The sequence below is a fragment of the Cetorhinus maximus genome, chromosome 31, assembly GCF_964194155.1.
Source record: "Cetorhinus maximus chromosome 31, sCetMax3.hap1.1, whole genome shotgun sequence".
In the NCBI taxonomy this organism is placed as follows: domain Eukaryota; kingdom Metazoa; phylum Chordata; class Chondrichthyes; order Lamniformes; family Cetorhinidae; genus Cetorhinus; species Cetorhinus maximus.
In genome coordinates, this window is record NC_135909.1 from 21,362,437 (window position 1) to 21,434,525 (window position 72,089).

The window sequence follows — 72,089 nt, forward strand, 5'->3', positions numbered from 1 at the left end:
GGTGGGGGAGGAAAGAAGATAATTGTTTCCTTCTTCTATCCTTCTCACAGCATAGGAATTGGTTCTCGCTCCACTGCAGGGAAAGGAGCGAGCTGTTTGTTGAATATCTGGCACGTGGGTAAGGTCTATTCTATCCCTAATGTTTACAATAGTACAGAAATTTGTGGTGAAGTTAATAAAATATATAAGAAAGTAACATAAATAACGGAATAATATAATTAAGTAATTATTTAAAATACATTACGGATCGCATGATGGGTGATGTGTCAAGACTGCAGCATATGGGAGCTGCTGGATAACATTGTGATCCAGAGCAAACGTCTACAGTAAGTGTACATGGCTTGAGGAAATTCGACTCAGATTCATTGAGTGTGTGTGGGGCGGGGGGGGGGGGGGGAGGGGCGGGGGGGGGGTGGGGGGGTGGGGCGGTCAGTTGCAGACACTGACACATCAGGGAGAGAGGAAGTTACCTTGATGTTTTATACCAGGGGGCAGTAACACATCTCAGAGTAAGGTCTTCTGATTTGGTCAGGGACAGGAGGGTGTGACTGCGAATGAGGCAGGTAATGGGACCCAGAGGGCAGGAGTGTGAGCCTCTGCAATGGTCCAATAGGTTTTATGTCCTACCAGTTTGTTTGGATGAGGGCAGTGGCTGCAGGTTAGATGAGCAAACTGACCATGGCACCGTGGTACAGGAAGCCATTCAAGTTGGGGGAACAAAAAGGAATGTAGTGGTAGTATGGGGCAGTATATTGAGTGGGATTGGCACTGTTCTCTGTAGCAAAGAGCAAGAGTCCATACGGCTCTATTGCCCACTTGGTGCCAGGGTTTGGGACATCTGTTCAGGGCTGGAAAGCAACTTGCAGTGGGAGGCGGAGGATCCAGTGATCATGGTCCATGTAGGGATCAACAACATGGGCAGGATGAGGAGGGAGGCTCTGCATAGTCAGTATGAGGAGCTAGGCACGAAATTAAGCAGCAGAACCTCAAAGGATTATTACCTGAGCCATGTTCAAATTGGCAGAGGACAAATAAGATTAAAGAAATGAATGCACGGTGGCTCAAACACTTGTACGGGGAAAGTGGGTTGCAGCTTCATGTGCCACGGGCACCAGTGTTATGGAAAGTGGGATCGAGACCATTGGGACGGTCTCCACCTGAACTGTGCTGGGGCTGGTGTCCTCGCAAGCTGCATAACTAGGGAAGTAGAGAGGGTTTTAAACTGAATAGTGGAAGTGATCACATTTTCAAAGAGTAGAGACATGGCAAGAAAGGCAGGTATTAATATGGGAAATGATAAACAGACCATGACAGGAAGGGACAAATAGCATAAATCTAAGAGTAAATCAGCAGATAAGGCTAGATGCTGCAAAAACAATGGTAGGGCAAAACTAAAGTCTCTGTATCTAACCGCATGTGTCATTCAAAACATAACAGGTAAACTGTTAGCGCAAATATAAATAAATAAGTACGATCTCATTGCAGTTACAGGGGCCTGGCTACAGGATGACATAGATTGGGGCCTGAGCAATGAAGGTTTGGTGACATTTAGGAATGACACAAAGTCAGGAAAAGGAATAGAGGTGGCTATGCTAATTAATGATGGTACTGGCACATTAGAGAGGGATGACTTAAGTTTAAGAAGCCATGGATATAGACGTGGTTTGGGTTGAGATGAGAAATGATAAAGGCAAGAAGTCACTTGTGCGAGTGATGAACAGGCTCCGATATAACTACACAGTAGGTCAAAGTATAACAAAATGGATCTTCGAAGCTTGTCAGGCAGGTACAGCTATAATCATGGAGGATTTTAATCTACATGTAGACTGGGGAAATCAGATGGGCAAAGGTTGCATAGGTGAGGAGTTCATAGAATGTTTTCGGGATAGTTTCTTAGGACAGCACATTCTGGAGCCAACCAGGGAGCAAACTATACTAGACCTGGTATTGAGCAACGCGATAGGATTAATTGATGCCCTCATAGTTTTGGCACCCCTAGGTAGCAGTGTTCATAATGTGATTGAATTTTACATTCATTTTGAGGCAGAAACGAGTGCAATGACGAGTATTTTAAACTTAAGTGAGGGCATGAAAGCAGATTTCGCAAAAGTAAACCTCAACCCTAAATTCCTGTCTGCCCCCGATAGCCTTTCACCCCCTCACTAATCAAGAATACATCTAGTTCTACCTTCAAAATATCCAAAGACTCTGCTTCCCCCGCCTTTTGAGGAAGATAGTTCCAACATTCACTGCACCCAGAGAGAAAACAAAATCTCCTCATCCCTGTCATAAATGAGCGGCCCCTTATTTATAAACAGTGAGCCTCGAGTTTTAGATTTTCCCACAAGAGGAAACATCCTCTCCACCCCCACCCTGTTAAGACCCCTCAGGATCTTTAAGGTTTGAATCTAGTCGCCCCTTACTCTTATAAATTCCAGTCACAAAGATAGGATAACCCGTCCAATCTTTCTTCATAAGACAACCCGCCCATTGCTGGTATTAGCCTAGTAAATCTTCTCTGAACTGCTTCTAGCACATTTAAATTTCCTTAAATAAGGAGACCAGTCCTGTACACAGGACTCCAGATGTGGTCTCACCAGTGCCCTGTACAACTGATGCAGAACCTCCCTATTTTTGTAAACAATCCCCCGCACAATAAATGATAACATTCTATTAGCTCTCCGAATTACCCGCTGTACCTGCATACTAACATTTTCTGGTTCATACACCAGGGCACCCAAATCCCTCTGAACCTCAGAGCTCTACAATACCCCACCATTTAGATAATAAGCTTCTTTTTTTTTATCTTCCTGCCAAAATGAACAATTTCGGGATATCCCACATTATACTCCGTTTGCCAGAGCTTTGCCCACTCACTTAATCCATCTATGTCCCTTTGTAGCCTCCTTATGTCCTCTTCATAATTTACTTTCCTACCTATCTTTGTGTCATCAGCAAATTTAGCCATTGCTTGAGTCCTTTCATCGAAGTAATTTACATAAATTATAAAAGGTTGAGGGGCCAGCACTGATCCCTCTGGCACGCCTCTCGTCAAATCCTGCAAACCAAATAAGGACCAATTTATGCCAACTCTCTGCTTCTTGTTAGCTCACCAATCTTCTATCCATGCCAATCTGTTAGCCCCTTCACCTTGAGGTTTTATTTTCCGCAGTAACCTTTGATGTGGCGTTTTATCAAATGCCTTCTGGAAATCTAAGTACAGTATATCCATCTGTTACCCTTTATCCATAGAATATGTGACTCCTTCAAAGAATTCCAATTAGTTAAACATGATTTTCCTTTCAAAATATCAAGCTTGCTCTGCCAGATTGCCTTGATTTTTTTGTAAGTGCCCTGCTATAACATATTTAATAATAGCTTCTAATATTTTCCCTATGAATGATGTTCGGCTAACTGGCCTCTAGTTTACTGCTTTCTATCTCCCTCCCTTTTTGAATAAAGGAGTTACATTCGCTATTTTTCAATCTAATTGAAGCTTCCCCAAATCTGGGAAATTGTGGAAAATTAAAGCAGTTGCATCAACTATCTCATTAGACACTTCTTTCAATTTCCTCAACACCACTTACCAGGTAATTTTCCCCGAGTTCCTCCTTTTCCTGATTTACAGGGATTTCCTCCATTTCCTGATTTACAGCTCTTTCCAGGAGATTACTTGTGTCGTCTATCGTGAAGACCGAAGCAAAATAACTGTTCCATTCATCCGCCATCTCCCTACTTTCTATTTTCAATTCTGCAGACACACTTTCTATCGGACCAATGCTCACTTTGTTACCTCTTTTCTTATTTAAATCTCTGTAGAAATTCTTCCTATCCGTCTTTATATTACTAGCTAGCTTTTTCTCATACTCTAATTTTCCCTCCTCATTAATATGTTTGTCATTCCTTGCTGTTCTTTATATTATTTCCAATCTTCCGACCTGCCAACCATCTTTGCAAATTATACGATTTTCCTTTAACTTTGATTCTGTCTCTAATTTTCTCAGTAAATCATGGATGGTGGGCCCTCCCCTTAGAACATATACATTCCAATCAGAGCGAAAAATTCCATGAATTCTGAGATAACCTTTTAAATATCTGCCACTGCCTATCCCTTCGCCATGATCTCATTGAGTGACGGAGCAGGCTCGAGTGACTGAGGGGCCGAATCCTGCTCCTGGTTCGTATGTTCCGAACTATGTTAGTACCAGAATTAACCAAATTAATCCCACTCTCACATACAGCAGTGAAGATAAACAGATGCAGAATATGTTTCAAAGATTCCCAGATGTTGACAATGACTCTTACATTCCTATTCAATACCAGAAACTGACCGATACAGGCTGAATTCTACACTCTGATTGCGGATCAGATGTTGGCATGTCCACCATTAATCTCAAACATATTACCGGGCTCTGGGAGTGAATGCGAAATGCACACTCGGATAGTAGCACAGACTGAAAGATACACTATCAATGCCACACTGATTTACAGTGCCCGAAACTGAGAAACACATGGTGATTCTAATTTCTAGTTCCATAAACTGACAGGTACAGAATAAACCCAAAACACACACTGTACCACAGCTTAATGAACAGAATGCACCCAGTAGATTCGATGCCCCGACCTGTCCTCACACGGCATCCGAATGAGTAAGTCGCTCACGTTCGCAGAGCGTCAGAGTACCAGAAGGATTCCTGCGTCAGAGTACCAGAAGGAATCTTTGTGTAGAAGGGTCCCTCACATCGACGGCCAGGCAACATTTCCTGGTATATCTTTACACACTGAGAAACTGGCTGGCGAGAAGCCTTGTAAAATGTGTTGCCTGGCTGTAGTAAAATGACTAATGACTGGTGGAGAAATCGAAATCTGACTCCATATTGCTGTCCATAGACACCAATCAGGAAAACATCAAAGAAGAGGCTGTTTTAGGTTTTAAAAATGTACATTCACAATCACTGTTTTCTAATCCTTCATCAGCATAGATCTGGGAGACTGTCTATTTATTCGGCGCTCGGAAGAGGTTTGGTTTATTTCTGTGTCTGAAACTGAAGATGGCTGATGAGAAGAAACCAGCTCTCAAGAATGGAGCCAAGAAAGCCTTAAAGAAACCGATAGCAAAGGGCGGCAAGAAGCGGCGAAAGTCGAGGAAGGAGAGTTACGCCATCTACACCTACAAAGTGATGAAGCAGGTTCACCCCGACACCGGCATCTCCTCCAAGGTCATGAGCATCATGAACTCTTTCGTGAACGATATTTTCGAGCGCGTCGCGGGTGAGGCTTCCCGCCTGGCCCATTACAACAAGCGCAGCACCATCAGCTCCCGGGAGATCCAGACCGCCGTGCGCCTGCTGCTGCCCGGGGAACTGGCCAAGCACGCCGTGTCGGAAGGGACAAAGGCGGTGACCAAATACACCAGCTCCAAGTAAAACCCCAGAACTGACTGAAAAACACATTCACAACACAACGGCTCTTTTAAGAGCCACCCACAGTCTCTCTGAAAAAGCTATATCAGCTCAATGTTTAATTTGTCATGTTTCAAATTCGAAAAATTTTGAGCTATGTTCTTTTCATCTTATTTCACTCATATATGTTCGGGCTAATGTAGCTTTATCAGTCGCTTAATTCTTGGACCCATATCATAACGCCCCATAAATGAATGTCCGTCCGCTCGCCCTCTGCATTTTGTTCTCAGACGCATTCATTCGGCCTCTTTCCCTGGCTTTTAAAAGAGAGAGAGAGAGAGAATTGAACGCAAATGCGTCAGTTTCCAGTTCTGGTCAAGTTTGGTCTCAATAATCGATCAGTTCATTTCCTATCAGCCCCGGTTGTGTCGGAACCTTCAGTCTCAACGCTGGCAAATTTACACCAGAAATGTTCGCTTTTGACTCTCACGAATATCTACAATATACCGTCCGTTTGTAGAAAGATGCAAATGAGTCTGCCGGCTGGTTAAAGGGTTTCATAAAAGATCGAGATTAACCCAGAATAGATTCCATATGATAAAAGCGAATCTGGAAATCTGGAATTTGGGATGTAAAGTGAAATAATCCCATCAGAGACGGATAATTTTAAAACTTTGCCGTCAGACCATGTTAACTGCTAATGGGATTTCCTAAATGAAATGTATTTCCTATTTTATAAATCTATCGGCCGCCTTTTCGACGTCTAAAAGCGTAAATTTCGAGCTGTTATTTTCGGCTGGTTTTCAGGTTCAGATAAACCCAGACTGAAAATCAGAAACAGACAAATACAGATCAACCGTAGAATAGAGAAAGGGAGAGCGAGATTAAGTAAATCTAACATTCGTACACAAAATACTGAATTACCTATTTCCAATTAACACGATGTTCCGTCCGTTTTTTTTTACAAATTTGGCGGGCTTTTAAAATTTGAACAAAAATCGGTTGGAATTTGGCACCGTTATTTTCCGCCCTCACTCCGTGGAGTCTCCGGATTGGTGAGTTCAGTAGATATCTGATTGGTAATTTGAACAACATTATGACACACCACACAAATTAACCAATCAGCAATGCTCGCAGCACCATTCCTCACGAAGCTATAAGAGAAGCGAATGTGAGAGGATTTCCTCATTCTCTGTGAAAGTGTTTGTGAGATTGTGAAATGTCTGGAAGAGGAAAGACCGGCGGTAAAGCTCGGTCCAAGGCCAAGTCTCGCTCCTCCCGGGCTGGACTGCAGTTCCCGGTGGGCCGTGTTCACAGGCTCCTGAGAAAGGGCAACTAATTATTGTAACAGTGGAGTGATCTGTTCCTGAATTTTTGAAGTGTATTTTCAGTTCCCTCTTTGCATTGCGCTGTTTCTTTGCTCACACATCTCCCGCTTTGGTTAAGTGAAGAATTGAAGGCCAGGGTGTCTGAGTGGCTCTGTTATAAAGGGTCATTTCAGAGCCATCCACTTTATCTGTAAAAGTGTGACCTATTGCCTGTCCGCTGCGTGCTCAATTTGAAAGTGATTGTGCACCACTATTTAATAGGGAAGTGATTCTAATCAGCCATCAATTCTATCTGCACGACAGGGTTACTTAAAGGACAGCTGCTTGCTCATAGCGCTGCGTTAATATTGACTTGCAAAGAGTAGCTCACTCTGGGAACGGAATTTATCTGCACGCATTGTAAATACCGCAATTCATTGTAAAAAGAAAACATTTAGCATCAAGATGTTCGCAGTTCCAGTAAATTTGCGTTGAAAATGTATAATCTGCGCTGCAATTGACAACGGCATCATCTGTAATCTCGCAATTCTACAAGTATGTCGACAAAAATACCACATTCAAGGGAGGGTAAATCGTATTTTCGCGATGTGTAAGTGCTGGAATGGTTAACAGGCGATCGCAGCTCTTTCACTTGTCGATTTCGTGGCTCTGAAAAGAGCCGTTGTTGTACTTGGTGCTGAAGCCGGGTTTTAGGCGCGTTCCCCGCGGATGCGGCGGGCCAGCTGGATGTCTTTGGGCATGATGGTAACTCGCTTGGCGTGGATGGCGCACAGGTTGGTGTCCTCAAATAGCCCCACCAGGTAAGCCTCGCTGGCCTCCTGCAGAGCCATGACAGCCGAGCTCTGGAAGCGCAGGTCTGTCTTGAAGTCCTGAGCGATCTCTCGCACCAGGCGCTGGAAGGGCAGTTTGCGGATGAGCAGCTCGGTGGATTTCTTGCAGCGGCGGATCTCCCTCAGAGCCACAGTGCCGGGTCTGTAGCGATGAGGCTTCTTCACTCCGCCCTTAGCTGGAGCGCTCTTCCGGGCCGCTTTGGTAGTCAGCTGTTTGCGGGGAGCTTTCCCTCCGGTGGATTTGCGCGCTGTCTGCTTGGTCCTGGCCATCTTCTGAACAGATTCACCACAATCTGAGATGTAAGAACTATTAAGACAGTCTGCTCTGCAACCCGCCTTTTTAAACTCTGTGAGGAACCGCCCCGAACAGTAATTGGCTGGAGCCTTACGCCCAGGCAGTTTTATCCAGAATCTAACCAATGAATTAATCCCTGGCAACTCAGGTCCCCATTGTTCCAGTTGTTTTTAATTGGTCATTTCAAATGCCCGCCAATTTTTGGTAGCCGTTTCCTGTCTCGACAAAAGAAGACTTTGTTGCTCCCTTTTTTAAAATTAAAAATATAATTTTCACTCTTATTCACGATTTCCTAACCCCAATGAAATTCCAGTGCATATAACCTGTCCCGGCAATTTTTAAACCGGCATCATCCTGGTGAACCTGCTCATTTTGGGACAGAAACTGTTGTTGAACTGTGTAAAGTCAGTGCTGAATTTCCCAGGCAACAATGGAAGGACTGTCCATTGCTCCCTACAGCACAACCAACCCTAAAAATCGCCGCTCGCCTATAGGGCTGGAATGGGTAATAAAATGGAACCGATGCTGGGGGCTTCAGACCCCTTCCCATTGCCCTCATTCTGGGCTGTTCGTGTCGATAAAAAGCGGGGAAAGGGACCGGCTCGAATTCCCCGCTGTTCCCGGTCTGACAGATCTCTGTTCCTGAAAGGAGGTTGACAAATTCCGACAGTTCCTACAATAGCGCCAGGAGTTTGTGACAATATAACAGATCATAAAGTGAGAGAATAACAATTGGTGCCTGAAAATTAAGTTTTTCGGTTGTCTGGCATTTTCCAAAACTGTAATTGGCGGGCTTTTCGCATTCGAAGAAAGTAAACCAATCATAACTTTCAGTTTATTGTTACTGACTCTGCGATTGGTTAAGAATTAGACGAAGAAGAGGGTGACCAATGAGAGCTAGAGTCTGGCTGCAGCCGCTCAGACTGCGGGAATTCCAGGTCGCCGAGTGACTGAGCTGAAACTGTTCAGTTTCCCAAAATCTGTCAGTAACTTCACGAACATACGTGCGAATATTGGGATTAGGAGCAGGAGGAGGCCACTCAGCCCTTCGAGCCGGCTCCGCCATTCAGTGAGATCATGGCTGATCTGATTGTAACCTCAACTCCACTGACGGATTGAACGGCTGATAACAGAGGAACCGCCGGATCCTGTCATTACTATCCGACCCATTATTCATCTAGAACAAAACCTTTCAACAATATGAAGCAGTGGAGAGACAGTGTCAGTGCAGAATGTGCCATCCGGGTAAATAAACAACGAGCAAACTGAGATTCTCAGTACATTCCCCGTCAGAACAAACCAGGCACTAATATACCCGATCACAGCCCATCCCAGCTCCCGTTCCCAGGTCTCTGCTCTCTCTGTGAGGTGGTGGGTGGCTCTTTAAAGAGCCTTTGTTGTCTTTTCGGTAGAAAGGGTCGAGTGGTTTAGCCGCTGAATCCATAGAGAGTGCGGCCCTGGCGTTTCAGAGCGTACACCACATCCATGGCAGTGACCGCCTTGCGCTTGGCGTGTTCAGTGTAGGTGACCGCATCCCTGATCACATTCTCCAGGAAAACCTTCAGCACCCCGCGAGTCTCCTCATTGATCAAACCCGAGATCCGCTTGACACCGCCACGGCGAGCCAGGCGGCGGATTGCAGGTTTGGTGATGCCCTGGATATTATCACGAAGCACTTTGCGGTGCCGCTTTGCTCCGCCTTTACCCAGTCCATTGCCTCCTTTCCCTCTGCCAGACATGATGACTCTTCACTCAGATCACTGCAGAATATGAGAGACGAGCTGCTTCACGTTCCTCTTTTAAATAGCCCGCCCGGACCTGACTGAGAACGGGACAGAGATTGAGAGGCGGGGCGGGGAGGAGACAATGACAGACAGAACACGGAGAATGTCTTTGATAATCCAGCTCCGCCTCCTGCCTGTTAGAATTGATTTGTTTTCGAATTCTAGACAGCCCACCCTGACCTGACTGCGAAAGGCGGAGTGAGAGCAGGGAGGGGAGGAGACAGACTGAAGATTAAACAGAGAGCGGGAGGGAGGAGAGAGCCGGAGTGACAGACAGAGAGAGAACAGCCCCTGATCTTTCAGCTCCTCCTCCAGTTTCTGCAACCGCCAATTTCAACCCGTTTATTACCAATGGAACAGAGACACAGATCTCCACACAAACTCTTACAGACCCGGGCTTCACAGTCAGGATTTCCGCAAACCCGCAGCTTTGAAATATGCTCTCGTTATAATTAACACTCACTAATATTCCAACCTAAACACAGTCTGTTCTATAACAAGAATCCCCCCGAGCAACATCATTATCCTCATACACACACGGATCCAGCAGTTTGCAAACACATTATTGTAGCTGTTTGGGGGAATATCCTGTGTTCAAATTGATGTTATAAAGCGGTCTTTACCCACCAGAGTTAACGTCTCACACTGAATCTACCAAACATCTGCATTGGGAGAGAAAGTGGGTATTTAACAAATCTAATATTCAGCTGGAATTCAGCATCTGCGGTATTTTGCTTTTGTATGAATTTGAAATTATCTCTATTGAGAATGAGCGCGGCCGCGGGACAGGAATCATTTATTGCGGGATCAGCTCTGTTCAGAGAGACATGGTGGCTCTGAGAAGAGCCTGTTGGTTCCGAGGTTTACAATTAAACTTTATTTCTGTTTGGCCGCTGCTTTCTTTGCTGGTTTAGACTTGGCCTTGGCCCGAGGTTTTTCCACCTTCTTGTGGCTCTTGGGTTTCTTCAACGCCGCTGCTTTCGCCGCCTTTTTTGGTGTTGCTGCTTTCTTAACTGTTGATTTCTTCACTGTTGGTTTCTTCACTGTTGGTTTCTTAACTGTTGCTTTCTTCGCTGGGGATTTCTTGGCTGCTGCTTTCCCGGCTGGAGATTTCTTAGCTGCTGGTTTCTTTGTTTTCACCTTCTTGGCCGCTGGTTTCTTCATTAAAGATTTCATGGCTGTTGGTTTCTTCTCCTTCTTTCCCACTTTCCCCTGGGATTCCTTCTTAGGGATTTTGAAGGAGCCGGAGGCGCCCTGTCCCTTTACCTGCACCAGGGAGCCGCTCTCCACCTTCCTCCTGATACTTAACCTGATTTGGGAGCCGAGCTTCCCCACATCGACACCGCTGCCAGACAAAGCTTTCTTTATCGCGGCCAGGGACATCCCCTTGCGATCGCTGCAACCCGCCACAATCTTGAGGATCTGTTCGCCTAACTTGGGACCGGCTGCCTTCGATCGGGAAGCCGCCTTCTTCTTCTTGGGAGATTTGACTTGAGTGGCAGCGGCTGGAGGAGCCGTTTCGGCGGCTGCAGTATCAGTCATATCCGAGACTGTGTGGAAAATCTCTCTGACAGTCAGAACTGGATCAGAAATGAAACCAGTGGTGGCGGCTCAGAGCAACTTAAACACAGAGAGCGGACGGGGCAGAGACAGCCTGCTGTCAGCTCCCGGCTCCTCCAGCCTCTCTGTGTTTCTCTCTCCTCATAAACTCCCCAATTCCAATGAAATTCGGGCTCTCCGGAGACCCAGGCTACATCCTTCCTGTCTCTGACACACATGTTTGCTGTTGAAAAGATTTCACTCGAACTGAGGACTCCATTTTCGACGTAAACCCGTTTTCCTGCTGCTCTGATCGCGCCCCCTCACCCGATCGCTGACGTGTTCTCTACATTTCGATTGATATGTTCAATTGAACAACATAAATGGCCTTGGAATCTAACCATGGGGCTCAGCAGGGGAACAGGGGGACTCTTTTTTTTTGGAAAAACTCTTTATTTTACATAAAAGAGACTCGGAGATCACATGATCAGAACCGACACACATTGGATCAACCCGCCAATCCGTTTCATACACAATATTCACATCTGCACATTCACAGGCCAAAACGTTTACGAAATATAAATGTCCCAAAACAAAATTTTTCCTCGTTTCGGCATTTGCTCCAGATTCCAGGGGGTTAGTTGTCGTTTTCCTCCTCAGTAACTGTTAAACGCTCCGAGCGCTCGTCCGCACAGATCGTCTGTTAACTAGATTCCGCGTCCAGAGCCAATCAGATCAGTTTTTCGGTAATTATTGTGATTACACACATCAATTTGTTTCTTTACGGTGAAAATGATGTCCTCTCGGAACCTCCGCACTTTGCTGTTTTATTTTCTCCTCTTGCACTGACATGTAACTGTAAATCACAACATCAATAACCAGAGACAGCCAGTTCAATAATCGTTGCGTACTCGCTGATAGTGTAGTTTCTGACAGTGACAGACTGTTCCTGACCACCCTTTGATTCACATTGGAGAGAACCAGGTGCACTGTCAGAGCTGAACTTTCTGAGAGGAGAGGGAACAATGACTGTCTCAACTGCAACACGGCAGCAGTGTTCACAGAGCCAGTGTTACAGCTCCTAACAGTTTGTCCATATCACCCACAATAACACAACCAGAGAGAGCCCGCGGGGAGTGGTGGTGGGCTGCGGGTGAGGGGCGCGGTTGGGGGGAGAGGGAGGGAAGGTGAATGTGTATGTGTGTGAGAGAGATTTATTCTTTCAATAATAAACCATGTATCAATAGCACACTAAGCTGTAGTATTACACTTCCCCATGTATAAGCCAAGAGATTCAGATATGGCAAGTGTATGACAATAGAATACACAGATATTGCAATCAATAGTTGTGCCCATGGATATTTACAGTATCAGAGAGGGATATATTTGCATTGGAAACAGATCCGTGAAGGGTCACTGTTATGATTCCTGAGACGAAAAGGTTGCCTTAAGATGATGGTTTGAGCAGGCTGGGCCTATACTCATTGGAGTTTGGAAGAATGAGAGGTGACCTCATTGAAACATATAAGATTCTGAGGGGGGTTCGCAGAGTAGATGTGAAGCCAATGTATCTAGAACAGGTTAAAACATGGAGTCTGTCAACTGAGGTGAGGATGAGGAGGAAGTTCTTCCCCCAGAAGGTTGTTAGATGTTGGAACTATCTTGCTCAGAGAGCACTGGGTGTTGGTAATCTTCTAGGTTGAGTTAGAGAGATTTGTAATCTGCAAGGCAGTCAGGAGGGATGAGGAGCAGGCAGAAAAGGGGAATCATGATCACAAACAGATCAGCCTCTAAACCAGTTATCATGCAGGTAAAGCAAATGGATGGGAATAAGAACGGGAGAAAATCGGATCATGGGCCTGTAATTTAGTTTATTCAGTGAGAATTCGAAATGTTTTGCAAAGGTGGAAGCGGTCTGTGGTGAGTCTGAGAACTAAAAATGATCTAAGGGTGAAATTTAAACGTTTGTTATTGAATTAGTTGTAGCAAATCGATTATTTTAATGGAATTGTTGGTGCAGTTATTTCAGAGCGAGAACGTTATCATCGCTTCCAGGATATTAACATTTTTTATTGTACGGTACTTTGTGGATATCTACATGGAGCCGTTGTAGTTGGTCACTATCTTTGCCTATTTCACAACGACTTGCTTGGCCCGCTCCCCGGGCAGCAACAGACCCTTTCTTGTCTCATGTGTCCAGAGAAACAGCATGAGCCAATTTATTGCAGACTGGTGTGATCTGCTGGCTGCACGTGGGACGTGCGACGTGGCAACTTAATTCGGGAACATTTTGTATTGGATTGAAATAACATAAACATGGTGAGAAATATTGCAAAACAGTTTCTCAATCAAATATAAAATACCAAAGATATGTTGTGCGTCGTGCTTCAATAAATGCTGAGCGTTGGATTAACAAGGGAGCGATGGTGGTATATTGATGATTATAGCCGCCGTCTAAGCACTTAAAGCACCACTATCGCAGTGGTGACCTATTTGATCCTTGTCGCGGTTAGACCACAATTCCGGGGGTTAGGAAATCATCACCATGGGTATCAAAACGAGTAATGAAAGCAATACAAAGCGTGGAATTATTTCCATCATGCAAAGAAAAGTGGCTGCTAAATATACCAGGTTATGACGATTTTGCAAAGAATGGGGCAATTGGAAAATGAAGATGGCTAGCCTTCTTGCATCATTTGAAAGGGAGGATTAGAGATAGTCGGAATCAATCAGCAGGGATCCCAAGGCTAGAAATTTATCACAACAGAATGATTCGAGAAATTAAATGATCGCTTTGTACATGCCTCCTGGCACAAGCAATATGCTAATTTAGTGATTTTAGAAGATTGCAAATAAAGTTGTTTTAACGAGACTCTTATTCTGATAGATTGCATTGCTCCAGAAAGCAGTGAATGTTTTGGTTACACAAAAGATATATTCTTGGGACCATATGTTCCAGACTAGCAAAATAGTCGGCCATAATAAAGTTAGTATTGAGTAATTGGGTCGGACTTGGTTCATAATCCAACAAAAAGGGAATATTTAATTACGAGTGAGCATGATGGAATCAAATTCAATTACAACGTTGAAAACAAAGGTGAAATCTAAACAAACGCTAATATCCTAGATTGCAGGAAGTCAAATTTTTACGGGATGAGTGACAGTGTAATAACAAACAATCTGCAGGGGATAAACGCAACTTGAATATCGAAATGGGACAAACATAGAGCTTCAAACGCGAATGTCACCTTGGCCACAAATTAAATACTAAATATTAACTACATCAGAGAACGTTTTCCTGACAGTGCGATGCAGAATGAACAATAAGCAAACCAGAATGTAGATTGAGCTACACGTTAAATACCAGCTCCAAAATCTCACTAAGTATTGGACTAGAACATACAATTAAACTATGAATTCACTTTTTTCAAACTGCAGGAATTACATACCAGTCCATGTATCAGATTGACGCATATATTGTCACTTCAGCTTGTTTTCACAGTGATACAAATTTATACATTACTGGTCACGTACAAGAACATTGTTCGTATTTCAATCTCGTCAACATATAGGTTTACATTAAACAGATATCTCTGGTATCAGGAACATGCATTGTACATCTCTGTTTTCACCCAGATAGAGACCTTTCCTCCTATCTAAGCCAGGACCATCTGTTCTTCCCTTATCTGTTGAAAACAGGCTCAATCTTAATTATTTTTTAACCTGTGTCTCCAGTCTGACTCCTAGGACACCTAATCTACCTTATTTTCATTCCTCTATGCCCAGCCTGGCTCCCAGGATCTTACTGATGATCACAGGCCTCGAGGGTGTACAAGGTTCAGATTGTGGTTTTTAACTGTTTGTGTACTGGCTGGCACTCGCTGCTTGGAGATTCAAGCACTTTCATTCCCTTACAATAGATTCTTACTGTATTCCTATATTCCATCTAACAGTCTCCCCTTTTGGCGCTTGGCCTAGCCCAACTTAGTCAACTACAGTGGTACTGTCATCCCCCCTTTACATACCGAAACCCATTGATACTGGCCAGGTATCCAGTTTTGGCACGTAAAGAAATTCTGGTCAGATCATCTGGCTCTTTAATTCAGACCTCTGACTTGCTAAATTCCTTTTCCACCTGTTAAAGCTCCCTCCAGCGCCACCGTTTTTGTGACCTTCGGGTGCGGTGAATCAAGTACGTTAGGTATATAATTAATATCAGTTGAAGCAGAACTAGGGCATGAGAGATATTCCTAATCCAGGGGTGTATTCGTACGTTTGAGCCCCAATTCCACAGATCCTCCCACCACGTGGAGGAATCTATTTGCTCGATATCCTCTTTTAAAGCTCCAACCTGTTGCTGCAGTGTATAGTAAGTTCTATATATCTGCTGAGCCTGTGCCCGAATTGCGGTTAGGTGCTCTGGTAATAATGGAATTTCATAGGAGAACTGGTTCAAATACTGTGTCAAGTTATCCTTAAGGCTCTCCCTGACCTGAATAGTAGCCGTTCCTCTCTTGTATATTTCGACCAGTTCCACCTTCCCCACCCTTGCTGGCACCTGCGGGTGTAGGCACACTGAATGATTGTGGATGGGGCAGATCCGGTTGCTTCCGTATTGGATCTTTTGCTGCCACGTGGTAATACAATATCTCCCATTCCCCATATATGCAACATGGGTTGGTTCTTTTGCAGCCAATATTGTTTCCATTGTACAATTTGCTTCTGCTTTAAATCCGCACTTAGCTTCTTGTGTCTCATATATTGGATGTGCGCATACTACTGCAGTTGTCTCTATACTACACCCTTCCAATGTGGTGCTAACTATATTCCCTTCTATGTCTACTGCATATGGCGGAATGTCATGGTACCGAATATAATAATCCCCCCGTATCACCCCAATGTTTTCTACTCTATATAATGTCCTGCCGGGTGCTGACGTAGGTATAACAGGTATCACTAAGACAATGCCTATGTACATATTGTTATTCATTATACATTCGACATTCATTCTATATACATGTGTTAAACCTCTGAGCTGGCAACCAGTCAAGTCATGATCCTTATGTCGTGAAAGATTAAATAAATGTTCGTTAGTTACCCATAAAGGAACTACCCCTTCATTAATTTGTCTTAAATTCTCTCGGGCTTGTTCCAGTGCCCAGGATCCATAGGTGCTGCAAACATCATTTCTGCTCGCTTCGTCTGAAATATTTTTCCCTATCCCAATCAGTTTATTGATAGTCCCTGCATGACCTTCGAGCACGGTTGCCAGGTTTTGGATTAACCGTGTCATGTCCTGGTCTGTATTTAATTGGGTGTCATGAATTCCCTGTCCCCGCCCTAAAATTTCCTTGAGCTTAGAGCTCAAGGTACGGACCTTCTGGTCAACAGTCGCTAGGTCAATAGAATTAACTATTGATGTCCCTGTGTTGAATATCGTGGCAGCATCATTCATCAGGCTGCGCTTCTCCCGGTTTCCTTCTGGACCTGATCGCATCCCACCGTTGAACTGAACTGCTTCAGTCATCAACTGGCCCATCAGAGACGTATAAAGTGCTCGAGTATGGGTTGAGCACCACTGGGGCAGGGCAATACCGGATATGTTCAAGACTACAGGTACCAGCTCATGGTGTACATTATCATACAAAACTTTATTCTGGTTAACCAAGACGAGGCCATTCGTCGGACCTGGATTCATAGCTGGACAAGGTGGGTCGGTTGGTGTGGGTTGAGGGGCTTCCATTGCCTCTGCTTGCACTGTGGAGGTGGTTGTTGGAGGTGGCTGGATTGTGGTACTAATCTTTTCTTTTGGGCGGACCTCCCACGTCCACCTCCTGTCACTGTTTCCCCAAGTCAGTATATCGTTATTGTTTGGGTTACAAATTTTCCATTTAGAATCCCCAGCATGAGAATGAGTAACCATTGTCTCGTACATTGTCAAACACGCTACGTAAACATGACTCTCTAGTTCACAGACAAAATCGAACTGCCCTGCCCACTCCTTATGCTTAAAACACACAGTAGTTAGATTTGGGAATTTAACATAAGAGCCAACACTCGCAAACAGCCCCCACCAACCGCTCGCACGTGTCATGTCCCCGACACTTCCACGCCCGATCTGAAGCAAACCCTTGCTACAATTCAAAATCACTTGTTCCCCTACTGTTACATTTATCATTCCCCGCTGTGTGTCGCATTTGGCACTGTCCGTGCTGTACCAAAGTCCCTCCGGCGGTGCGGGACGAGTAGTGATCACTCCCGACCTTGTTGCCAGTATCGCCATGCCCACGAGCGTTGACATTATAATTAACATTCTGTGAACTTAAGCAGATAACCGTCCCAGTCGTCACCGGTCGGTTGTTGAGGTTAGTTCTGTGGATAAAAATCAGTTTAAAAAAACGCTTCAATTGTGACCAGTGCCTCCAGCGCCCCTTTCCCGTAAAGTCCACGCATGCGCATGTATCGCTGGTCATGATTACCTCATACGGTCCCACCCACTCGGGTGCAAACCCAGGTTACTCGGGGGCAACTTTAACTTTGGCTTCCTCTGCTATGCCAGGCACTTCAGCTTGATCTGATCTGACTTCCCCTTCCAAGTCCCTTATAATCTGCTGACCCCTGGTCTCTTCCCTTAGCCCTTGAAGCTGTCTACACAGCACCTGGACAAATTGCTTCACTTTCTCCCCCATCGGCCCCACTTCCTTACTGACGTCTCCTGGCAATTTCATCGTTCTTCCCGTCATCAACTCATTTGGAGTTAACTCCCTTATTCTGTTAGGCGTCGCCCGAAGTCCCATCAGAAAACTGGGCAACAAGTCTGCTCACCCTTGCCCTGTATCCTCGATGGACTTCGTCAATGCTCGCTTTAAGGTCCTATTCATTTGTCCAACCATGCCTGAGCTCTGTGGATGATAGGGAACATGGAACTTCTGTTTAATTCCTAGCCACCTACATATTTATTTGAGTGCGCACCCCATAAAATGCGCACCTTGGTCTGAATCCATCCGCAAGCGTATTATCCAGCATGGAATTACTTCCTCTAACATTACCCGGGCCACAGTTGTGGCAGAGCAATCCCGCGTGGGAAACACCTCTACCCATCTCGAGATACGATCGATAATAACCAGGCAATAGCTTTTTTTCCCCCTCGGCTCGGCGGGAGGTGTCCCGTGAAGTCTCTGTTCCCAAGAACCCTTCAGCCGAGGTTGGTGTGATATGCGAATTTTGATGGGCCTACCTGGTTTATGATGGGCACACACTAGACATTGCTGGTAATATTTAGCTACATCTCTTCTCATTCCCCGCCACCACCAGCATCTGCCCATCCGCTCTAATGCAGCTTCCCTTCCGTGATGAGAGCTCCCATGTTGTATTCTAGTAAGACTCTGTTGGATATATTGAGGTGTTATGTCCTTCCCGTCCTTCCACCACACTTCATCCGTGCATTCCATTGCACCCTGTGCCTTCCACTGTTCTCTCCTCTTTCTCAGTATCCCGGTGCAAATCCACTACATTCACCTCCTCAAACCCAGCTGCTGTTACCGCCACCGGATACTCTGGGCCGGTAGCTGCGGCCTCTTTAGCCGCTTTGTCCGTGCGTTTGTTGCCCAGCTCGACGGGATCCGGTACCTTCCGATGAGCTTTGACTTTTATTAGTGCTGCTTCTAGGGGTAGGTTAGCGGCTTCTACTAGGTCTCTGACTATCGCTTCATGCTGCACTTGACCTCCTCCCGACGTGACATGACCCCTGTGGCTCCTGGCAACCACATAATCATTACCGCCCCAAAGGCGTACACATATTAACCCTTTTACCCTGTGTTTTATGCAAAGCTTCTTTCAGTGCCACTAGATCTGCTACTAGAGCTGATAAATTACCTGTCAACTTTCCCTTACCCAGGAACCGTCCTCCCCCATCCACCACAGCCCACCCAGTGCACGGGATATCATCCACATTTCCACGGGACCCATCTACGAACGGGGACAGATCCGCATCGTCTAACTCATTATCCCTTAGTGCCTTTGGATTCCCCTCATCTATCTCCCGCAAGCAACCATGCTCCAGTTCAATAACATGTCCCTTCCCTTCTGACAGGAACCCCTCTGCTGGGTTAGTCCCTAAATCCTGGAACTATTATAATTGATTTGTCTCGTGGGAGCAACATAGCTTCCCAGGCAGCTCTTCTACTATCTGAAACCGTTCTTAACTTTCTAGTATTGGGTAATTCCACTCTAGTATGCCTTGCGTGTCATACCAGGTCCCCAGTCATTACTATTGGTTCACACGCTCTCACAGCCACCGACGCGGAGTCAATTGCTGCTACGCACCGAAGCATCCCGCCAACCACAGGTGGCTGCTTTGTTGACAAATAGACTATGGGTCTCATCCGATCCCCGTGCTCTTGGGTCAGCACTGCTCTGTAAAACCCTCCCTCATTATGGGACTAGAGATTAAATGCTTTGCCCATACAGGGCAACCCTAGTGCAGGCGCTCGAGTGAGCGCTCGTTTTAGCGCAGTATAAAGTATTTATTGTTTCTCACCCCATTCTATACAATCCTACGATGCTTTCCTCCCTTTGATCAACTCCTGCATGGGTGCTGCTAACTTCGCAGAATCCTCCACAAAGGTCCCACATCAATTAAACAACCCTAAGGTTTGCCTAACCCCTCGCACATCTATGGGTCTCGGCATTCTTTCAACAGCTTCATTCCGACTGCGGGGAATCTCTCGTTTCCCTTGCGATAGCACATAACCCAAGTATTGCGCCTCCAGTTTTCCCCAACTGAGCTTTCTTTACACTGACTTTAAACCCGGCTGCTTCTAATAATTCCAACGTGTGCATCAGCGCCCCCTATGTGTCCCTTTGCCGTTTCTGAGGCAATCAAAATATCGTCCGCATTTTGGATTACGACGCTGCCCTCATCTAGTTCTGCGTGACTCAACGTATCGCACATTACCCGCTGAAAAATAGCCAGACGATTGTGGAAGCACTGTGGCAAGTGAGTCCAAGTGTATTGTCGGTGCCCTATCATATAGGCGAATTTATTCTGGGATTCCTCATCCAACGGCATTGCCCAAAACATTGTCTGACCCTATCCTAAGTTATTGAATATGGTGGCGAGAGTTGCTACTATTGGGTGTTCCCTAGTTACCTTATTTAAAGCTGCAGAGTCAATTGTCAGTCGTTGTGACCCGTCCGGTTTCAAAGCGTGCCAGATAGGGGAATTGCTGGTGGACTGGGTCCTCCTCGCTGTCCCATCCTGCTCTAGACTCTGTATAATGTCCCACACTGCATTCTGTGCCTCTGATTTAATGGAATGTTGTTTCCTCGGAGGGTGGTCTGGCCCAGGAATATGTATGGGTGTCATTTTAATCCTACCACAACCATGTTTGTGTCGTGCCCAGACTCTGGCAACTTGCCAATACAGGATGCCCCATTGCCCATGCTGTTTCCATTGATCTGGGTTTAACTCCGTCACTGCAGCCACACTGCACAGAAGAATCAGTCTTCGATTCTTCTTAAGTGGACCTTGCATAATAACCTTACCATCCTGTTGGCTGATTACTACTCCTAATCTTTTTAGAATATCCATTCCCATAATGACCCTTTCAATAGTTTGACCTACTCAAATCCAGGTAGGGACTATCAACCCCCATATCTCTAAGGGAGTAATCTCATTTAGTCTCGCCCGCATCTGTACCCCTCTTATTCCTGTCATCATTATGGCAACACAAGCAGTTGGTAGGTCCAGCCCGTAATTCAAATGGACGCCCCGGTGTCTATTAACATTCTGCACCGCCGGCACCCGAACAGCGTGTCAACAAACATCCGTGGGTCTCCAGGACATCCCAAGGGCCGGCGCTGCATATGCATGGCTTGACAAGTCCTGGAATAGCCTCCAGGCCTCGGCCAATGTCAACAGCTGTTGACCCGGGTCAGTCTCAGTCCCGCGAGACTGCTTGGGGCCCTGGCCTTCCCGTCTACCCCTTGGAGACCATCAATCATTCCGGAGGTCTCCAGTCTTCCTACAGTTCCTACACCGCAACTCCGTAATCGCCGGCATCTTCCCCGACTCCTGCATCCCCTGGTCATGTGTCCCTCCTTTCAACAATTAAAACATTCCATCCTCGGACTAACCGCTGCCACTGATCTGATCTGTCCCGGGTCTGTCTTTGCCTTTCCCTCTCTAATCTGCTGGAATTTAGTGTTAATCTGTCTACACGGCTGCAAATACAAGGTAATGATAACCATCACCATTTTTTTTCCCTTATCCTTTTTCTGTTCTACCCACCACTGTGTTTGTTATTCGGGGGTTCCCTGTGGATTCCACCCTTCCTTCTGCATTTTCGGGAGTAATTTTGACTGCTGTTCCGCTATGAACCTGGTGATGGAGTCCGCGGTTCCCCAATCGAATTCCATCGCGCTTTCCTGTTTTCCTGACGGCATTCTGTTCTTATATCCCCGTCTGTCTCTGCGGGGTTAGTTCGCGCGGCTCTGACAACTTAGTCACATGCGGTGCGTGCGGCCGATTTATTTCAGCAGGGGTCTGGCTTCCCTGCGCGGTTTCGCCTATGGTTATTTCAAACCGTAACCCGCCAGCACAGCTCCGCCTCCTATCTTCGGTCGTGGTCGGGCCTCCCTGCGCAGCTTTACCACCTCTAGCCCGCCGGCGCGGCTCCGCCTCCTATCCCGGCGCCTCCTGTCCGAGTCCTCCCCCTGTTCTTTTGATACTCGACCGGACTGTTCTCGCGTAGGCTTACTGCACTACCTACGGGAGGTAAATAAAATATACTCACCGACTTTGGAGAGCCGTCCCGAGGATTCGATCCGAGTATCCTGTCGACTACGGGCCACAGGAGGCTCAGATCCACGTTAACGATCGTTTATTCGAGCAGTTGCAAGGAGCGATCCACCTCAAGCAGCCTGAGGTGGCTCTCTGCTAAATGACAAGAATTCGGCATATTTATACATTACTGGTCCCGTACAAGAACATTGTTCAGATTCCAATCTCGCCAACATATAGGTTTATATTAAACAGATATCTCTGGTATCAGGAACATGCATTGTATATCACTGTTTTCACCCAGACAGAGACCTTTCCTCCTATCTAAGCCAGGACCATCTGTTCTTCCCTTATCTGTTGAAAACAGGCTCAATCTTAGTTATTTTTTAACCTAAGTCTCCAGTCTGACTCCTAGGACACCTAATCTATCTTATTTGCATTCCTCTATGTCCAGCCTGGCTCCTAGGATTTTGCTGATGATCACAGACGCCGAGGGTGTACAAGGTTCACATGGTGGCTATTAACTGTTTATGTACTTGCTGGCGCTGCCTGCTTGGAAGATCAACCAATTTCATTCCCTTACAATAGATTCTTAATATATTCCTATATTCCCCCTAACAATAAGGCCTGATATACATGTTAATTACCAATTCAGAAAAATCCCACACTTGCATACAATGGCAGAGACACATAGATAGAGAATGAATCCCACACTCGCCTGGAAATCAGAGATAGGAACATCGAATTCCAAATGCACATTCAATCCAGGGTCTGATAAATACAGAATTAAAGCTACTTTCATATGCATTGCCATTGACTGAAAGATGCAGAAAGTAGCCAACTGTCACACACCTTACCAGAGACTGACAATGGTATAATAAAGGCCAGAGTTCTTTATTGCAGTAGAGGTTGAAAAAATACAGAATGAATCTCATAATCCCATTCGGTATTGCACAGTGACAGGTACAAATAAACCCCCCACTCACACCCTTTACAAGGCAATGACACAGAATGAGCAGCACATTCACATACAATACCAGAAACTGACAGATATTAAATGATCCCCACCCTCATTGTCTGCCAGATGCTGATGAAAACTGAATTAATGCACACTCACATTCTGTCTGAGAGTCTAACGAATGCAGAGGTATGTCCACACTCACCAAAAACTGACACTGCATTAATCCCACTATATACAGAGCACCAAATCCTGTAATTCAGAAAAAAAACCCACAGGACTGCCCACAGGGAAAGGCAATAAGGCATAGACAAATACCTGTCATTTAAAGTGCCACCGACTGACAGGCACAAGACAAATCTCATTCACACACAGCAATAGATGAAGACAAACTAAAATCAACTTCAGCCGCACAATTATTTCCAGATATGGACAACTAAAGACTGAATGCCACAGTCACAGACGTTAGGGTTTGAAATAATTCCACTCTCACTTAAATTACCTGGGATTGACTGATACAGAAAGAATAACACATTCACATCCAACACAAGAGATGGACACATATAGATTGAATGCAACAATATAACACTTCACAGGAAACTGAAAGGAAGCACGGAATAGAACACTTTAAAAAAATTCACAGGTCACATGTTGAAGCAAATTGAGTCGCACACACATCGTATCAGAGAATGAAATTCATATAGTTCATCCTGCATTCATACACAGTACTTCAACTGACAGATACAGACAGAAATCAACATTTGGATACAGGACCCGAGGCTGGGAAATACAGAATGGATAAAGCACACATGTAGTCAAAGACTGATGACTGCACTGATGACATCAAACTCACACTCACTTCCAGATAACCGGCAGCTTCAGAATGAGTTCCACATTCACTTTTAATTCCGGGGACTGACGGATGGAATGGATCACTAAATCACTTTTAGTTCCATAGAATGACAGGTACATAATTCATCTCATGCTCGCACACAGTACCACGGACAGACAGATACACAATTAAAAGCTCTTTCAGATAAAGCCTGATAGATACAAAGTTAAATTACCTGTTACATTCAGCATCAGAGTCAGTCAGATAGACAATATATCCCACACTCACGTGCCAAACCAGAGACTAAAAGAAGCAGAATTAAGGCCAGAACAATGGAACCCCAGTGAATGACAGTTACAGAATTAACCTAATAATGGAAGAGATATGGAGAGATGCAGAGTGAATCTCACACTTGCTGAGTCCCAAGGGCTGATGATCACAGAATGAATCCCACAGTCACACACAACAGTGGCAAACAGTGAATGTGACCACACTCGCAGAGCAGAGCAGAGACTGGGAGGTACAGATTGATATCAGAACTTGTATATAGAAACAGAGACTGACAGACACATACAAAATCTCACACACATTCAATTCAGAGATTTATAGATGCAGAGTGAATCCTTCACTCACACGGTACAAGATTAATAGCTAGAAAATGAATTCCACCACCACAGAAAAAAAAATGGAGAGTGAGAGATACAGGATAAATCTCACTCATGTACAGCTCCCGGAACTAGAAGTTACAGAACGAATCCCAAAGTTAAATTCAATACCAGAAACTGCTGGAAATAGAATTATTCTCACATGACCTGAAATTGGCGGGCTTTTCAAATATGAAAATGTAAGCCTGTTAGAACTTACAGTTTCTTCCACCTGGCTCTCTAATTAGTTGATAATTGTGTTGAGAACGGTCTATCCAATCAGAGCTAGAATCTGGCTACAGCCTCTCAAAGTATTCATAATAATTATTAATAGTGAGAATAAACCGACGGAATCTGTATCTTCTACTTCACCTGTACTTGAGTTCAAAAATATACTTTTATCAAACAGGCAAATAATGGAAGGGAGAAGAATAAATGTGATGTTTCCTCCACCAAAGTTAGGATGAAGACTCCTGCCAGCTCCTTCTCACACACAGTATGTACATTGTCACTGACAGAGCACAGAGACGCAGAGAGGTCATCAGTTTAACTGTCTCAGACAGCATAAATAGTTCCAGAGTCATTTTACGTCCATCAATAAAACAGAGCATGAGAGATAGATGTTGTCTCCATGTCACACAAACTCGGCCCTGCAGACGGGGGTGTCCGTAAATCCCAGTCGAAGTGCTCACCCGCTATCAAATTATCACTGGGTCAATCCCACAATTGTGCTGCCTTAGCTGCAATTTAAATATCAGATAATATTGACATGTTTCCAGTCACAAACTGACAGACTTAACCTCAATGATGTACACTGAGATTCATGTTAATTGCCAGTACAATATTCGCACACACCATGGATTTATAACTTGCACTATTAATTCCAGTCGTGTGTCCTGAAATATATCTCAGATGTAAGTTCAAACCTCAATTCAATTATCAGTTCGAAAAATTCTGAAAGCGAGTATAACCTGAGACAGATATATTGTACCAGAGATTGACAGATCCGGAATGAATTCAGCATTTACCTCGAGCCCCATGGAGAATGTATCCACACTCACATACAGTAAGCAAGACTGACAGGTTCAGAATTTCTTTCACATAGTGCCAGTGAGTGACAGATACAGAATGGATCGCACGTTCACAAACTGGATCAGAGAAGGGCCGATAAGAATGCATCTCACCCTCACGTACAACATGCTGACGGCTTTGGTACAACCTTATAGCTACTGCTTGTATCACAAAATATAGTAAAATGCCACATCCACCGTCAGTATTTGTCAGCCCTTCCCTTTCCCTTCCACTATAATGTGAAGAAGTCTTGCTGTCCCTTCCTGATCTGTAAACTTCACTCTACCAGTCTGTGCTGACATCTACAGGCCAGAATGGAGAACTGCAACAGAGCGGAACGAATTCAAATGAACGGTTGGCGTTGCAGAAACAGGTCAACATGTGGAATAACTGGTGGGATCTAATAGGGTCGACACAGAGATTTAAGTGTTAAATCCAATAAAGCATTCAATATAACTTATAGAATCTGTAGTATTTGGAACTTGTTGTCGTCTTGATCAGTTGGGTCGATTGGCACTGTTGTATTTAAGGGAAAGCTAGGTAAGTATAAGAGGGAGAATGGACTTAATGGATCAGCAGACAATGTTACATGAAATATTATGGGTGGAGGATCTTGTGGGATAATGTATGATTAGACAAGATGGCCCAATGGATTATGTTGTGGGTAAAATGAATGCCGATTTCCAAAGTGTTTCAGAGTTTGAGAGATACATAATGAATCACGTGGTGTACCAGAGAGAGCAATACAGAGTGAATCATAGACTCAAACACCCCCCCAGAGACTAACAGATACATAATGAATCAGACACTCAAATCCTTTACCAGAGATATAGTGAGACAGAATGAATCCTGCACTTATGTAAATACAATATTAGCATTGTTACAGCAGACCAAGAGGCCATTGGGCCCTTCCTGTCTGTTGCCGTTCTCCATCAGAGCCGCTCAGCTACTTATGATCCCCAGCCCTATTCTCATAGCCCAGCAAACGTTCCCCTTTCAGGCGCTTATTCAATTCCCTTCTGACAATCCCACTTACTCCTGTCTCTCGCACGCTCTCAGGCAGTGAATTGCAGATCCTTATGGTTTACTGCATAAAAAGATTTTTCCTGATGTCTCCATCAGTACTTTTGCCAACTACCATAAATCGGTGACGTCTGCCCACAGGAACAGTTTCTCACTATCTACTCTGTCGAGAGCACTCATTATTTTGAATAATTCTAGCAAATCTCCTCACACCTTCCTCTTCTCTAAGGAGGGTAACCACAGATTAAGTTTTTTGTCTTGCCCTCTTCAGTGTAATAGGACCCAAACCAGTTGGTGAAGCCGAAACCAAGACACAGAGCTTGTATTTATTGACAAAGTGTATTTACTTGTTTAGTCTCACAGCTCTGATGCCGCTCAACCCAGTGTCCCAGCTATCCCCTATGTATATGTGCACAATGACAAATGATACCCATCACCCGCTTTGCTTAACCTAAGCAATGCAATTGACACTATATTAACAAATATTAGAACATTCATTGAGAACGCATTAACTTTCAGGACAGATGCATGTTTACCAAATCTTGAAGGGAACAACAATTTAGATTACATGAGAAGGGGACACTGATTTGTTGGCAAGTATAGGCTGATTGGTAGAGGCGTTGACATGGGAATGCCACAGGGAAGAGTTAACTGCCAAGTTTTTATCTAAATTCAAACCGGCCAAGTCGACTCTGATTGGTCCAGGCATTTCCCTTAGAATGAATCAGAGAATGATTGTCCACCAAGTTTTCCATCAGTTGCAGGGCGTGCAATGCGTGGACATCTTCATTTTGTTTGTCATGATAGTGGACTTGTGAGTGAATATATGTATCTCCTAGCATGTGCAAGTGAGGTACACGGTAAGCATGACAGATAATTTTAAATAGGTTGTGTTAGGGACAATGTATAGCTTTCATTTGAAAATGGCTGACAGGTCAATAAAGGGGTCGGACGTTTCGTGATTTTGGCGAGCAAGAAACACAAAATGTGCTGTTAACTATGTACATAGATAGATATAAAGATATATATGTATATGTATATATATATATATATATATACACGCATATATGTATATATAAATTTATGTGTGTGTGTATTTTTTGTGTAAGGAATGCAGAGTGGTTCCAGCTTCACGAGTTTTTTTTTAATGAGTTCTAGGGCCGAGAAGTCTGGGTGGGTCCCTGGCTGGCAGGTCAGTAAAGGGGTTAGATGTTTATTGATTTGGGCGTGGGACGGGGGTGGAGGGTGGGGGGAGGGTAGAAGAAACACAAAATGGAAGAAAAATTCGGCTGCTTCCAACCCAGGGTGTTCAAACAACACCGAGACAAAAAAAGACAGGGACGAGTTCAATGTGCTTCAAAGAGTTAAAACAAGGACTTTTAGGCTCTTGACAACAGAAAATACAAGACTAGTGGGACAATAGTCAACTGCAAAGTCAGTTATAGAAATCACTATCGTGATTAGTTCAGTGGTGTTGCTACTGAAACAGTGAGTTTAAATCGCAGTTATTTTGGATGGGATAAGTCGTGAGTCAGGAGGACCAGATGAATGCTCAATAATTCACCAGAAGAAAAGAGTTTGCAGGTGTGCCAGCCCCAAGCAAGAAGCCTTTGTGTCAAGCTCGTGGTAACTCTTCACTGGTTTATTCATTTGTAAAGTTATTGCTGGGCAAAGGAATATTGAAAAATTGAATCACCTTCTTGTGTTTGTGTTGAGCTCTTTCCGACTTTTTTGTCCAGTGTAATATAGTTCATTTTTCTTGTTTTAATAAATATTTAATTATTTGTGTTCAATGTTCCTGAACAGACATCTGTGAATTTCTTCAGAAACTTTCCTCCACGGTTTCTTTAAAAAATAATTTGTATTGTTCTATCCAGCGAGTTGCCTCTCCGGGATCTGACTTGTGTAGCACCCCCGCCCCACGCCCAAATCAATAAACATCTAACCCCTTTACTGACCTGTCATCCAGGGACCCACTCAGACTTCTCGGCCCTAGAACTCATTAAAACAAATTCGTGAAGCTAGAACCACTCTGCATTCCTTACACGAAAAATACACACACACATAAATTTATATATACATATATGTATGTATATATATATATATATGTATATATATATAATATCTTTATATCTATCTATGCACATAGTTACCAACACATTTTGTATTTCTTGTTCCCCAAAATCACGAAACATCCGACCCCTTTATTGACATGTCAGCCATTTTCAAATGAAAGCTACAGCTGGGATCGTGACAGTTATTATTGGAAGTCTTAGCACAATCGGGATTTATTAGTAAGTGCTGGCCATCTGTGAAATCACATCCAGTGTTGGATACCAGTTTCTGAGCGTTTCAGGCACGAGCTTGTTGTGTACGGTCAGTACTTTGCTTGTTGTAAAGAACTGAAGGGACAGGCTGTTTGAAACGATCCATCAATCATTGAGGCACATGGCCACAGACCTCGCATCCCATCCGCAATGAAAGTCATTTACTACATTAGCCATTTGTCCTGTTGGCAGATCATTTTTTAGTCTTGACAGCAGCATCATGTTAGTGAAGAATATCACTCGTGTTGCAACTGCACAGTAGCATCGTGAAACGGATAAGCTTCATTAGTTGTTCACGTTCCAGGGTGGTGTGAGGTAGACTGGACACTTTTCCAGGACAGAAAGTAGCGGGATTAGTCCCATTGATGTGTTTGTGTGATATACAGCGAGCAATTACCTTATCGAGGTAGCCATTATTCTGCAGGATACCTTTGAGTGGCGCTAATTTGGCATCATTTTTCACGATTAGAAAATGTCCCGACCCCTACCCTTGTGTTTGCCGAAAACCTTACAGCTCATGGAGCTGTCGGATTCCACCGTGTACATTGAACAGTGGCGGTGGGCTAGCAGTAGACAGTAGTAGAGAACGCATTGGCATATTTCACAACTAGTACATTGAGGTAAGGGGGGCTCATTTGACTGGTCAATTTCAATGAGAATAGAGCAGGTTGGAGCCCATTAAGATGTCACAGGAAATTCTGACGGCAGCTACAGATGCAGATGTAGAAAACGTGTCATCTAAGTATCATAAATATGAAAGGGATAGGAGGTGAGGGGTTATTGCATTGAACACATGTTTCTCGTGTAAATGGGCTAAGACGTTTAAAAGAGCGCGGCCGAGAGGGGATCCCATGGGTTCCCATCATCTCTTCGGGCATAGATAGTGTCATTAAAACTGAAATCAACTGCATGAGTTGCTGAGTTCACATGTTCAATGAATACAGATTCAGACAATGGCCGTGAGACTAGATCATCATGAAATATTGGTGGGGTGCAATTGTGAATGGCTTCCTTGAGTAGTACATTTATCAAGAGGCTAGCAAAGTCGAACAACACACATATGTACACGGCATTGCCATCGATATGCAAATCCTATAGCAAAACACTCAACCATTTAGTCAATTCATGTTGTGAAAAATCAGTCAGAAATGAGATAGGGTGTAAAGGGAAACAACTTTTCTGTGTCTTTGGTAGCCCATGTATACGTGGACACAGTGAACCATGAGAGTAAATCCTACCATATACTCCACCAGGCTGTTCATTTCTCCACACTCTGATTCCGCCATTGAACAACACTTAATAAACAATCCCAGTTGTGCTAAGAATTACACTTGCAATGTGAACTAGGGGGCCACAGTTTAAAGAAAAAAAAATGGGTCTCCTATTTACGATGAAGATGAGGAGGAATGGATCGTTAGTCTTTGAATTATTTTCCCCAGAGAGCAGCGGAGGCTGGATCAACGAATATATTCAAGGTGGAGTTGGACAGATTCTACAAGGGAGTCAAGACAGACAGGAAAGTGGAGTTGAGGCCACAATCAGATTAGCCATGATCTTGTTTAATGGCAGAATAGGCTCTAGGGGCTGAATGGCTTAATCCTGCTCCAAACTCTAATATTCTTAATACTGTAACGGCAGCCCCCTCCATTTTGATTCCTTTCCCTTTGCACATTTGGATTTAATCTCATTTTGCTTTTGCTTTCGGATAGCAGCTGTTCATCATTCCTCCATTCACACTCGTTTAGAGACATCTCAGCTTTTTGTTACTTGTTCCTTTTACCTGTCCATTTGGCCTTGCAACACCAATTATTTCATCATCTAATTCCTCCTGCCATGTCGTAATTCAGCCATCCCCTCTGCCTCAACAGGCTCTCCTGATCAGCATTCCTTTCAGTAACTGTCAATTTGTTGGTAATAATCAAGTAATAACAACGTGTTACCGTGTGTTACCTGCTACTTTTTTCTCATGCACTCTCTCTGCTGACCTAATTTCCTTCTTCTCCTCTGCACTTTCTGTATTCTGCTTGGTTCTCTGATGTATTATTGAATTTATCATCAGCCTGATTTGGATCAGAGCACAGGATGTGTAAGCAACATCTCTCAGTTGTCCTAATATTTCACTGAAATGAGCTGCCTATTTAATTAAAATTCTCATTATTTTGAGTATTCCGCTACTTCCCAGTTGTACCTTCGCTGTTGTCACTCGGTTGAGATTACACAGTAGCTCATTCCCCCTCTGCACTTTATCCCTACTCTCAACAAATCCATATTTTAAACTCTTCCCTGCAATTCACTCTCTCTGTATTTCAGCTCGCAGCAGGTCACTCGAGTTCTTATTTGTAATTTAATTGTTCCATTTAATTTATCTGAAGGTACCGTCTGTGTTTGAATTACCAACTCGTTTGTTCTGTAATTATAAGTTAGTTGAATTCCATGTTTCAGCAAACTGGAAATTTTCATTGAAAAATCTAGAGATGACTGACGTGTTCTTCAAAGACGTGTCTATTCCACTAAGTTCAATATATCCTGTTTTAAACTGAATGATTTATCCAGCCAATATCTCTTTTTGATGAACTGATGATGCACTGAGCTCTCAGCTTTTACTCATTGATCTTCACAAGAGCTAATTCAGTTTTGATGTTGACTTGTTCACTGGTGTCGATTTATTTGGATTCTTCACCTGATTTCTCTGTTGTCCAATGAAGTCCTCTCAGCAGATTTCTCAGTAATAACTCGACTTTTCCTCACAGGAATTCATTCTAAATGATTGTTGATCTATTTTATTGAAGCAGAAATATTTTTACATGTCTCCCTAGCGCTCCTCATGGCCATGCACAAAGCTTTACTGCTGTGTTGTCAAGCAGACGACAGATTTATTTGAAAAGACATTGTGACAGGAGTTTGGGTTTGAATCAAGTCACAAACCTGGTTGTGATGCATTTTGGACCCATCTGTCACGTGACCTGCCAGGGGATGACCCCATAATTGCCCCAGTCATGCAACTGTGGATTGGACGATGTCTTAAACACTTTCACTGGGCCTGACCTGGTCGCACTCGGCTTTGAAACACAAGGGTGTGCCTTCAAATTCAAAGCCAAAATGTGTGTGTAACAAGGAAGGTTAATGCTCCACTACAGTACCGAGGGACAGCTGCCCTGTTGGAGCTGCGCTCCTTAAAAAGTCATATTAAATGGAGACCCTGTCCCCTGTTATGACGTGGCAGATGATGTGTGCCAGTTGGACCAAATCCACGAATAACACTTGGCCGCGCTATCACAACGGTTTTGAAATTTGTATTTATTATGAGATGTGTGCACTGAATTCGGAAGTAATAAATCCACCAGGACCTTCAGAGATTTTTAAAATTAAATTAAAATATTTTTTGAAGATAAAAGATGTCAAGCACATACAAAAGGCTGCAATTACTACTATATTAACTCCTCAATTTCCTAGTTAACCTGACTTCCACTTCCTTTCTGGCAACGGTCCAAAATAGATTTTAGATTTAAAGCAGACACAGCAAGACTCAGCAGGCTCACAATACTCTGGACAGTGGTTTTTCTCCAACTCCCATTTAATTCGACAGCAGACTTATGCACAAATGCTCGAGGCTTCAATAAGGCTGCTGCACACACTCCTGTTAGATATTACATGGCTTTCTTCCACGATAACTTCCATTCTCCTTTATATATGTTTCTCTATTTTTAATATGTAAATCATATCCCCCTACATGTCTTTGAAACCGTCTCTTCCTCATAATATATAATAAAAAATCATGTTGCCACAATCTGCAATAACCTTTGGGAAAAAAAAAATAAACACTATCTTTACCCTTGTTTATCTGGCTAGTTGTAAACCGACTGAAATTCCTTTGAAAACCAAATATCTCTTCATTTATCTAAAAATGCAAATTCTCTTCACTCCTTACATACTAAGCCAGCATCGATGTTTACCCATTAGCAGGCCAAGCACCTAAGCTATTTCAATTAGTTAAACCCATCAGTCTATGTGATTCCAAATGTAATTACATCGCATGGAGATAGACCCAACTATACTTACCCCATAAAATCACTTCATAATGAACCAGAAAAACATATATATGAAGATTTTTATACATTCATGTCAGGGACCATTGCTTTAAGGAAGAAGTAATGATTTCATTAATTAAATAACCTCGCTGTCCCAGCTCAGCATAATCCTGAGCAATAACTGGCAGCAGGTTTTTAAAGAGTTAAACGGTTTCTCAGCACTATTGAAAGAAGTGCTGTGAATCCTCCTGCTTTCCTGAGCAACATTCCTGATTCAGTAACACCACCAGAAGCACCTGCACACAAAGAACGAACTGAAGGGTCAATGTTTAATGTAGAAAGCCAAACTCCCTTTCCAGCTTCACACACGGACACATCGATCTTCAGAAAAGACCCTTCATCAGCTCCTATATGTGATCATTGTGATACAGGTATCTCCTCCGCTTGGCTTCATTATGTGCGGGAATCGGAATTGTCTTGTTTCACAGCTAATAGAAGTACCTGGGAGCAGTTTGAACACCATTTCCCGTGTTTCAATGGAAAATTCGCATTTGAAATTTAAAAAAAACACACAGAAAATGTTTGAAACACGGAGCAGGTTTGTCCATCACAGGACTGATACAAGCTCACTTCTCCATCCAATCAGTGAGGGATGTAAACATTGAGAGAATATTAACAGTGAGGAGAACAACTGCTTTCTAATTCTGCTCCCCTGATGACTATTCCCCAAATCACCATGGAAGTTGTCAATGGACCGATTTGTGAGGATTTAAATTATAAAGGATTATCAAAGGGTTGGAAGCATGTAAAATCTGGGAAATGCAGGTTGGAGAGGGTATTTTTTATTCCCTGTAGGATTTTCTGGGAGCTGGGTTGCGGTTAAATTGTAGCTTAGCACTAGAGGTTGTCAATACTAAGAGAATAATGGGGCCAACAAAAGCTAACACGTGGTTTCAGTTCCTTCCAGGTTTAGTTTGTTTTTCTCTATGAAGAGGGGGTGGAGGAATTAACTTAACAGGCAACATGTACAGACTAGGTGATAGTATGAAAACCTGTTCAGTCCAGGATTATGAAGATCGGGATTTAGGAACAGAAGTAAACTAATCTTCCCTCACGTCTGTTCTGCAATTTACTGAACTCATGACTGCTCTGTAATTTAGCTCTATTTATACCCCTTCGCTTCGTAATCCCTAAAACGCTTAATAAACAAGAGCCATCGGGTTCAGTTTGCAAATTTTCAGTTGATCCCCAGCTTTAACAGCTGCTTGAGGGAGAATGTTCAATATTTCCACCATCCTTTGTGTGAAGAAGTGCTTGCTGAAATCTCCCCTGGAAGGCTTTATTCTAACTTTAAAGATATGCCCCCTTGGTGATTACTCCCCCACCCCCACCACTGACAACACCCCCTTCACTCCCGAACAGAGGTAGTAGTTTCTCTCTATCTACCCTGTCAAATCATTTAATCATCAAACATATCTCAGTCAGATCACCCCTTAATCTCTGATATTCAAGGCATTACAGGGCTAGTCGTTGCAATCTGTCCTCGCCATTTGAATCTCTAATCACTCTGATGAAATTCTGCTGCTCCCACTCCAAAGCCTCATCTTCCTGAGGCCTGTTGTCATCAACTGAGGGCAGTTTTATATAACTGTGGACTGATTCCCAATACTCCGTATCCTATTAGCCTTGTGACATTACTTTTAGATTCATGTCCACTAGTTTTTAATTATTTCTGTACATCTCTCTCTGCTCCTCAAAAGTTTCGACCATCTCACCCCAAACATGAACCATTTTGTCTACCTTTCATAGGTTTAATTCGATTGCCCTTCACTTTAAAATTCATTTACTAAAACTTGCTCACTCGCTGGACTTATCAAGAAAATGCCAAACTAAATGTGTTCCGTAAGGACAATGGTATTTTTCTGCTCCATTGCCATTAACTTTTCCTGTTCTTCTTTCTGCCAGTGTAAATCCGAAAAATGGAAGGGAAGGAAAAATGTTGCTGCCGTTCCTGAATCCTCTTTGATCATCATTCCGAAAAAATCTGGGTAAAGAAGTGTAATAGCTCAGTATTAATTTTGATGAAGCCTGAACAATTCCAGAATCTCCACTGAGATATTGACAAGCATCGGATTCCAGGCCTATTTTATGCAAAATGCAACCAAACAGGAAGAAGCAATTAACAAAAATATATCCAATATCTAGCAACAATGACGTGATTCGAATCAAGGTGTGAAAAATACAACGGCTTCACAATCCCTCATCTTATCCTCCCCTCAGCTCCGAACTAAACTTTAAGTCATGGTCTCATGTTCTTTTTTTCAGCTTTGACGAGGTGGCAAGGCGGTTTTGAAAAAGTAGCAAGGTGTGCAATGTTGGAAATGCAGCTCCTGTAAGAAAAATAAATAAATAAATGAATAAATTCTATCACATCAAGTTAGGGACTGTTTGGAATGGAACAGTGTGAAACATTTCTTGACGAATTAATTTGAGGACAAAAGCGGATTCATGCAGATTTTTTTAGCTGTTTATTTGTTTTCGAACATTCCATCAATGGGAAAAATATTGTTTAATGTGTATAAGAAGTAAAAATCTGGGCTGATCTTAAATACCTGTACTAAATATTCCCTTAACATTCTCCACGATGTTGGAAATGCAGCTCCTGTAAGAAAAATAAATAAATAAATGAATAAATTCTATCACATCAAGTTAGGGACTGTTTGGAATGGAGCAGTGTGAAACATTTCTTGACGAATTAATTTGAGGACAAAAGCGGATTCATGCAGATTTTTTTAGCTGTTTATTTGTTTTCGAACATTCCATCAATGGGAAAAATATTGTTTAATGTGTATAAGAAGTAAAAATCTGGGCTGATCTTAAATACCTGTACTAAATATTCCCTTAACATTCTCCACGATGAGAAGAGCATTTCCAGTTTTTATATTTCAGCCCATTCGAATACCGATTCCCTCAATACTGATCCCATTCCAGTAAATTTCGACTGCACGCCCTCTAAGGTCTTGGTGTTCTCTTGAACGATTTTACCGAGTCCTCACCAAGATCATATACTCTACATTACAACATTATAATTCCTTGAATCGCATCTATCCGAGTTCATTTTTTAAGATATTGGAATTTTCCAATCAGTCCATAAATTAGTCCCGCCCCTCCATTCCAATTATTGTTACTTTTATTTTCACTAATTGTACTTCTTTATTACAAATGCTTCGCTCCCCTCCTTTAAACCCTCTTCAATAAAAGTGCTTATTTCCTCTATCGAGAATTAGCAAATGACTTTTTTTTTACATATAACCCTTATTAAAGAATATATACTAGGAAATCTGGCCATTCTTAACGTCACTCAGACAGGGTGGAATTCACCTAATGATGTTGAGGGATGTAATAGTGGAAATTGTGAAGCTCTTGGCCTGAATATTCTGAATTCCACCTGTTTTTTTTAAAATTTGCAGTTACAAACCGCTTTGTTACTCCAGGATTCAGAAATTAATAAATGCCAATCAGCGTTGAACAACCCACATCTTCATTTTATTTAAAATGGAGCAACTTGTCCTCGATGTAAGCGTTTTGCTTGAAGAATGAGATCACCGCCTCCTGGGAACGCAGCAGCAAGGTCTGATCTGCAGCATTGAAACTGAGTGAAAGGCTGTCACCCTCTCATCGGAATCTGACTGCCACCCTCAATGCCAACATTCAGCTTAGGTGGGCAGACAAAACAACTTCCTCCCCGCAGTCCTTCAGCACACACCTAACTCCAGAGGAGAAGTGAGAGTGACTGCCCTTGACATCAAGACAGCATTTGACTGAGTGTTGCATCAAGCAGCCCCATCGAAACTGGAATCAATGGGAATCTGAGGGAAAGATCTCTGCTGGTTGGAGTCATACCTAGTACATAGGAAGATGGCTGTGGTTGTTGGAAGTCAATCATCTCAGTTCCATCATATCACTGCGGCAGTTCCTCGAGGTGAGGTCCTAGCCCAACCATCATCAGCTGCTTCATCAATGACCTTCCTTCCAGCAGAATTGGGGATGCTCACTGATGATTGCACAACGTTCAGCACCATTCAGGACTCCTTAGATACTCAAGCAGCTCATGTCCAAATACATCACCAACCCTTTCTCCAGGCCTCTCAGGACTGTGAAGAACTCTATGAAATCTCCAGTCATCTTCCATTCTCCAAGGTAAATACTCCCAACTTCTCCAATCAATCGAAGTAGTTTAAGTTCCTCAACCCCAAAATATTCTCGTGAAACTTTACTGAATGCTTACCAATGGCATCACATCTTTCCTAAAGTGTGATACCCAGAACTGGGCACAATAATCCAGATGTGGCCGAACTACTGTCTTTTACAACTGCAAAATAACCACTTCGCTCTTGTAATCTATGCTCCCAGTCATAAAGCCCAGGATATTGTCTGCTTCATTAACAGATCTTTGAATCTGTCCTGCCACCTTGAATGATTTATGCCAGTGTACATCATGCCCCCTGGTCCTGCACCCTCTTTGGAATTGTAAATTTTATTTTGTCTTTTCTCCTCGTGTGCTTCCGACCAGAATTAATCACTTCACCCTTCTCTGCCAAAAAATTAAGCCACCATTTGCCCGCCCAGTTTTCCAACCTGAATATGTCCTTGTGAAGGAATTGTAATTTCACTTGAAATTCTATAGCTCTTTTCACAAGCACTGGATGTCCAAAACACTTTACAGGTAATGAACACTTTTGAAATGTCGTCACGGTTCAACTGTAGCAATTTGCTGAGCTTCAATAACTTTTGTGCTAAAATGTCAGAAATTCCATTGTGTGGAATGGAACGGACGCTATTATATGTCTGGCTCTGTGGCGCAACGGATAGCGTGTTGGACTTCTAGTTATTATCAGCAAAAGATTCAAGGGTTGGTGGGTTCGAATCCCACCAGAGTCGATTTTTAGACAAAAGTTCAGCAACTGGTTGATCAATACTCTCAGGAAAGGGAAATTGCTGCCAACAACCTCTTTCTGTACAGGTGAATCCAGTAACAGCCCGTTTTCCAATCTGAACCACTTAAAAGGAGAAATCTCGCCACCGAAGTGTGAAAATGGTGGAAAAAGGAGGATTAGGGCCGCTTTGAGAACGAGTAGGAATCTACACATGGGTACAGGGTGCATAGCTGACGTAATAAAGGAATACTTTGCATCTGTCTTAATCGAGGAATGGGTGCTGCCCAAGCCATAGTAAAAATGTAGTAATTCAGACGCTAGTTAGGTTTAAAATTGAAAGGAAGGAGGCCTTGGAGAGGTTACCTGTCATCAAAGTTGATAAGGCACCGGTAGCGGATGTGACGCAGCGGGAATTAAGAGTGGAAATTGCGGAGGCACAGGCCATATTTTTCCAATTTTCCTTTGACTCAAGGGTGTCCCAGTGGAGTAGAAAATTGCAAATGTTACACAACTCACTCAGTTTTGAAGGCATAGCAAATGTAGACCTGTTAAGGCACAAGGGAATAATGCAAGGCTGGATTGCATCTAGTTGAATGCAAAGTGTCTTACAAGTAAGGCAAATGAATTGAGGGCGTTGATTAACACATGGGAATATGATATCCTAGCTGTCACAGAGACATGAACAGGGGAAGAGCAGGTCTGGCAGCTCAATATTTCACAGTATAAAACTTTCAGGCGTGCCGCCGGGGGAGGGGGTGGCGGCGATGGTGGTGCAAAGGAGGAGGCGGCATTCTAATATCAATCAAGGAGTCAATTACTGCAGTCAGGAGGGATGGTATCTTAGAAAATTACTCGGAGGAGGCCATTAAAGACAAAAGGTGGGCAGTCACTTTGCTGGAAGTGCACTATAGGCCTCCAAAACCTCAAGTGGAGATAGAGGAGCAGAACTGTAGGCTACTTTCAGAGCAGTGTATAAGTAATAGGACAGTAATAGTAAGGGACTTCAACTTCCCCAATATTAACTGGGATAGTCTTAGTGTGAAAGGCTTAGAGGTGGCGGAATTCTTAAAGTATACCCTGGAGGGCTATTTGAGCCAACACACAGAAGGTCCTACAAGAGGAGGGGTGGTAATGGGACTAACCCTAGGGAATGAAGCCTGGCAAATGGCAGAAGATTCAATGGCGGAGCATCTCGGGGACAGTGACTATAACTCTGCAAGATTTAAGGTAGTTATGGAAAAGGACAAAAGTGGACCGGAAATAAAGGCCCTGAATTGGGGCAAGGCCGATTTCAATATGATAACCTGGATCCGGCCGAAGTGGACTGGGAACAGCTACTGAAAGGAAAGTCTACATCAGAAGAGTGGGAGTCATTCAAAAAGGAAACAATGAGAGTTCAGGGACAACATGTTCCCGCAAATGTGAAAGGTTAGAACAACATGTGCAGGAAACTCTGGGTGTCAAGGGACACAGAGGATTGTATAAGAAAGATAAAAAAAGGCTTATGGCAGATATGGAGAGTTGAAAACAGCAGAAGCCCTGGAGGAGCAGAGAAAGTGTAAGGAGGTACTTAAAAATTTAATTAGGAGAGCGAAGAGGAGACATGAAAAATACACTGACAGGCAAGATAAAGGACAATCCCAAGGCATTTTATGAATATATAAACGGCAAGTGGATAACCAGGGAACGAGTACGACCCATTAGGGACCATTAGTTTGCCCATCAGGCAAACTGTGCGTGGAGCTGAAGGGCGTAGGTGAGGTTTTAAATGATTACTTTTCCTCTGTGTTCTCTATGGAGAGGGATATAGGTGTTATGATCATGGAGGAGGACTGAGATATGCTTGAACAAATCAGCATTGAAATGGAGGAGTTATGAACGGTTTCAGCGGGTATTAACCCAAGGCCAAAATGAGATGCGTCCCAGTCAGTTATGTGAGGCAAGGTGGGGATTGTAGGGGCTCTGACACTAATTTTCAAACCCTCTCTGGCCGCAGGAGAGATGCCAGAGGATTGGAGGACAGCGAATGTGGTAGCAATATTGAAGAAGGGTAGTAGAGATAAACCAGCTAATTACAGACCCGTGAGTCTAACATCAGTGGTAGGAAAAGTATTGGAAAAAACCCTGAGGGGCAGAATTAATCTCCACTTGGAGAGGCTGGGATTAATCACGGACGGCCATTATGGTTTTTCCAGGGGGAGATCAAGCTTAACACATTTGATTGAGTTTTTTGAGGAAGTGACTACTTTTGTAGATGAGGGTAGTGTAGTTGATGTAGTCTGCTTTCACTTCAGTAAGGCTTTTGACAAGGTCCCACATGAGAGGTTGGTCAACAATGTTAGGGTCCATGGGGCCCAGGACAATTTGGCAAATTTGATCCTAAATTGGCTTAGTGACAGGAGGCAGATTGTGATGGTCGAATACTGTTTTTTGCGATTGGAAGCCTGTGACGATTGCTGTACCACAATGATCGGTGCTGGAATCCTCGCTGCTTGTAGTGTACATTAATGATTGAGAGGAAGGATGATCAGTAACTTCACAGATGACACGAAAATTGGCGGTGCCGTAATTAGTGGAGAGGAAAGCCTTAGATTGCAGCACGATATATATGGGCTAGTAAAATGCGAAGGGCATTAGTAATTGGATTTTAATCCTGAGAAGTGTGAGGTGATGCATTTTGGGAAGACACACATGGCAAGGGAAAACACAATGAATGCTTGGACCCGAGGACGTAAAGAGGATCAAAGGGACCTTGTCGCACATGCCCATAGGCCCCTGAAGGCAGCAGCACAAGAAGATAAAGTTGTTAAGAAGGCACATGGGAGAGTTGCCATTATTAGCCAAGTCATAGAATGTAAGAGCAGGGAGGTTATGTTGGATAGAAAGACAGAGTTAACATTTCGAGCCCGTATGACACTTTTCACAGCTAAAGATAAATAGAAATGTGCTGAAATATATAGTGTTTTAGGAGGGTGGGATAGGTGAATCTGGATAGAAGGCCAGTGATAAGTGGAAACAAATGAGAAATTGCAAAAGATGTCAGAAACAAAAGATCGAAGAGTTTGATGATGATGATGCTGGCCAAAGGATGTGCTGATGGTGACATTAATTGTAGAGAGCAGGATGAGCAAGTGGCAGATGGTCCTGGTGGGGGTGTTGTTGTTTGGGGTGGGTTTGGGGCGGGGGAAGAGGTGATCGAAATCGGCTAAAAGCTGGGGATAAAACAATGAATGGAAATAGCTCTTAAAAATAATAATAGCTATAGGCGGGAAATATATAAATATATATATCTTTGAAAAAAGGGGATCCAAAAGGGGTGAGGGTGGAGGAGAAAGCTCATAATCTGGAGTTGTTGAACTCAATGTTATGTCCGGAAGACTGTAAAGTGCCTAATCGTAAGATGAGGTGCTGTCCCTCAAGTTTGCATTGAGCTTTACTGGAACATTGCAACAGGCCAAGGAGGGACATGTGGGCATGAGAACAAGATGATGTGATGAAATGGCAAGCGACAGGAAGGTCTGGGTCTTGCTTGCGGATAGACTGAAGGTGTCCCTCAAAGCGATCAGTCGGTCTGTGTCTGCTCTCTCTGATGAGGAGACCACATTGGTCTCCACACAGGCCTGTCTGTAAGCATGGCCGAGACCTTCCTGTCGCTTGCAATTTCAACACACCATCCTGCTTTCATGTCCACATGTCTGTCCTTGGCCTGCTGCAATGTTCCAGTGAAGCTCAAAGCAAACTGGAGGAACAGCACCTCAGCTTCTGATTAGTTTTTTTTACAGCCTTCTGGACTTAACATTGAGTTCAACAACTTCAGATCTTCAAATCTCTCCTCCATCCTAAACCATTTCTGATCCCTTTTTTCAAATATTAATTTCATAATTTGTATATATGTATTTTCCCACGTATTTATGTTTTTATTTTTTAAATGTATTTCCATTCATGTTTTATCCAAACCTTTTAGTCTATTTCGACGTTTTCTCCCACACCATCCCCTCCCCCACCCCATCCCCACTACAACCATACACTTGCTCATCCTGCTTTCCACTCTTAATGTCACTATTAGCACATCCTTTAGCCAGTATCACCATCATCTACACCCCTTCGGCCTTTTGTTTATGATATATTTGGCAATCCCTCCTTTGCCTCCGCCTTTCACTGGCCTTCTATCTAGCTTCACTTGTCCCACCCCCCTTTAACAGTGTATATTTCACCACATTCCTACTTCTCTTTAGTTCCGAAGAAGAGTCATACCGACTCGAAACATTAACTCTGTCTATCTCTCCACAGATTCTGCCAGACTTGCTGAGTTTTTCCAGCAACTTTTGCTTTTGTATTTGTTTCAGATTTCCGGCATGTACAGTATTTTGATTTTACCTTACGTTATTTTGGAGCTGTATAAAACGCTAGTTAGGCCACAGGTGGAGTACCGTGTGCAGTTTTGGTCGCCACACGATAGGAAGAATGTGATTGCACTGAGGATGGTGCAGAGCAGATTCACCTGCAAATTGCCTGACTGGAGCTTTTCAGCGATGAAGAGAGACTGGGTAGGCTAGGTTTGTTTTCCTTAGAGCAGAGGAGTCTGAGGGGGATTTGATAGAGGTATACAAAATTATGAGGGCCATGGATAGGGTAGATAGGAAGAAATGTTTCCCCTCGGTGGAGATGTCAATAACCAGGGGGCATAGATTTAAGATAAGAGACTGGAGGTTTAGAGGTCGTTTGAGGGGAAAAAGTCACCCAGAGGAGGGTGGTTGGAAATTGGAACACACTGCCTGAGGTGGCAGGAATCCTCAAAGCATTTAAGATGCATTTAGATGAGCACTTGAAACGCCATAGCGTACAGGGCTAAGGGCCAAGTTCTGGAAAATGGGCTGGCAATAGAGAGATGCTTAGTGGTCGAAGAATGGGCATGATGGACCGAAGGGCCTGATTCTGTACTGTATAAGTCTATGACTCTATGACTCTATCGCATTTTCTCAAAAAAGTGTGTGAAGGTACGCCTAGCAACCACAGGCCAGCTAGTTTAACTTTGGTGTTGGTGAACTTCCAGATACAATAATTGAGTGCAAAATTAATAGTCGCATAGATAAATATGGGTCAAATGAGGAAAGCCTGCACGACTTTCTTCAGTGAAAAACATATTTGTCTAAATGGCTGGAGTTTCCTTAAGGAGGAAAATGGGAGGGTAGATGAGTGAAATTCTGCTGTGCCGTTTACATGGACTTTAAGAAGGTGCTTGATACAGTGCCACAAGGCACATCATTGAACCAAATTGCAGCTCATGGAACAAAAAGCGCAGTTTCAACAAGGGTACATAATGTGCTGAGTGGCAGGAGTGGATGATGTTGGTGGGTAGGTGAAGTGGGTGAATGGGTGGGTGTGTGTGGAGGCTTAGGTGGTTGACCGCGTGAACATACGTGTTGGGAGCCAGTCAGGAGATCCGGGGGGTAGTCAGGTGGTCGGAGAGGGACGACTGGGGATTCGGTTGTGCAATCACCCAGGTGATAAACCAGAACTTAAACTGTCTAATCTTTCCTAGGTAACTAGCAAGCTAATTGGTTGGGACTTGTCCCACGACTCTGACTCTAGCTCAGAGCCGGAGACATTCGCAGATGGTCCAATGCAGCAGGGGGAATTGGCGTTTGGAAATTTAAACTTCCCGGGCAGTTCTCAAGTTGGTCCACATGTCGGGAATTGGACAAGCTGCTGCCGTGCGTCTTCTATCTTACGTCTGGGCTCTAATGATACGGAGGCCGTAAGATTTGGGCCAACAATTCCGGTAAGGGAAAGATCTTTTGGCTGAGTTTGTTGACACCGGAACAGCAGAGAGCACGCGCTCCACACGTGGAGTTTCAGTGTCTGTGACGTCAAAGCCAGTGACGCTCCAGGTCACTTTCAGCAGCGGAGATGGTCCAGATCAAACCCAGCCCGAAATGAACACTGTTTGTGCTGTGTTCCGCTCGCTGGCCCACTCCCGAGTCGGAATTCAGTCTAAAAATATGTATAAGCGCTTCTATAAGCATTTTAACTACAAGTATTAAATGTAGTGTATGTCGGCCCGGTCGAGAGTGAAACTGGAGAATAAATAATGGGTAAGTAGGAACTGGCAGAAATATTACCGTAATTTTTGTACCCGCCTTCCGTGTAGAAGACAAGAAAAAATCCCAAAATATTTGAAAAGCAAGACTTAAGGGAGGGGGGAGGTGGTTAATCACAGTCACGAGGAGAAAGCAACTGGGAAAACGAATAATAAAGGTTGACATTTCCGCTGCAAATGATGGTTTTCAGCCAAGACCTTAATAGAAGTGACTGCAGAGAGAGAGTAGAAGCATCAGTGGTGATTTCATAAAATGCCCTAGATTCTGACAATGTCCCAGTGGATTGGAAAATCGCTATCGTAAGACCTCCAGTCAAGAAAGAAGGCAGACAGAAAGTTGGAAATTTCAGGCCGTCAACCTCACGCCTGTCAGAGGGAAATTGTTAGAATCCATTATCAAGCAAGTAACAGCAGGATATGTAGGAAATCAAAATATAATCAGACTGAGTCAACATGGTTTTGTGAAAAGGGAAATAACGGTTGACTAATTAATTAGCATTCTTTTGGGAAACAACAAACAGCGTGGGTAAAGGAGATGAGATATATCAAGAGATTCAAACTTGTCCTGTTAAAGCAGAATGACAGTGAGTTCAGTGAGAAATGTTTACAAACAACAGCAATTTCTTTCTGCTCACTGTACACACACATAGCGATTTATTTTAAACATCAGGAGCAGAAACCGCAGTCCGCAAGCTTCACGTTCACGTTGACCTGAATTTCAGTTTGGGGGTTAAAGAGAGCACGGACGTTATGGTGGAAACTGAAGTCAATTATCCTGTGAATGGAACCGGCTAAAGAGCCCTGGCCAGCCTGACAATCCCTCAGCCCGGACCAGGGGCAGCCTGGGAGAAGAAAGGTCCCAGAGAAAGGAAATACGATTTGACAGAGAGAGGGGTGGGGTGCGGGCGGGGCGGTGTGCGGCGGGAATTTGGGGGGAAGGGAAAGGCGATCCAAGGAGGGAGAGAGGGGGGCAACCGGCTTAGGAGCAAGCGGGGGAGAGATGGTAGATGGTGCTGGTGATGTTGGGAGGGGGGCGCGGAGGATGGAAGCCATGACGCAGAGTGACTAGTCTGCAAACAGCCGACTTTAAAGCTCACAGAAAAGATGTGTCTGGAGCTGCCCTAGAGACAAGTTTTGGGTTGTCAGTAAGAAAGAACTCCTGTAATGAATGTACACAATCAGAAACAGTAAATGCTGGGAACATTTAGCAGGTCCAAAGCAGCTGTGGGGAGAGCGCAATGGATTAGTGGCCCATCGGTTACGTTACAGCAGTCAGGATGGCCGAGCGGTCTAAGTTCAGGTCGCAGTCTAATCTGGAGACGTGGGTTCGAATCCCTTCATGCATCTTCCAAACCCGAGACCTCCAGCACCTTAGAGGAAAAGGCCAGTAGATGCATGAGAACACCATCTGCAGCAAGCTCCTGTCCGAGCCACAAACCATCCTGACTTGGAACTGTATCGCTGTCCCTTCACTGCCGCTGGAGCAAAACCCTGGAGCTCCCTCCCTAACAGCACCGTAGGTGCACATACACCACATGAACTGCAGCTCTTCAAGAAGGCAGCTCATCGCCAGCTTCTCAAGGGTAATTTCGCTTGGGGCAATAAATGGTGGCCGACGTGAAAGAATAAAACAAAATCACCGGAACACAGCTCAGAAAGTTCACTGATACCAGAGCAAAATAATGGGAATGCCGAAAATCAGAAATAATAACAAACAGAAAATACTGCATATACACAACAATTAAGAGACAAAACAGAACTAGCAATTCAGGTGTGTGATATGATCATTTCCTTCTTTTTCAATCGTTCAGCTGATTAACAACAAGAAAGCCAATCACCAGTCAATATCCCCTCCCCTTTTAACGTCACCTATCTATGCAAGCCTACGAGACACAAAACTTGCCATTGTGCCTCAACATCCAAGGCCTCAAATACTCCTTCTAAGTGAAATAGTGATACACTTTCATCTTTCGCTTTAATGTACTATATTTGCTGCCGCAATATGTTCTCATCTGCTTCAGGGGGATGAGGGCTTTGAAGAATCTCCATTCATTCCGCAAGCCTGACTCTGAGCTTCCTGTTACTTGCCATTTCAATTCTCCACCTTGCGCCAACTCTGACCTTTCTGTCCTTGGTCTGCTATAGTGTTCTAGTGAAGGGTAACATAAGCTCCAGGAAGAAAACCTCACCCTACACATTGCTGACCTCAATTACGAGTTCAGTAATTTTAGATTGTAAACTCAGTCTCCCTCTTGTTTCATTTGTTTCTTTCAGTTTTTTTAAATTTTTAGTTTCTTATTTAACACCTTAATTACGGGGAGGCGATAGCTAGTGCAATTGTCGGTAGACTGATAATCCAGAGTCATGTCGGGTTCGAATCCGGCCACGGCATACGGTGGAATTTGAATTCAATAAAATTTAGAAATGGAAAGTCTAATAATGAGTATGAATGTCGATTGTTGTTCACTAATTCCCTTTAGGGAAGGAAATCTATTGACCTGGTCTGGCTACATTTGACCCCAGACACCCAGCAATGTGGTTGACTCTTCAAACGCCATCTCTACCAAACCACTCACTGGTAACAAGCTCTTACAAGGAGAGAAGAAACAAATGAAACCCACCATCTGTCTCAGTAATGACAATGGCAATCGCAGCCTCCCTGTTCGACCCTGCAAAGTCCTCCTTACTAACATCGAGGGAGCTGTGTGACAGACAAGTCTAGCAACAGCGTGACTGACATCCTCACGGAGACTCATAAGTTACAGGTTATTTCCCAAACTCCACCATCACCATCCGCATCCCTGGGTATATCCTGTCCCACCGGTAGAACAGACTGAGGAGGGGTGGCAGCACAGTGGCATACAGTGGGAAGGGCTACGAGAGCAGCTAAAAGGCTAGGAATTGTGTCTCTCCATGCCTGTCCATCGTCTACAAGGCAGGAGTGTGATGTAATACTACTCCTACAACACACAAAAAGCTGGACACTCTCCAGGACAAAGCAGTCCGCTTGGTTGGCACAACATCCACAAACATCCACTCCCTCCATCATCGGCGCAAAGTAGCAGCAGTGTGTACCATCGACAAGGTGAACTGCAGGAATTCACCTTCCAAGCCTATGACCGCTACCACCTAGAAGGACAAGCCCAGCAGATAGGTTGGAACACAGCGACCTGGAAGTTTCCCTCCAAGTCATTCACCATGCTGAAATGGAAATATATCGCCGTTCAGTCGCTGGGTCAAATTCCTGGGACTCCTTTCCTAACAGAACTGTTGGTGTACTTACACTACATGGACTGCAGCGGCTCAAGAAGGTAGCTCACCTCCCGCTTCTCAAGGGCAACTAGGGAGGGGAAAGAAATGCTGGCCCAGCCAGAGAAGCCCTCATCCCGTGAATTAATAAAACTAAATAAAATGCACTTGGACGGCTGCTCTCTAGCCATTTTAACCTCATCTGGACCCACCTTTTATTTCTTTGCCTGTTCCAGTATAACTCCCTTTGGCTTTTGGGCCGTGAAAGCTTTTGTAATTTACTCTCCCCGGACCCCCACACCATTACAGACGTGCACTTTTTTACAACCTATTCCTAACGCTGGGACTTGTTCACTTGCACAAAACCTGTTACAGTTCTATCTTTGTTCAGTTCAGAAGAAGTGTCACCAAATTTAAACATTAATTCGTTTGCACTCCACAGATGCTGCTGAGTAATTCCAGCATTTTCAGTTTTTATATTATAGTCTGCTCCTTGACTGATCACACATCCCTTTTAAGCAAAGCGCAAATTATCCGTTGAAGAGTCATATGGACTCGAAACATTAACCGTGTTCCTCTCCGCAGGTGCTGTCAGACCTGCTGAGTTTTTCCAGGTATTTTTATTTTTGTCGCGAATTATCTGGAACTAGTAACAAACCACTTTTAAACAGACATAGTCATATTTACTATTTCTATTCACTGACAAAAAAAAACAATATTTTACCGATTCCATTCTGTGCCCACGGGATCAATTCCCATGCCGGATTCTCACACCCTTCCTGCCTACAGAATGTAGGACTGATTTCAATCCATGAATCACAGAATGATAGAGGATAGAAAGAGCTCATCGCACCTGTGGTTTGTATTTGTGATATAATTACTCCTAGATCCGTGCTTGTCCCCATTGCTCTGTGCCTCCTTCCTTCAAGATTTCTTTTGCCCAATTCTCTTTCGAAAATTAATATTGAATCTGCTTCTACCGCTCTTCCAGGTAGCTTCCATTTCACAACAATTCGCTGTTTAAACTATATTCTACTCATCCCGTTCCTGGTTCTTTTCCCAATCAGATTCAAACTGTGTCCTCTGGTTAGCGACCCTCCTGTCAGTGGAAACAGTTTCTCCTTATTTACCCTACCAAACTGGTCATCATTTTGAACACCTCATGGCAGATATTGTTTCGATACAAAGCAAGTAGAGACAATAGAGGCGAATCTTTAAGAAGATTGAAGCTGAATGCGAATTTATCCAAATTCGAGCGATTTCAGCAACAGCACCGTGATTTAATATAACTGCCCATGTACTCAAGCAACATTCGACACCGAGTCACATATTTAGACAGCTGAACGAAACATTCGTAAAATTGATAGACTTTAGGGGGCGTTAAGGGAAGAGTGAAGTGGGGATGTTTCTAGAAGGAACTGCAGAGCGAAAGGCTCAGACAGCTGAAGACACGGCCGCCCATGATGAAACAATGAAAAGTGTAAATGAGCAAGAGGACAGAGGTGGATTCTGAAAGAGAAAGGGAGATGCCTGGGATTGCAACTGGAACTGCAGTCCGACCAGTGAGAAACCTCCCCATGAGCCGCTAATGTTCACAAAGCCGCTCATTCCATGTTGCCAGCTGGGAACCTGTCTGAAGGAACATGCATCCGGACAGAGCGCCTGTGATAATCCTCCACTGTCTGATCGAAAGCTGCAACAGGAGCTGTTCATTACAGCTGTGATAACCGTGTTGGTCTTGACATTCATTGGTGCAGATTCACATCATCCATGTTTAGCGCTGTCTGTCAGAAACAGTCCGGAAAGATGACTGAGCAGGTACCGAGGAGACTGTATATGTCCAATTGACGCCTGCCTGTGGGCTGAGCAGACTGACTCTGGTCAGCATCTTTCAAAGGTTTTTGTTTTGTCCTGACATGGTGATGAGATTTTGCCCGTTCAGTGGTTCAGATGGGAAAGTGGGGAGTGACCTGTATAGAAGGAAGTTGGTTCGGCAGTTTCCCTTTTCTGAGAATATTGATAAATCTCTTGCTGACTTTCTTCAATGCTTATCTAAAGCATTCGAGCCCACAACCTTTAAATGTCTCTGTTTATACCGACTGCAAGCCCAATGCGCTATCGGTTGCATCACAGATCTACACCAATGATACTTGTTTCCGAATCCCAATATGGGAATTTCTGACATTGTCGAACAGGCGGTTAAAAACTTCAGCAATTTGAACAGTGACCACATTTCAAAAGTGCTTATTGTCTTTAAAATGTTTTCGGACGCCTTGTGGTTGCGAAAAGAGCTACAAAAAATCAGTGGAACTTCAAATCGACATGGGCAGGTTGGTGCAATGGGCGGCAAAGTGACAGATAGAACCATAGGAAAGTTACTGCGCAGAAAGAGGCCATTCAGCACGTATTGTCTAGACAGAAAAAAAGAAGAAAATTAATCGCTAATTTTATACCCACTTTCCAGCACACAATCCATAGCCTTGCAGGTTACAGCGCTTCAGATGCTGATCCAAGTACCTTTTTAATTACCTGAACGTTTCAGCCCCAACCAGCGATTCAGGCAGTGAACTCCAGGCGCCCAACATCCTCTGCGTGAAAAAGGCTTTCCTCGTGTCTCCTCTAATCCTACTTCCAATCACCTTAAATCTATCCTCTCTGGCAATTGACCCCTCAGCTAGGGGAAACAAGTCATTACTGGCTACACTATCTAGCCTTTCATCATTTTGTACACCTCAATTAGGTCACCCCTCAGCCTCCTCTGTTCTAAGGAAAGCAACACAAGCCTATCCAATCTTTCCTGAAAGCTGCAATTTTCAAACTTTGGCATCATTCGTGTAAATACTCTCTGCACTCTCCACAGAGCAATTATGTCCTTCCTGTAATGTGGCGACCAGAACTGTGCTGAAAATTCCAGTTGTGGACTAACCAGCGTTTTTGCAGTTATTTTTCTCCCCGAGAACCCTGAAGAGGTTATTTTTTTGTCATAAGAAAGCAAACAGGCAATATAAAGGGGGCAATTCCAAAAGATCAGCGGGAAATTGTGGACATGTGCATAAATGATTGAAGGTGTCAGGAAAACGTTTATTTATTCACATGCATGGGGCCAGCATTTATTACCCATCCCTAGTTGCCCTTGAGGCGGTGGTGGTCAGCTTTCTTCTTGACCCGCTGCTGTCCATGTGGGTAGGTACAGCCACACTGCTGTTAGGATGGGTGTCCGAGGATTTTGACCCAGCGACAATGCAGGAATGGTGATATGTTTCCAAATCAGGATGGCGTGTAAATTGGAGGGGGACACCCAGGCGTTGGTGTTCCCATGTAGCTGCTGCCCTTGGACGGTAGTGGCCGTGGGTTTGGAAGGTGTTATTTAAGGAGGCTTGGTGAATTCCTGCATGCTTCTTGTAGGTGGCACACACTTCTCTTAACGTGCGCCTGTGGCAGAGGGAGTGAATGATTGTGGATGTGGTGCCAATCAAGCTTTGTCTTGGATGCTGCGAAGTTTATTGAGTGTTCTGGGAGATGCACTTGCCCAGGCAACTGGGGAGTATTCCATGACACTCCTGACTTGTGCAGTGTAGATGCTGCGCACTCTTTGGTAAGTCAGGAACTGAGTTTTTCGTCGCACGATTCCTCGACTCAGACCTGCTCTTGTAGCCACAGTATTTATATGGATAGCCCAGTTATGTTTTTGGTCAACAGTAGCCCCCAGGATGTTTACAGTGTGCGATTCAGTGATAGTAATGCAATTAAACGTCAAGGGACGGTGGTTAGATTCTCTCCTGCTGGAGATGGTCATTCCCTGGCACTTATATGGTGTGAATCTTACTTTTCACTTGTCACTCCAAGACTGGATATTGTTCAGGACTTGCTGCATTTAGATATGGATTGTTTCAATATCTGAGGTTATCAGGAATGGTGCTGAACATTGTGCAGCTATCAACAACCATCTCCACTTCTTACCTTATGATGGAAGGAAGGTCATTGATGAAGCAACTAAAGATGGGTGGGCAGAGGACACTACCCTCTGGAACTCTTGCAGTGACGCCCTGGAGCTGAGATGACTGACTGGCAACAACCACAACCATTTTCCTTTGTATTAGTATGACTCCAACCAGTGGATTTTCCTGCCTGATTCCCATTGACTCCAGATTCCCTAGGGCTCCTTAATGCCACACCTGGTCAAATGCGGCCTTGCCGTCAAGAGCAGTCACGCTCATCTCACCTCGGGCGTTCAATTCTTTAGTCTATGTTTGATCCAAGGCTGTAGCGAGGACTCGAGCTGGGTGGCCCGGACGGACCCCAAACTGAGCGTCAGTGAGTAGGTTATTGTTAAGCTGGTGCCGCTTGGTAGCACGATTGATGACCCCTTCCTTACTTAACTGATGATCCAGAGTAGACTGATGGGAAGGTAATTGGCTGGGTTGGAATTGTCCTGCTTTTTGTGTACAGGAAATACCTGAGCAATTTCCCATATAGCTGGGTAGGTGCCAGTGCGGTAGCTGTAATGGAACAGGTTGGCTAGGGTCACGGCAAGTTCTGAGGCACAAGTATTCAATAGTATTGTCAGGATATTGTCAGGGCCCACAAGCCATTGCACTATCAAGTGCCTCCATCTGTTTCTTGATATCACGTGGGGTGAATTGAATTGGCTGAAGACTCGCATCTGGGTTGCTGGGGACCTCCAGAGGAGGCCGAGATGGATCATCCACTCGGCACATCTGGCTGGAGAATGTGGCACATGCTGATCTTTTGCACTGATGTGCTGGCTTCCTCCAATATTGAAGATGGGAATATTTGTGGATTCTCCTCCTCCAGTGATTTGTTTAATTGTCCACCACCATTCCTGACTAGATGTGGCAGAGCTGCAGAGCTTAGATCTGACCCGTTAGATCGCTTAGCTCTGCCTATTAATTGCTGTATTACTGTTAATACAGTTTGGACACAAGTAGCCTTCTGTTATAGCTTCACCAGGTTGACAACTTATTTTTAGGTAGGCCTGTTGCAGCTCCTGACATACTTTCCTCACTCTTCATTGAACCAGAGTTGATCCCTTGGATTGCTGGTAATGATAGAGTTGGTGATGTGCCAGCCCATGAGTTTACAGATTGTGTTCGAGTACAATCCTGCTGTTGGTGATGGCCCACAGGGCCTCATGGCTGACCAGCCTTGAGTTGATGAATGTGTTCGGAATCTGTCCCATTTAGCACGGTGGTAGTGCCACACAACACGATGGAGACTATCCTCAATGTGAAGGCTAGATGTCGTCTCCACAACATCTGTGCAGTGGTCACTCCTACCGATACTGTCAAGGACAGATGCATCTGCGGCAGGAAGATTGCTGAGGATGAGCTCAAGTATGATTTTCCCTCTTGTTGGTTCCCTCAGCACCTGCTGCAGACCCAGTCTCGCAGCGATGTCATTTAGGACTCGTCCAGCTGGGTCAGTCGTGGTGCTACCGAGCCACTTTTGGTGATGCACATTGAAATCCCCCACCCTGAGGCCATTCTGTGCCCTTGCCACCCTCAATGCTTCCTCCAAGTGGTGTTCAACATGGGGGAGCTCTGACTCATTGGCAGAGGGAGGGCGGTACGTCGTAATCAGCATATTTCCTTCCCCATGTTTGACCGGATGCTATGAAACTTCATAGGGCTCGGAGTAGATGTTGAGGTCTCCCAGGGCACGTGTCTACGGACTATATGCCACTGTCTCGTCACCTTTGCTGGGCCTGTCCTTCCAGTGGGAGAGGACTTAACCTAGGATGGTGATCGTCGTGTCTGGGACATTTTGTGTACAGTATGATTCCGTGAGGATGGCTATATCAGGCTGCTGCTTGCCTAGTCTGTGAGAAAGTTGTCCCAATGTTTGCACTAGCCCCCATGTGTTAGTAAGGAGGACTTTGCAGGATGGACAGGGCTGAAATTGCCGGTGCCGAGTTAGATGCTGCGTGGTCCATCCGGTTTCATTCCTTGTGACTTAGTAGCGGTTTGTTACAACTGAGTGGCTTGGTAGGCCATTTCGCAGGGCTTTTCAGAGTCAAGCACATTGTTCTGTCTTCGACAGTGCGATCAAGTGGCACTAAATCACCAATAAGCTGCTCACTGAAGCTCAGTCTGTTTTCCGCCAGTGTCACTCAGCTCCTGACCTCATTGCAGCCTTGGTCCAATCATGGACAAAAGGGCTGAACTCAAGACGTGAGATGCACGTTACTGCAGTTGACTATACAGAGGCATTTGGCACAGTGTGGCATCAAGGAACCCATTAAAACCGAAGTCAATTTACATAAGGAGGTCCACTGGTTGGAGTGGTACCCGGGATTCCTGATACATTCCAAAAGGTTTTCATCACCCACAGTATTTCTCTTCTTGTTGATAGTCTGTGGGTGGCAATGGAAGGACATGCTGAATGCTCTGACTGTGGAAGCGGGCTCTTTGGTTTAGGGGCATGAATCCCGATTTGGGATGTATATTGAATTAACTTGCGAGAGGTCCCGCGCTCAACTCCCTGATGAACCACCCCCACCCCCTCGCTTTTTAATACATTAATTCGTGTACTCGATGTGGTGCCAGTTGAGAAAATCAGGGCCAGGTTTGAACATCCGGGATGTCATTGTAGAGGGTGCATCACTTCAACACAATTGAAGAAAATGAACACAAAGTTTCAAGAAAGTTTCTCCCAAAGCATCAAATAAGGCAACTGTCCCCTTATGCTTCAGTCGGAGGCAGATTGCAGTCAGTTACAGTCTTGACTGAAATGTCACACAGAATGGCAGAGTTCGACGGCCCACCGTTTCATGTTAATTTACCACATGTCGGCTGTGTTCCGGTACTTGCAGTGACCGGAAGGAGCTTATTTATGCTGCCGAATGAATGTATGTCCCGGTCTTTCGGCGGTGGGTTTTCACACTGTGTAGAAACAAGTTGTATATCAGATTGAAATATTGAAGTGATTCACAACAGCCAATTTACAACAGTCCCTGATCTGATATGATGGAAATTTATTTAATTGACCAAATAGATTTGCATTATTAGAGATCTGGCTGAATATTCAGGACCTGTACGAAAGAGGATCTTTTCAGTTTCAAGTTCAACAGTTCATGAATGCAATAATCTAGAAGGAGGTTTGATAAAATGCAGCTTTGTGATGAGGTGGCTGAGAGGTTAAGGTGGTGGGTTACTAACCCATTATGCTTTGCACGCTGGTTTCGAATCTCATCCTCGCTGTTACTTTGTCAACTGTTTCTTTGTAAGTGCGGTGCTTTTGCATAAGGTGTGTCTGAAATCACTGATGTAATAGTTACGAGGCCAGGCTGCAGCGGCGGTCGCGCAGTGATAATGTCATTGGGCTAAGAATCCACATATAGCAAGTGTAAAGTGAAACTTCCGGACGACATGGATTCGTTTCCCACCATGACCGCTGGTCGAATTTAAGTGCTAATCTCAATGGTCAATCATCGATTGTCGTAAAAGCAAGCTTGTTCATTGATATCTGCGATCATTACCTGTTCGGCCTTCCAGATAACTCCCAACTCCCCGCTGAGCAAGCCACACAGTTCAAGGAAAATTGGAGATGGGCTACAAATGCTGGTTTTGCTAGAGATGCTAGCACCCCAGGAAATAAGATGTAAAGACGAGACTGCGTAGCTTATTGATTTGAACTTTCATCAGTCCTGTGATGGACAGACCCGTTGAATATGAAAGCAAACTCTGGCTTTAATTGAAAATCAAACCAGGATATCTCAGAGAAACACAAGAAACTCTCTCTAATCTGCTCCAGGGAACTGAAACAATTTACTTTCCATATCCTAACGGAATGAAGCCAGACAGGAGCAGACACATTTATCTCAATGATCAGAAAATGTAGGTTAGAAAGTGTGTGTTCCGTGGGTCGATTGATTCCTCTGTGAGGAATCTCTGGGAGGGGCTTGTTTTTGCTGCGAAATATTTGTCTGTTTCAGTCTTTCCGCAGTGGGTTTTCTCACTGCGCCGAGACATGTTGGGCATGGCGTTGAACTGGTTCGCATCAGTCCATTCAGATCAGTCCCTGAACTGATGCCATGGGAATTTCAACTGCTGACAGAAACTACATTTCCATTTTTGAACATCTGGCTCAATATTCGGGACCTGTGTCAAAGAGGATCATTTATTTCAACATTTCATGGAAGCCAGAACGACATGACTTTGTTCGATAAGTTTCATACATGTGACGAGTTTGTCCAGAGTTTAAAGCTGCGAATCCATTGTGAGAAAAAGTCCATCTCTTTCAACTGTTGCTGTTTATCTCTCATTGTCTGTGACATTTCTTCAATTAAAATCTACCTCTACCGCTCCTTGGAGTGAAATGTCCTCTGTCGTCTTTCCTTTGCTGTGAATTATGATCCAGTCAGTTGTTCTCTTGCTTTTTACGATCAGGAGGTTGTGAGTTCAAAACTCGCTCCAGAATCCTGAGCACAAATTCAGGCTGATGCTCTGGTGCTGTACTGAGTGAATGCTTCAATGTTAGTGGTGCCAGCTTTTAGATGATATTTTAAACTGAGGTGTCATCTGCCTCCTCAGGTAAAATATGCCCTGTACAATTTCGGAGAGATGCGGGGTGGGCCGGGGGTGGTGGGAGGGGTGGGTTGTGTGAGGGTGGTTATTCCATTGTGTTCGAGCCAACATTTGCCCCTCAATCAACATCGCTTTAAAACAGATTATCTTGTCTTTATTGCCTTGTTGTTCCTGGACCCTGGCTGTGTGCAATTTTTAAACAAATTCTTCAAAATATGGCGATTGAAATCCTGTGAGGAAAACTCAAATTATTATTGAAAGTTCTGCTGATTGAGAGCCGTTGGACAGCAGAGAAATCTGGTGAGGAAATCGAGTAAATCGACGCCAGAGAACAAGTCAACATTTAAACTGGATCAACATTTGTAAAGATCAATGAGTAAAAGCTGAGAGCTCCGTGCGCCATCAGCGTCTTTGCTTTGATGTTGCTTCCGCTAGGCTGATTATCCTGTCTTTCTCGATGGTATATGTCTCAGGGAGGACGCTGCTGCCCAAATACAGATGCGAATTACTGGTGGCTGCCTGTAGATCTGACATACTACAGATAATATGTATGTACTCCACTATGTTTCCGCCTGAGAGATTTGTTTTGTTCTTTTTCTATTAAGATCTTCATGGATGATAGAGAGCAATGCAAGGCCTTTCGGGCCATGGGCTGAAATGGGCTGAGAGAAAGCGGAAAACCTCGACTGGTGTATTTTTGCAGCGCTTAAAGTTTTTGTCCAATGTGTGAATGTAAACGATTTGAGAACTTGGTTTTACACTGAAGTGTTTACTGGAAGCAAGACGCTGATGAAAATTTACTGTAAAGAAAATTCAACATCAAAACTGGATCAACTCTTGCGAAGATCAATGAGTAAAAGCTGAGAAATCCATACATCATCAGCTCATTAACTAGGGATACTCAACAAAAGTGTTGTGTTTCATGTAACTGTAATGAAATCCTGAAGGGAAGAAACCTTAACAGTTCATGGTGATATTGGGGATGGGATTCCATATTTTAAATAAGTGATTAAGAATGAATAATCATAGCAGTCCAAATAACGATTAACTGCATCTTTGACGTGATATCGTTTCCGCTATGCCAATACTCTTGTCCTTCTAGATGGTCCATGTCTCAGGGAGGAGGCTGCTGTCCAAAGCCGCACGGAAATTACTGCAGGGTGTCCTGTAGTTAGGACATACCGAAGCTAATATATATAAACTTCACTGTATCGTTTCCAGTTAAGATATTTTTTTCTTTTTTGTTACTCAGATAATCATAGAATGATAGAGAGCAAGGGAAGGCCATTTGGACGATGGCCTGAAATGGGCTGAGAGAAAGGGAAAATCCTCGGCTGGTGTATTTTTGCAGCACTTCTGCTTCCTCCTTGTGAGAAATAAAACAATTTGAGAGATTGGTTACAGATTGACGTGTTTACTGGAAGCAAGAAGCTGATGCAAACTTACAATAAAGAAAATTCAGTTGTGATTTTGTGTCGCTGCCAAATGTTCTGTGAAGATATTTTCTGTGGGAAAATATTCCCTTCCAGGAGTCATGATGTTCCCTTTCAGATGCTACCTTGATATGAAGGGCAGTCGCTGTCACTTCGCCAGCTGAGTTCAGCTCTTTTGTCCATGTTTGGGCCAAGGCTGCAGTGCAGTCAGGAGCTGAATGGTCCTAGTGGATCCCACTGGGTCAATAAGCGTCAATGAAAAGGTTACTGTTGAGTTGCTGCTGCTTGATGGCACTGTCGAATTTTTCCATTACCTTTTTTTGAAAATGGGGAGTAGACTAATGGGACGGTATTTGGCAGGGTTGGACTTATCCTGCTTTATTTTTTTTTGGACAGGACACACATGCTGGCCTCGCCAGCGAAGCTCACATCTCATGAAAAAAAAACCCAAATATTCCAGTTCTTGTGTAAAACTCTGGTTAAACCACAATGGGATTACTGTCATCAAGTCTCGACTGCATCTCTGGTAGTAAATGTGATTGTGGGATATATGACGTATCTATCAAACTCTCTTACTGAACCTGAATGAGATCTGTTCTGTATCTGTCAGTGACAGGTTGTGTTTGTAAGTGTAGGATTCATTCTGTATCCCAGCCTGTGGAACAGTTTGTGAGAGTAGGAGAATAGGACTCCTTCTTTATGAGTCAGTGTCTGATACTGTATGTGAGGATGGGCTTAATTCTGAATCAGTCAATGGCACTGATTGTCAATGTTGGAATCATCCTGCAGCTCTCAGTCACCATTGCCGTGAGGAAAATGTGACTAATTCGGAAACTAAATGTCTCTGGTATCTTCTTACTTTCAGGCAAACCCTCGGTATAGAGGCTGATTCCCCCGCTTGATGGTCATGTTACAGTGGATGATATGCCAAGCCATGAGTTTACCAATTTTGGTCGAATACAATTCTGCTGCTGATAGTCCTCAGGACCTCATGGACGACGAGGTTGTGGTCCTAGGTCTGTTCAAAATTGACACCATTTAGCACAGCGTCAGTGCCACATAACACAATGTGAAGATGGGACCTTGTCTCCACAAGTACTGTGCGATGCTCAATCCGACCTGCAATGTCATAGACCCGGTCTTCAAATACACTTTTGAAGTTAATCAGGAAGAGTCAACATAGTTTTTTGAAAGGGAAATCATATTCAACCAATTTATTAGCGTTCGTTGAAGGAGGAACATGTGCTGTGGATGAACGGGAACTTGTATTTCCAGAAGGCGTTTGACAAGGTGACTCAGCAAATGCTATTGTGTGTGTGTGTGTGTGTGCGTGTGCCGTGGGGAGCTCATGGTGTAGGAGGTAACACACGAACACAGGAGAGAGAACTCATCCTGAGTGAGACACAGCCAGAGTGGATATTCGCAATTCGGGGCACAGGGGAAGTGGTGATCCTTGAATGTTTTCCATGCTATCCAGCTTCTTAAATCTTCAGAGCACGATCTTGCCCTATGGCAGCTTTGGAGTAGACAAGGGAAAGGTATGACTGGTAAGTAGTGGGTAATGTATTTACTACTTTAATCGCTTATAGTTTAAGGTCTTTTTGTGGTTTATAGTTTGTATGTTCTACTGTAACGAAGATCAGGAAAGAAGGGCCCTAGAGTTATTGATTTAAAACGTTTAATTTAAAGGGTTAAGTCATGGCAGGAGCGCTCAAAGCCTTGGTGTGCTCTTTGTGCTCCATATGGGAAGTCGGGGACATTTCCAGTGCCCGGGACCAGCATGTGTGCAGGAAGTGTGTCCAGCTGAAGCTCCTGGAAGCTCGGTTTTCAGAGCTGGAATGGTGGCTGAGGACATTGTGGAGTAGCCGCGAGTCTGAGGACACTGTGGATAGCACGTTTAGAGAGCTGGTCACACCGCAGCTGAAGTGATTTGAGGAAGGAAGGAAATGGGTCACCACCAGGCAGTCCAAGAGAAACAGGCCTGTTGTTCAGGAGTCCCCTGGGATCCCGCTCGCAAATCGGTATTCCTGTTTGGAGGCTGATGAGGGCACTGGTTCCTCCAGGGAGGGCTGAGAGAGCCAAGCTTCTGGCACCACAAGCAGCCGGTCTGTACAGTTGGGGATGAAGGGAGGAAGAGCAAAATTAATAGGGGATTCTATAGTCAGGGGGACAGATAGGCGCTACTGTGGCCGTCAACGTGACTCCAGGATGGTATGTTGCCTCTCTGGTGCCAGGTTCTGAGGTGTCACTGAATGGCTGCAGGGCATCCTGAAGGTGGAGGGTGATAAGGCAGAGGTCATGGTACATGTTGGTACCAATGACATAGGTAGAAAAAGGGATGAAGTCTTGCATCAAGAATTCAGGGAGTTAAGCAGTAGACTAAAAAGCTCACCTCTCGGGTTGTAATATCTGGATTACTCCCAGTGCCACGTGCTAGCGAGCTCATAAATAGGAGAATAGCACAGATGAATACGTGGCTTAAGAGTTGGTGCAGGAGGGAGGGTTTTAGATTCCTGGATCACTGGGAACGTTTCTGGTGAAGGTGGGACCTCTACAAGCAGGACGGTCTACATCTGAACCAGAGCGGGACTAACATCCTTGTGGGCGGGTTTGCTAGTGCTGTTGGGAGGAGTTTAAACTAATTCGGCAGGGGGAGGGGACACAGAATGTTAGCAGAATACAGATACATTATAATACAGTAAAACAGTCAAGTCAGAGGGAGTACAGCTGCATTAGATTTCAAGGGAGTAAAGCAAGGGTGGATGGCCTCTAATTTAATGCCTGGAATATTAAAGCTAAAACAGATGAGTTAAGGGTGAGGATTGACACGTGGAAATGTGATATACTAGGCATCACTGAGACGTGGTTGAGGGAGGGGCAGCATTGGCAGCTCAACATTCCGGGATATACAACTTTCAGGCGGGACAGCGGAGGGAGTGAAAGAGGAGGAGGCATTGCATTTAAGTTAAGGAGTCAGTTGCTGCAGTAAGAAGAGATGATATCTTGGAGGGGGCATCGAATGAATCTTTGTGGGTAGAGCTTAGGAATAAAAGAAGGGGCAGCCACACTGTTAGGTGTTTATTATAGACCCCGAGATAGACAGCCGAAAATTGAGGAGCAAATACGTGCACAATTTGCGGAGGTGTGTAAAAACAATATCAATATGGTAATTCTATTAGGTGATTTCAGCTTTCCCAACATTAATTAGGATAAACTGTTAAGGGCTTGGATGGAGTGCATTTCTTGAAGAAATAACTTTTTAGTACAATATATAGAGGGTCCAACAAGGGTCGGCGCAGTGCTGGACCTAATTCTTGGGAATGGAGCCGGACAGGTGGCTAATGTGCTGGTGGGCGATCATTATAGTGGTTGCGACCACAACATGGTATAGTTTATGTTTGTTATGGACAAAAGAATAGACAAGTTGCAAAAAACTGTTTTGGATTGGGGAAGAGTGGATTTTAGTAAAATAAGGCAGGATCTGAGCAAGGTAGAATGGGAAGAGCTACTTGTGGGGAAAGGTACAGAAAAACAGTGGGGGTGTTCATAAATGAAATGGGGAGGGTACAGGCTCAACATGTTCCCTCTAGGGTGATAAGAGGGAGGAACAAGCCAAGAGAACCATGGATGACCAGAGAAATTCAGGTTACGATGAGAAGGAAAAGAAAGTCTTTTAGCAGGTACAAGCGGAACAAATCAGCAGAGGCATTAGTGAAGAACAGAAAATGCAAGGTTTAGCTTAAGAAAGGAATTCCGAGAGCAAAGAAGGGATATGAGAAAGCTCTGGTTGGTAAAAGTAGGGAAAATCCCAATATATTCAATAAGTATATCAATGGGAAGTGGATAACCAGGGAAAGAGTAGGGCCCAGATGGGACCAAGGCGGCAATCTATGGGTGGAGCCAGAGCACATTGCTAGAGTGCTAAATGTATATTTCACACTCGTTTTCACCCAAGAGAATGAGGATGAAGGTATCGAACTCGAGGAGAGAGACTGTGAGCTTCTTAAGCAATTTGATATAGGGAGTGACAAGGAATTGGAGGTGCTCGCAGGCTTAATAATGGAAAAATCTCCAGGTCTGGATGATTTATGTCCCAGACTGCTGAGGGAGGCAAACGAGGAGATCGCAGGGTCTCTGACCCAAATTTTTAATTCCTCTCTGGCCACGGGGGAGGTGCCAGAGGACCGCAGAACAGCTAATATGGTTCCGCTATTTAAGAAGAGTTGTAGAGCTAAGCCAGGGAACTACAGGCGAGTGAGTCGCACGTCAGTGGTAGGGAAACTATTGGAGAAAATTCTGAAGGAGAGAAGCCAACTCCAGTTGGAGAGGCAAGATTTGATCAGGGATAGTCAGCATGACTTTGTCAGAGGGAGGTCATGCCTAACGAATTTGATTGAAATTTTTGAGGAACTGACCAGGTATGTAGATGAGGGTAGTGTAGTTGATGTAGCTTATATGGATTTCAGTAAAGCCTTTGACAAGGTACCACATGGGAAGCTTATATAGATGGCACATGCACATGGGATACAGGGTAATTTGATAAGGTGGATTCAAAATTGGCTTAGTTGGATTAGACAGAGGGTGATGACAGAAGGATGCTTAAGTGACTGGAAGCCAGTGTCCAGTGGCGTACCACAGGAATCTGGGCTGGGCCCCCTATTATTTGTCATTTATATAAACGACATAAATGATTGTGTGGGGGGTAGGATTAGCAAGTTGCAGATGACACAACGATTGGCCGGGTGGTTAATAGTGAAGCTGAATATCTTGGGCTAGAAGAAGGATAAGATGGGATGGTTAAATGGGCAGATAAGTGGTGGATGCAATTTAACCCTGAAAAGTGTGAGGTGATACAATTTGGAAAGAGTAATTTGACAAGTAAGTATTCAATGAACGGCATGACACTTGGAAGTTCTGAGGAACAAAGACAAATGGACCTTGCCTGTGTGTCCATAGATCTCTGAAGGCAGAGGGGCATGTTAGTGGGGTGGTGAAAAAGGCATATGGGATACTTGCCTTTACCAAGCGAGGCATAGATTACAAAAATAGGCAGGTCATGTTGGAGTTTATAGAACCTTGGTTTGGCCACAGCTGGAGTACTCTATGCAGTTCCTGTCGCCACGTTATAGGAAGGATGTGATTGCATTGGAGGGGATGCCAAGGGGATTCACCAGGATGTTTCCTGGGATGGAACATTTAAGTTATGAAGAGAGGTTGGACAGACTTGGGTTTTTTTCGTTGCAGCAGAGAAGACGGAGGGGCGACTTGGTCGAAGTCTACAAGATTATGAGGGGCATGGACAGGGTGGATGGGGAGCAGCTCTTCCCCTAATTTGAAGGGTCATTCACGAAGGGACATAAGTTGAACATGAGGGACAGCAGGTGTAGCGTGGATGTGAGGAAAAACCTTTTTACCCAGAGGGTGGTGACAGTCTGGAATGCGCTGCTTGGGAGGGTGTGGAGGAGGATTGCTTCACATCCTTTAAAAAGCACCTGGATGAGCACTTGACACATCATGACATTCAAGGCTATGGGCCAAGCGCTCGTAAATGGGATTAGGTAGGTCAGGTGTTTCTGACGTTTCGGTTCAGAAACGATGGGCCGAAGAGCCTCTTCTGCACTGTGATTCTGTAATGTTGTAGAATCTTGCGTATGCGTCATTCCGACCCGTCAGGGGAGTGGAATGGGCGGGAGCGGAACAGGGCATGCGCATTGCTCTCCCCCAGCTCTACGTGGGTCAGGAAGAGCCGCCAATGGAAAGACCCGATCTTGGGGGAAGGGAACAAACAGCAGCCTCCTGAAGGGAGGGAGACAGAATGGCAAGAAACTGTAATTGAAAATCATCACTGCTTTCTCTCCACAAAGTAACAGTGAATATTCGTGGTGGAGTTCCAACTCTGCCGGTTTTTTATATTCGACAGTGAGGCGTGGGAACAGAGCTGGACAGTCAGGATGTGGGGAGTCAGACATAGAGCAGCTATTGCAGGCACCAGGTGAGAAATAGGACGGGCACTTTTTTAACAGCGGCTGTTTGGTTTCGGTGGCAATTTTATTAGTGGAGATGGTGGCGTAGTGGGAATCTAGAGTTCCAACTTAACGAACATAAGAGATGGAATAAAGAGGAGGAATAGGCCACTCGGCCCCTCGAGTCTGCTCCGCTATTCATTCAGTTCACGGTTGATCTGATTGTAACCTTAGCTCCACATTCCTGGCTGCCCTCGATAACGTCCCATCCAATTGTTTTCAAGAGCCTCCCCCTGCTCTTAAAGTATTCAGAGACTCTGCTTCCATCAGCTTTTGAGGAAGGGGGTTCCAAAGTTTCATGAACCTCAGTGAGGAAAAAATCTCCTCATCTCTGTCTGAAATGCTCGGCCCCTTATTTTTAAACAGCGACCACGAGTTCTAGATTTTCCTCCTAGAGGAAACATCGTCTCCACATCTTCCGTGTCAAGACACAACAGGATCCCCTCAGGGTAATGTTATGGAGGCGCGGGATCAAATCCCACCACAGCTGCCGGTGACATATAATTTTTTAAAAATCTTGAAAGTCACTTTGATAAAAACCCATCTGGTTCACGCACTCTCCTGCTCCGTTTGAACGAATATACATTCCTGTGACTTGGGCTCACTGCCAGTCTATCTTAGTGCTAACAAAAACAGAAAATTCTGGAAAAACTCAGCAGGTCTAACAACATTTGTGGAGAGAAAGACAGTTAACGTTTAGGAGTCATGCAGTCATTCAGATTTCCAGCACCCGCACTATTTTGCTCTTATCTTACTGTGCTGTTGGTGATTGTTGAACTGATGTCTCTGCTCTCTGTGAGTGATACTGTACTTACTGTGTGAGAAGGAGCTGTCTGCACATCGCCTTTTGTCACGGAATCACTACTTTGATTCTGCTGCTTTCAAAAATTTGTCTGAAGGAAGAAAAATGCATTGATAATAATCCAAATTGAGAGGAGATAGCAAATACAAAATAGACCAAAGCGTTTGTTTCAATTAATAGTCATTACGAAAAAACAGAAAATTAAAAGCAGCAACTCAAGCAGAGTCTGGTCTGAAGGGCAATTAGGGCGAGGCAACAGATTCTGGCCTTGTCAGCGACTCCTACAGCCCGTGAACAAATAAAAATATAAGTGGATCCTGAGAGTGGGACGTATTAATTTGAACTGTACAGAACTCCCAGCTCTGTCACTCAGTCCCATTCATGGAGCAGTGGATTGTTTCTGGTTGGCAGGACATTGTTGCAAAATAATCCAAATTCTTGGTCTGCAGTAGCTGAGTGCTGCAGCACTGTTGTGGAATCTGACACTGACTCTGGTCAGAGAGGAATAGAGAGAAAGGGAGAGTGAGAGGGCGAGAGAGAGGGAGAGAAAGAGAGAGAGCAGGTGTGGTGGTGGGGTGGGGGGGGGGGGGGCGGCGGGGGGAGATGGTGTGAAAGCAAATCACCCTCTATCCCGAAGAGCTGAATAATAATAAGAATAAAGGAGACATTCGGATACATAATTAATCCCACTTCCCCTGGCAATAATGCGGTCTGATAGACACAGAAAGATTCCCACATTTACATTCAGTACCACTGACTGATACAGAATTAATCTCACCCTCACATTTAGTGCCAGGCATTGACCCATGAAGAAGCGATCTTACTCTCACAAACTGATCCAGAGACTGGGATGCAGAACGGATCCTACACCCACAAAGACAAGAAGAGGGAATACCTGAACACAACACGGAACACATTAACATGACAGGGAAAATCAAGGCCCCAAGAAGAAAATATGTTTCCAACAGAAAACATCCTCACTGAGCAACAGGGAACATCTTTACAGAATAGGGACATATTGAGACGACAGAGAACATTTTTACACAGCTGGGGTCACCTTTTCAGGACAGGGAAGCACGTTACACAACGATGAAGATCTCTAAACAACAGTGTGCGCAGTACCACAACAGGGAGCACACTTACGCAACAGAGGGCACAGTCACACAACAGAGGGCACAGTTAAAAATCAGAGGACACAGTTACATATTAGAGGGCGGAATTATACAACAGATAGCACAGTTCCACAACAGAGGGCACCGTTAAACAACAGAGGGCACAGTCACACAGCATAAAGCACAGTAAAACAGCATAGAGCACAGTTAAACAACAGAGAGCACAGTAAAACAACAGAGGACAGTTATAGAACAGAGGGTACAGTTAAACAACAGAGGGCAAAGTTACACAACAGTGCACACATTTAAACAACAAAGGGAACAGTTAAACAATGGAGAGCACAGATACAGGAAAGAAAGCAAAGTTGCACAACAGAGAACACAGTCACACCAACAAAGGACACAGTTACACAACAGGATGCACAGTTGCACAACAGGACTCATTATTACAAACAGGGGACAAATCTGTGCAGCAGGGAACAGTTTACAGAAATGATCAGTTTCTCCACCTCAGAGTAGGTCTTCCTAATTTGCTCAGCATCTTTCTATATCATCTTGTGTCCCCTGACAGTCTCTTGCTGACTTTCTGCCTGTGTTTCTATGTCTGTTTCTGGTGTTATGCAGTCGAATTGTGCAGCCAAGGTGATCCACCCAACACATGTTCTCGCACTCAAAAGCACAAAGCAAGTGACTATTTATCTCCCTAATACACAAAGCTAATATTCATCAGCTACTGATGGTATGCAGCAGAGTGGCACAGCGGAAGTGATGATCGAAACCATCTTCTGCTGTTTATGTTCCCAATAAAATAAACATTTTCTGATACCCACAAACTTATCTGATTTATTTTTACAAGTTGCAGGTATTAGCATTGGAATTTCGCTTCCTGTAAACACTTCAATCGGCAACAAATATCTCAAATTGCATTTATTCACACAAGAACACGAGCTGCAATTGCTGCAAACAAACACCAGTGGAGACCAGCCCATTTCTCACAAAGAGCGGGCACAGTCTAAATGTCCTTCTCTCGTTCACTATCACTCCATCATTACCTGAATAGGAAATTCCTGAGAAAGAAAATATATCGAAGTTGATATTTATTAGGTGCAGTTTGTCCGAAATCTATGACACCCTGCAGTACTTCATCACTCTATTTTGGACGACAGCTTCCTTCACTGCGAAATGTACCATCGAGGATGAGAGAATCAGCAAAGTGAAGACAGCATCATGTGAAAGGCAGTACATTAATATTTGGGCAGATATCAGCGTTCCTGCTTAATTACTGGTTTAAAACGTGGAATTCAGTTTCACATTCACCACGAACTGAGAAAGTGAAGTTTCCTTCCTTGGGCCTTCCTTGCATCAGATACTTATTGTACCAAAAACTCCTTTGAGAGCCTCTGATTGTTCCCTTTCTCCTGTTAGTAGCTGTTCGGAATTTAATGTGTTCAGCTTCCTGTTCATTATGCCCTTAATGACATTAGTTAAGGTGAAAATTATAACATTTCTGTGACCTTTTTCTGCCTGTAACATATTGTGGTCACTCATTGCTAGATGCTCATTTTCTGTTCAGAATATCAATAAATTCTCTCTCGTTACTTATTACAAAATCTCATCTAACATTTTTATCTTGTGGTTTCCAAATTAGGGTGGTCGGCAGGAGAGGTTAAATGACAGGAGAGTTGATGGCGCAAGTTTAAGGTAAATGGACAAGTATCAAAACCAAAGATGTGTCTAAAGGAGGTGTGAATGATGGGATGATGAACAGCTGCCATTTAAAAGCAAAAACAAGAGAAAACTGTAATTAAATCAAAATATCCAATGGAAAAGATATACAATGGGGATTGAGATTACATTCTCAACTTGTACTCAGTGTTGAGACTAGAAGGTTTTAAAGTGCTCAATTTAAAGATGAGACACGTTTCATGGAGCTTACACTGAGATTCATTAGAACACTGCACGGAGCAGAGGACGGAAAGGTCAGTGTGAGAACAAGATGGAAATTTAAAATCACAGGAGATCGGAGTCTCGAGTCGTACTTGGTGACCGAGCAGATACTCATGAAAACAATCTTTGAAACTGCCTAACATAGATCAGGCCACCATTGGGAACAGTGAATACGGGGTGTTAAATTGAAGAAAGTACACATGCATCACTGTTTCAGCTGGAATGAGTGTTTTGTTGAGGATAGGAAATGTTCCATACCAACACTGCTAAATTAACTTCGTTTTTTCTCAACTGATTATCTCTCCTCTCTGTGATTGACACGGCCCTCGGGCATTTCTGTTCCATTTCGCGAGCTCTGATCTCACCACTTCCCTCTCTGCCAGAACGCTGGTAGGCTTCCCTTGTCCTCACCCTCCTCTCCACCATCTTCCACATTGAATGGATGATCCCTTGTAATTTCTTTGGAAGGCAGCGAGACGTTATGGTCTTGAATGCCCTGACGAAAATGGTGGTGCAAGCCGATTAAAAATAAACCTTCAAGAGAAAGTAAAGAAGGAAATTATTTTAAGGGCTGATATGGTTCAAAATATATTGCCTAGAATCGGTTAACACAAACGCTTACTCCCGCGTTGCAGTTAATAATGAAATGGCGGACAATCTTTCCCAGAATGCTCTGGGAGGTATAAAACGGCCTCTCTCTACCAAACGGGACGCACTGCACAAGCGCAACATATTGTCATCGGAAATCCTTTCTACGCCGAAAATGCGCGGCACTGCTCCAGGAAGCTGAGCGTGGTCGAGCGCAGCCTCAGTAACACCGAGTGTCAGCGGCTCTCAGAGTCCGAATCAGAGTCGGCGGGCTCGGCGGACGAGCGGCGACGGACCCGGTGGACGGAATTACGTCCCCTGCTCTTCCTGATGTATATTATAGACCTACTACTTGGTATACGGGGCATCATTTCAAAATTTGCGGATGACATGAAACCTGGAGGGATTGTGAACTGTGAGGAGGATAGTTTTAAACTTCAAAACGACATCGGCACATTGGTGAAATCACAGAATATCACAGTGTAGAATAGGCCCTTCGGCCCATCGAGTCTGCACCGACACATGAGAAACACTAAAGAGAAATTAAAGATAATCACTTACCAGTTCAATTCACATTGTGCAGCAAATTGCCAATACCCCCTCTGGCTGTGTTTCACTCAGGATGAACTCTCTCCTCTGTTCGTGTGCAAGCACACTGTCCGACAAGCGGCCAATAAGGTCAACCTCAGAATGTCCCGGGGCTGGCCCTGGGAAGCATGCACACTCTCAATGCCCGGGGAAGTCAGTGCGTTTGATAGAGCAGTTTCTGGGATGCAAGGAATTATAGGAACTGCAGCCACCATGGGCAGATGTTAGTAAGTGTTTTATGGCAGGTTGATTGTCAGTGACCTAAAATGTGAACTCCTTTTCTTTCTCCACAGATGCTATCTGACATGCAGTGTTTGTCCAGCATTTTCTACCTTTATTTCAGATTGCCACTATCCACATGATGTTGTCGGTGAATTATTGCAAGGTGTTGCTTACAAAACCAAGGTCAGAAACAGAAAATGACAATTGAAGAACACTTTTGAATCAGAATGGATGTTGGACGTGGAAGTCGATCCTCGCTTACTTTGAAGGTATGTTTTTGTTGGCTGACTTAGAACTGTAGAGTAGAGAGAGGAGAAGGTGGTGGGTTCAACCGCGAGCACTTTTGAGAACAGTAGGGCCCAAGCATTTCTGAGAAAAGGTCATTTACTGTTTCCTGTACAGAACAGAGACTGACAGGAAGTATATTTCACATTCACATGTAACTGCAGAGAGTAACAGACGGTGATAATTCCACCCACACTCATATATTGTAACAGAGATTGACAGAGAGTTAATTCATCGAATCATAGAATGATTACAGCACAGAAGGAGTCAATGCTGGCCTTCTGAAGGAGCAAATCACCTCTTGCCACTTCATCACCTTTTCCACATAGCCCTGCACATTTTTCCTTTTTGGATGATAATCCAATTCTCTCTTGAATTCCTTGATTGAACCGGCCTCTACTACATTCTCAGGCACTCCTCCTATCCGCTCACTGCATGACACGATTTTTCCTCATGCTGCCATTGCTTGTTTTGCCAATTAGCTAAAATCTGCATCCATTGGTCCTCTATCTTTCCACCAATGGGATAAAAATGTTTCCTGTCTGCTCTGCCACACTCACAACAACAGAGAATGACAGACAATTAAGTCCATATAAATACATTAATGCAGATAATTAGACGTTTTATTCAAACTCATTTACAGTAACAGAGAGTTAATTTCACACTCCGATCCAGTAACAGACTTTGACAGGAAGGCAATTCCACAATCTCACACAGCAACAAAGGCTGTCAGAAATTTAATTTCTCACTCACTCACTCACAGTAACTGAGACAGGCAGAGAGTGAATAACACACTCACAGCATAATTGAGGCTGTCAGGTGCTGAATTAATTCTGCATTCATGTACAGCAACAAAGGTTGACATGTAAAGTACGAATTCCACACCCACAGAAAGTATCAGAGACGAAACGATAGAGATTCAATTCTTCACTCACATAACAGAGACTCAGAGTTAATATCATACTCATATACAGTAACACAGATTTACAGATGACGAGTGTGAAATTTACTTTCTTGAAGTAGCAGACCCTGAATAGGAGTTATTTCCATTGCCTGATACAGTAACCAAGACTGACAGATACATAATTAATTCAACGCTCTGGTACAGTGACAGGAACTGACAGAGTTAATTCTATTTTCACCTACAGTAACAGATTATCATACAAAGAGTTAATTTCACAATCACGTACAGTAACCAACATAATTGGATAGAAAGCTAAATCCGCACTTGCACACATGACAGAGATTGAAAGTTAAGGTTAACTCTATAGGAAGGATCTGAATGCATTAGAGAGTGAGCAGATCAGGTTTACGAGAATGGTTCCAGGGATGAGACACTTCAGCTATGAGGAAAGATTGGAGAAGTTTGTACTGTTTTCCTTGGAGTGGAGAAGGCTAAGAGGAGACTTGATAGGAGCTTTCAAAGCCATGAGGTATGTGGACAGAGCAGGTAGAGAGAAACTGTTCCTGTTTGTAAACGGATCGAGAAGCAGAGGGCATGGTTTTAAAGTGTTCTGCAAAAGAAGCAGCGAGTCATTAGGTTTTGGAATGCGCTGCCTGGAATTGTGGTGGAGGCAGGTTCAACTGAGTCATTCAAGAGGGCATTGGATGATTATTTGAATAGAAATAATGTGCAGGGTTATGGGGAAAAGTCAGGAGATTGGCACTAAGTTAAAATGCTCAGAGAGCCGGTGCAGACACGATGGGCCAAATGGCCTCATTCTATAGCGTAACCATTCTGAGATTCTATGAATTCACAACCACAATACCAGAGACTGACTGATAGTTAATTCCACACACTCAGTAACAGAGGCTGACAAATTGTTTGTTTATTCCTCATTCACACACAGTAACACATGCAGGCAAATATGAGAGTGTGGAACTAACTCTTAATTTCTCTCAGTCTCTGTTGATTGTAAGTTAATTCCTCACTGAAATATTAATGGAAATTGACAGCTTCTTAATTCCACTCTCAGATATCTTAGCAAAGACTGGGAAAGAGAATTTCATACTCACAGTAACCGAGACTGACCGCTGCAGAGTTAATTCCACATTCACATACTGTGACAGAGACTGACATGAGCTAATTCCATATTCTCATACAGGTAGAGGCTGACGAAGAGCGAATTCCACACTCATATGCAGTATCATAGGCTGTTTGAGAGTTATATCCACTCTCCTAACCGTAACAGAGACTGACAGGGATTTAAATTACACCGTCACCTTCAGCGAGTGATGGACAGAGAAGCGATTCCACACTCATATGCAGATCAAACTGAATTAATTCCACACTGAAATACAGCAAACGAGACTGGCAGACAGAGAGTCAGTCCCACACTGACAAATTAAAAAGAGGAGAAAGAGAAGCAGGAGGAGGCCATTCAGCCCATCGGGCCAGCTTCACCTTTCAATAAGACCATGGCTGATCTGATTGTGGCCTCAAACCCACTCTCCCACCTGTCCTGTTACCCTTGACTCTCCTGTAGATGAAAAATCTGTCTAACTCAGCGTGAATATGTGCAATGACCCAGCCACCACTGCTCTCTGAGGTGGAGAATTACAAAAATTAAGGACTCTTTGAGAGAAGAAATTCCTTCTCACTCTCGTCTTAAATAGATGTTTATTTTTAAAATGTGCCCCTCTGGTTCTATTTTCCCCACAAATGGAAACATTCCTCTCAACATCTACCCTGTCAAACCCCCTCAGAATCTTATTTGTTTCAATGAGATCACCTCTCATTCCTCGAATCTCCTACGTCGGTCAGCCCAACCTGCTTAAACATTCCTCATAAGACAACTCCTTCATCTCAGGAGTCAGTCTAATGAAACTTCTCTGAACTGCCCCTTACGCAGTTATATCCCTCTTTAAATAACGAGACTCCAGCATAACAGAGTATTCTCGGTGAAATCTCACCAATGCTGTGTAGTTGTAGCAAGACTTACCCACTTTTATACACCACCACCGCCACCCCCCCACCCCCCCACCCCCCCTCCCCCCCCTCCAAGGAATGTAGGCCAACATTCCATTTGCCTTCCTAATTGCTTTCTGCAGCTGCACAATAACTTCTTGTGATTCATGTACAAGGAAACCTTGATCCCTCTGTGCTGCAACAATCTGCATTCTCTCTCCACAGTGTCGAAGGAGGCCATTCAGCCTATCAAGTCTGCACTGGCACTCTGAAAGAGCATTCTACCTCGTCCCATTCGCCTCCCTTTTCCCCGGAACCTTGCACGTTCTTTCCTGTCATGTAGCAATTCAATTATCTTTCGAATATCACGAGCAAACCTGCCTCCACCACCCTTTGAGGAAGTTTGTTCCAGACTCCAACCACCCTCTGGGTGAAAAAAAAAAACAAATTAAACGTTATGAGTCTATCTCAAATCACATTTAATCCTTTTGCCAATTATTTTGAG

General features: G+C 44.1%; 1 protein-coding gene and 1 non-coding gene across 2 annotated transcripts; one reads left to right on the forward strand and one right to left on the reverse strand.

The window, feature by feature from the left end:
* Positions 1-10,515: 10,515 nt before the first annotated feature.
* Positions 10,516-11,181, reverse strand: LOC144670289 (histone H1-like). Its single transcript, XM_078532777.1, has one exon. It carries the CDS (start codon positions 11,179-11,181, stop codon positions 10,516-10,518), a length of 666 nt encoding a protein of 221 aa, XP_078388903.1.
* Positions 11,182-37,694: 26,513 nt separating this feature from the next.
* Positions 37,695-37,785, forward strand: trnar-ucu (transfer RNA arginine (anticodon UCU)). The gene is given in 2 exon segments: positions 37,695-37,731; positions 37,749-37,785. It is a non-coding gene; the product is annotated as a tRNA-Arg (tRNA).
* Positions 37,786-72,089: the final 34,304 nt, after the last annotated feature.

Excerpts from the sequence above, each read along its gene's own strand:
- LOC144670289 (XM_078532777.1), bottom strand. The coding sequence starts at position 11,181 with ATGACTGATACTGCAGCCGCCGAAACGGCTCCTCCAGCCGCTGCCACT.